Source organism: Diplotaxodon limnothrissa, linkage group LG15 (genome assembly GCF_057381915.1).
Source record: "Diplotaxodon limnothrissa isolate DT_005_m linkage group LG15, D_limnothrissa_male_GT1.1, whole genome shotgun sequence".
Lineage (NCBI taxonomy): Eukaryota > Metazoa > Chordata > Actinopteri > Cichliformes > Cichlidae > Diplotaxodon > Diplotaxodon limnothrissa.
This window is the reverse complement of record NC_140610.1, coordinates 8,704,321-8,776,409: the sequence shown is the minus strand read 5'-3', so window position 1 is coordinate 8,776,409 and position 72,089 is coordinate 8,704,321. Positions and strand designations below refer to the sequence as shown.

General features: G+C 39.4%; 4 protein-coding genes across 4 annotated transcripts in view; 1 reads left to right on the top strand and 3 right to left on the bottom strand.

The window, feature by feature from the left end:
* LOC146617000 (3',5'-cyclic-AMP phosphodiesterase 7B-like) overlaps positions 1-8,709 on the bottom strand; it is a 14,406-nt gene extending 5,697 nt beyond the window's left edge. The window contains exons 1-4 of the mRNA XM_085372449.1: positions 8,394-8,709; positions 4,692-4,781; positions 137-300; positions 1-43 (exon numbers count right to left, since the gene is read on the bottom strand). The exon at positions 1-43 is cut by the window's left edge and continues 21 nt beyond it. Coding sequence (XP_085228575.1) covers positions 1-43; positions 137-300; positions 4,692-4,781; positions 8,394-8,709 — 613 coding nt within the window. The remainder of the gene's footprint in view (positions 44-136; positions 301-4,691; positions 4,782-8,393) is intronic.
* A 25,380-nt stretch (positions 8,710-34,089) lies between these two features.
* mtfr2 (mitochondrial fission regulator 2) lies at positions 34,090-36,635 on the bottom strand. Its single transcript, XM_085373285.1, has 7 exons — positions 36,564-36,635; positions 36,312-36,416; positions 35,463-35,587; positions 35,017-35,225; positions 34,621-34,906; positions 34,256-34,436; positions 34,090-34,143 (listed from the first exon to the last, which is right to left on the bottom strand). The coding sequence occupies exons 1-7, from the start codon at positions 36,633-36,635 to the stop codon at positions 34,090-34,092; spliced, it is 1,032 nt and encodes a 343-aa protein (XP_085229411.1).
* Positions 36,636-38,171: 1,536 nt separating this feature from the next.
* armc1l (armadillo repeat containing 1, like) lies at positions 38,172-40,683 on the top strand. The gene is made up of 6 exons (XM_085372641.1): positions 38,172-38,324; positions 39,423-39,514; positions 39,734-39,902; positions 39,991-40,104; positions 40,307-40,381; positions 40,489-40,683. The coding sequence occupies exons 1-6, from the start codon at positions 38,172-38,174 to the stop codon at positions 40,681-40,683; spliced, it is 798 nt and encodes a 265-aa protein (XP_085228767.1).
* A 2,040-nt stretch (positions 40,684-42,723) lies between these two features.
* Positions 42,724-64,967, bottom strand: map7b (microtubule-associated protein 7b). The gene is made up of 19 exons (XM_085372479.1): positions 64,920-64,967; positions 53,986-54,156; positions 53,711-53,788; positions 52,993-53,156; positions 51,881-51,998; positions 50,809-50,919; positions 49,607-49,702; positions 48,368-48,487; positions 47,116-47,288; positions 46,176-46,318; positions 45,808-46,031; positions 45,579-45,729; positions 45,313-45,484; positions 44,566-44,670; positions 44,430-44,480; positions 44,308-44,332; positions 44,061-44,187; positions 43,789-43,973; positions 42,724-42,767 (listed from the first exon to the last, which is right to left on the bottom strand). The coding sequence occupies exons 1-19, from the start codon at positions 64,963-64,965 to the stop codon at positions 42,757-42,759; spliced, it is 2,271 nt and encodes a 756-aa protein (XP_085228605.1). The 5' UTR covers positions 64,966-64,967; the 3' UTR covers positions 42,724-42,756.
* Between the last annotated feature and the right edge of the window lie 7,122 nt (positions 64,968-72,089).

Genomic DNA, 72,089 nt, shown 5'->3' with positions numbered 1-72,089 from the left:
GGAAAATGTCAAAGTTCCATGTGCCTACTTTTGATAGCATGTGCTAGAAAGAAAGAAAGAAAATTGTCAGACTTTATCTGTTGGGAATATGTGTATGGCTTTGACTGCATATGAATATGTCTGTGTGTTTTCTCACAGCAGCTTGTCCCAGGTAGTCATCATCAAGCAAGTGTAAGGACCTGGGGGTGTGAGGAACTAACCCCCTCAGCAACCTAGAGGCGTGGCAGTATCTCTGGAAGCTCAGGAGACGCTTCACCTTTCTCCTGGTGACGGTCTCTACCTCCCCCTGTTGGGCACTGGCTTAAATTACAAAAAGAAAGAAAATGCATGTTGTGTGAATAGCTGAAACACGTTTTCTACACAAATGGGTGACCTACAGGATTTAAATGGTATGTTGTTCTGTCACAGAAACCAAGAAGAGAAATATTTTAGGTAAAACCCCATCATTACAAAGGGTGGGAATTTCAAAAATAATTTATTCACCAGGAGGTATTTGCCTACTCTTTGAAAATCCCCTCTTCCACCCCTGCTCAAATGACTGTGCATAGTTGTGGTAGACTTGTGATATGAGTTTGCACTGAACCTCCTTCATGAAAGCTGTGGTTGTCTCTGGCTTTGCATGTTTCTCCTGTTTATACAGTAGCATCTAATTTCACAGTGGCACACATGTTTTACTGCTTTGTTTTTTTTGTTCTTGTTATTGTTTCATCATGCTCAGTAAACTGCTTACAGGCACATTGCTGCCACCATCTGGCAGTAGTAGCCTATCACATCCAACCTGATGCCAGTAAAACAAGAGAAATATATATATGTTAAAATCAGAAGCACTCATAAAAACTGTTTGTTTGTTTTTTACCATGTGTTGTTAGTCATTAAATGTATTTATAGCTGAAATAAACAGCTTAGTAAAAAGCCAAAAAAAAGGGAGGGGGGAATGTCAGACAGTCTTTTCTAGAAGGCCTTTGTGGTTTACAAGGATAGTATTTTGTAATTGTTATGTAACAAGAAAAAAAAACTAAGAAATTTGAGCACTTTCTTAGGTTGACACGACTAACACTGCTTCACACTGATGTACAGTTAGGTAACTGTTTTGAACAGAATCAGAATCAGAATACTTTATTGATCCCTGGGGGAAATTACAAAGAGACTGCTTGGCCTCTGTGAACAACATCAGTGGATTTTAAATCAAAGAAAGAAAAAATAGATGTGATTAAAGTGCAGACTTTCTGCTTTAAGATAAGGGGGTTAAAAAAAATTGTGCATTAATTGTTTATGACTTACAGCCACTCTTTAACACAGTTAAAGAGGGGTCAAAAATAATTTAATTCAATTCAATTCAATTTTATTTATACAGCACCAAATCACAACAACAGTCGCCTCAAGGTGCTTTATATTGTAAGGTAGACCCTACAATAATACATAACAATTGACTGACAAGCAGTTTCATGGACAGATGAGGCCTGTTCCCAAATGATACAGACAATATCTGGAGATGATTCAAAGAGATCAGGGTAAGTGAGAGAGCCAACATTAGGCTGATAAAACAAACTTATCACAGAAGGAGCAAAAACTTTAGGAGTGGCTAAATCTACAATCTGGTACATTCTTAAAACGAAGGAATACCAGTTAAGTAACACTCGAAGACCTGAAAGACCACAGAAGACAGTTAAAGTGGATGACGATACAATCATTTACATGGTTCAGAAAAACAACTTTACAACATCTAACCAAGTCATGAACACACCTCTGGAGGAGGTGTATCATTGTTCACAACAAGGTGCAAATCACTGGTAAACACTCAAGAACAACAAGGCAAGATTAGACTGTTTACGACAATATTTTTTCATCGTTCTGATGGTCACTGTAGTGGCTATATTAATTTCTTAAAGTTCTCTCTTTCTCTTATATGTAATATAACCACACTACTGACGGACAAGCGCCTGTTTTTATGCGTTGTGGTTAGCAACAACGACGGTAACACCTTCGCGTGTCCGCTTGTTTATGTTCCACATAAACTTTTCACAATAAAGCTCAAGATCCTGTTGAGACTTTTCAAAATAAACAGAATCACGTGAAAGAGCAGATTATTTACGGATGAGAAGTAAAAAAACAGCCGCCAGGTGCTAAAAAATAAACCTTAGACTCAAACGTTAGAACAGGCAACCCGCAGCACGCCGTGTAATAAATACAACTTATGTCTAAAAATATATAGTTTCATGCATCGGTTAAAACCCTCGACTCAGGGTGAAGGACGCGCAGCTGGAAACACTTCACGCAAGTCGAGCTGCCTGAGATTCACAGAATTTACAGGAAATTAGAGCTGGGCGATAGAACGATAACGATATGTATCGCGATATAACTTTTACTCGATAGAGAAATTAAGCTATCGCGATAGACCTCGCCGCTCTTGTCCTCTAAAAAAAAAAAAAAAAAAAAAAAAAAAAAAAAAAAAAAAAAGATCAGCCAATCCAAATTAAGTAGCACAGAGCCGAACCAATCACAGCCGCAGCGTCACGTCGCGTGACTTGTAACGTACAGCACAAGTGCCAAGCCGCATGTGTGTTTGTTTGGGAAGCAGCCAGCGGGTAATGGAGGAAATGAGTGTGCCGACTAGAAAAATCAACCGAGCGTGACCGAAGAGAAAACAGATAATGGTTCCAACGCCGGAGAGATTGTCGAACGGAAGAGCCATAGAAGTTCCGTAGTGTGACGGTATTTCGGCTATTTCAAGTCTGACAAAAAACAGAGTAGCGTGCACTGTAAATTGTGCCGAAAGCAAGTCTGGAAATACAATGAACTGGTGCATGCGTCACACTGTGCGCCACGTTATTGTTTCAGTGAAATGAATTTCTACAATACTGTTAATTCTACTCTCCGCAGTGTTTAAATGCTTACATATACACACAGTTACTGTCCCTCCACACATACGACTCGGTTCTGCTTCTATGCCCCAGCTTTGTTTACTTTTTCCCACCGAGGCTTCTAGACTTCTGATTGGCCAACATTTCTGCACGGTTAGGAATCTAGCGCCACCTGCTGCTTTGGCATGTTCATAGCAGCGTTTTCCTTCATTTCTGCCTTTATGTGTGGACGGGATTATTTTTTTAAACGGAAACGGAAAATCTCCGTTTTCAAAAATACCCGTGTACGTGTGGACGTAGCCTCAGTCTCTGACTGGAAGCGCTAATTCGTCATTCGGCTTTTGTCAGACTAAAGTAACTGTTAAAACTGTTTGAAAAGCTCAGCTATACAACAAGGAGAGATTGAGAATTTCCTTTTAGTTCTCAGTTTATTTGATATTGACAAAAGTTAGTCAGTTTTGTCTGTTCTTCTGTAAAACAAACTAAGATTTCTTTTTAGAATTCATATTTTGTTTCTAAGTGGAATTGACAATTTAGTCTGTTTCGTTTGTTCTATTTTGAAACTTAAACGCTTTAGCGGCTGCCTTTTGTGTAGTTTGCAATATTTGCCTTTATTTATCTGAAAAAGTCTCATGTTCCTTAAGTACATCTACCCTGTTGAACTTATTATGGGAAATAAATAATATAATAAATAAATAAAAACAAGCTGCTGATTATTTCACATTTTACTTGTGAGCAACGGCACATTTAAATCTTACAAATATAGTTATTTGGCTTATATCGTGATAGATATCGTTATCGCCTGAAATGAAAAAAACATATCGTGATATGAAAAAATCTCATATCGCCCAGCTCTACAGGAAATGTAAAATTTTTGTGATTTATAACGTTATCGGGAAAATAGAATTCTTATTTCGGGATATGAGATTTTGGTCATATCGCACAGCCCTACCTCAAAGAGTTTTCACAGTTCGGAAAAGAAAAAAGAATCTGACAGGTGAAACCTTGCACCAGAATGATGGGAAGAGAAAAGTATGGAGAAGGAGAGGAACAGCTCATGATCCGGAGCATACCACATCATCTGTCAAACATGGTGGAGGTAATGTTATGGCATAGGCATGTATGGCTGGATGGTGTTTATTGATGATGTGACTGCATGATAGAAGCAGCAGGATGAATTGTGAAGTGTACAAGGCTACACTCTCTGCTCAGAATAAGCCAAATGTTGCATAACTGATCAGACAGAGCTTCACAGTGCAACCAGATCATGACCCAAAGCAAACTCCAAAAACAACCCAAGAGTTTCTCAAGGCAGCAAAATAAGATACTCTTCAATGGCCAAGTCAGTCACCTGATCTCAACACAACAGAGAGGCTTTTCAGTTACTAAATACAAACCTGAAGGCAGAAAAACCCGGAAACAAGCAGCAATTGAAGGTGGCTGCATTAAAAGCCCGGAAGAGCATCTCAAGTGATGAAACACAGTATCTGATGATGCTCATGGGTTCTACACTTCAGGCAGTCATGGGCTGATTTTCACCCAAGTATTAAAAACAATCCTTATATTGTGTGTGATTTGCAAACAAAGTTTTAATTAATTTACATTTGTTAAACCCTTTGAATGAAAACTGAAAGTTTGCCCTTCAATTAAATCTTGACTGTTTGACTTAAATTTCACTGTTGTACCTTTTAGTAGGTGTTAATATTAGACTGAAATACAGAAACAATCAAATACAGTTTATTGTTGTTCCAAGAAAATTTCATTTTCCAAGAAGTATAAAGGAGAATAGTTTTTTACATGTATATTTTTTTTTTAAATGAGGAGACTTACTTTTTAAAATTCGCAGATCAATCAATGGGTAAGAGCCTCGTCTCTCAGCCAGCAGCACACCAGCATGACCAGTGTTCAGCCTGCCATCAGCTAGATGGAGAGAAGAAAGAAAGACAGAGGGGGTGTAACCGAGAAACATGAATAAAGAAAGAAAGATTTGGGATTATATTTTTGTGGTGGCTTTTAGTGGCACACATACCCCATGAATAATAAGTCAACGTTTCAAGAGGAAGCGCGGAGACGGAATGAGAGCAAACAAGGGGCTGACGGCAATGGCAATTTTATTTATATAAGACATTTCATTGTAAGTACACTCAATGTGCTTAGCAGAGATGATACAAACAAAAACCTGTGTGGGTTTACAATGCCTCAAAGCAGTGAAAACAGCAAAATAAAACTTTACAAAGAACAAAAAACAGAGCAGCCAGAAGGGTTTTGGGAACAGTGTTGTACTTAAAGTAGATAGTCAAGATAATCAGCCTCATGGATTCAGATTCAGATCAGCCCCCGTGAAACAAGAGGATCCTTGATGACACAGAAGAACCAGGACATCATGCATCTCATCCGGGTTTGCCAGAGGAAAATGGATTTCATGCCACCTTCCAGCTGTAATGGATCACACTAACACTTTGCCTTTATCAGATTGTTATTGCCTAAACTTTGTGTGTGTGTCTGTGTGTGTGTGTAGCTGAAACTGATGGTTTCAATTGGTTTTAATCTGAATCAAATGTCAGGTTTGTCTTACAACCAAAGATTAATTGAAAGACCTGAACTTTTTTCTTTTCTATTATAAAAAAATTGATTTCTTTGAAGAGCCGGAGTCTTGTTTTTGTTCCTTCTCTGAAAAGTTTTGTTTTATCAGCCTAATGTCTTGATTTCCACTGTTTACACAGCTGACAAATGTTTTCTGGGGAACATATTGATAAATGCCAATGGATTTCAAACAGCAAATTTTCTCCTGAAAGGAATCGAGTGTTTCAGCAAACTGTGTGAACGCTCATCCACAGTCTTGAATAGCCTGAGAGGTCCCCTTCTGGGTTTTCCTTGTGGTTCGAGCATCTATCTGATGGAGAAGGAGCACAAAAGCTAAACAGAGACTCCTAATACTTCCTCTGTTTAGCACTTTGCAATTCACACACTCTGAGGCCAGAGAGGAGACACAAAAGAACTAGGTCCTAAGTCACAGCCAACATGCACACAGATAAAATTTGCACTTGAATAAGCTATGGGTATACTGAATAATTTACACGTCAGTTGTGGGGAACTGGAGCGTATTATATCCCTAAGGTTGCCAAATCACATCACCTCTTTGAGTCTTGCTTAGGAGATGCTAAAAGCAACTGAACTACCTGTTAATGGGGTTTGAGTCACTGTGGTAACGCCCTCGAGTTGCCAGATCTTGCTATGCAAGTTTAAGCTGCCAAAGCGTTGGAGTTTGCAGGTAGATGTTGTGTTTGCATGTGTGTGTGTATGTGTGCTTTGCAGGAAAAAACATATGGCACAAATGTTATAAATCCTGATTTATACATGTAAAAAAAACAAAAACAAGTGCAGCGGGGAAGTGACTCAGCCTGCTAAAGAAGGCAGAGGAGTCCCACTGGCCTAGTTTTTGCAATAAAAGGAGAATAAGGGGAAGGCCTCTTTGCTCTTAATCCTGTGTTCTGATGCGCGAGGAAAGGAGGAAATACATCTTCTGGAAAAACACCGCAGTCACAGATCATCATCCTTCTAACTCAGACAAACACAATCACACCAATTCCACCCCCACCTCTCTCTCCCTCTATTCAAGCTGCAGTATTTTTCATTCACATCATTCCAAGTTTTCATTTTCTTCCCTAATTTTTGGCATCTTTTTGCACATCCTCCTCCCTCTCCATTAGTGCCCTCATCCTTCGTTCCCGTTCAACAACTACACCCCATCCCTTCTCAATATGAGCCATCATTTCCATCACCACCTGCTCCTCTTCTCCATCCCTCTTTCTCTCTCTCTCTTCCTTTAACTCCGTGTGGTAAAATAGGTCATTGATTCCACTATGCGCAAAACTGGGTCATTTCAGATGAAAACGTGAATCAGTCGGGAGGTGTTTTATTAAAGAAGCGGCGACGCACATGCGCCTCGTCACGCAAACCATGCTGTTGTGCACATGCACGCTTGTAAATGAGGTTAAATCCCTGATTCCAAATACAAAAACAAGATGGCACAATTGCCACATAGCGCCCACTCACGCGAGCAGACACAGGGGAACTGACAGGAATACATTCACTTGGCTTCTGTGGGTGTTTGTGGCACAAACTGTACTTTGGGGCTGTTCTGAAATTTTAACACATGCATTGCTGTCATATGCAGTGCCAGCATATGACAGCAAACCCCCCCCCCCCCCCCCCCCCCCCCCCAAAAAAAAGCAAAACAAAAAACAACAACAACAAAAGGAAAAACACATTTTAAACACAAAGGGGGAGATGATGTTTTCTTCCACCAACAGCTGCTGCTTTATCTGGATACACAGATAAATACAGTAAACACACTGACCAGATACAGTAAAAACCCACTGGTAATGCTACCATTCTTTTATTTTTTTTATGAGTATGTGCACTTCTACTTCATTGTCTTGCTAAGACTGACATCCAAAACCACAGGATGAAAGTTTATTGTGTTTTTTAAAAACTATCCATCTGTGCTTTGTGACGCTTTCTTTAAGCCCTTGCTACAGTAAATGTCACAATGACTCACAATCACCACTGACAACTTATCAGCAGTGTCTCCACACATTTGTATGTGCTGATATCAAACAGTGCGCAGACAGCCATTCGCCCTCATTAAGAAATCGTCGCATGTATGAGGTCATCACAGGGAAAGTCACCGACAGAAAACAGTATTTCTCCATTTCCCCCTTGCTTGAGTCAGCAAAGGTAATTCCCCACATTATGAATCATCGATTCATTATTAAAAATCCACGCTGTTCCAATTTTAATCATCAGATTATTATAAAAATATTTTCCAGTTGCCGTCAGACTTCAAACCTATTAATTTTCCTTAAAAGGTTAAGTCTCACTAAACACTGATAAGACAAACTGAAGGTATCGTAGAAGAAGCCCGAGATCGAGCCGAAAACACTTCTAAATGTCAAAAATAAATATTCAATAAATACTCAGTCAACGTAGGTTTTTGGAATCACATCCTATGTGATAATGATGCTATGCAACTGATGCTGTGCAACTTTCCAATGCTTTATTACTGTGATTGTTAAATATAAAACACATTGTCCTTAATTGCGGTTGATGCTGAACTTCGTTAGTAAGAGACATAGGCTTGATTGATGATGTCACACGGACAGCTGCAGCTCACAGATGGTAACACAGCTTTATTTAATGGACCCTCTGGCTTTACAGCCCAAATCCCTCATTTCACTGTCTACTCTGCTCAGCTGTCTGAACTATTCTGAACCGCATTTCGACCTGCGTGGCGTACGACCACACGCGCATGTAAGCATACGGCCCGAGGAGTGCTTGTCAGAGACAATCTGTCAAATCTGTCTTGTTAACAGTGAAAACATGGCACGGACTCAGAAGCTCAATATTTAAATAAAAAAAATGAAATGCATTTGCAAAACCACAAAAAAACAAGACCTTAAACTAATTTCAGTGCTAATGGGTGAAACTGAGACGTATGAAATTTGTCTCTCTCAAACTTGGACGCATTACCTTCCACACGTGCACTCCTGTTTTCTGTGTCCAGCTTTATCTCTTCTTCCTGCTCCTTTCCTGATTCCACCCAAGGACTTGCTTGATTTCTCTCTGGCCCCTGAGAGCCTCCCTTGCGTGCTCTCCACGCTGCTCTGAGTTGCCGTATAAGAGCTGGTAGCTCCAGGGCTAGGGAGAGGCCACCACATGTAACAGGAGGAGTCCTGAGGGGACCCCAAACTGGAGAATCAGGAGGCTCCTCTGGACAGACCCCAACATCAAGACCGGTGTCCCGCATCCTGAGATCTGGGCCCCAGAGTCCCTCTAGGACAGGCATTTTGATACCACGCAGGGATAGAAGGATGGATGACAGGTGCACCAAAAAATATCAAACTCAAACAGAGGCTGAAACAGAGGAGAGGGTGAGAAAATATGGTGGTGTTGACAAAGAAAGAGGGAGAAGAAGAGGGAAGGCAGAAGGAGAAGCTCACTGTCAGGTAGCCATGGGTGAGGATGAAGGAGTTGTCTAGATGTAGGACAGTGTAACAGAGACTGGAGGGAGACACGGTATCAGTAAAAGGAAAGTCAGTCGAACAGAAAGAATGAGAGCATAGAGGTGAGGAGTGACAAAAAAGAAACAAAAAGTGAGGTGCCGTGAAAAGCCAAAAAACAAGAGAAGAGAATCGTTGCGTATCCCTCTGTCCCAGAGCCACTGACAGTCTGGTTCTTCCTTCTGCCGCATTCTCTCTTCCCTCTTCAATCTCACTCGCGCCAACCTTGTTGTGTTGTCTAAAAGCCCCTCCTTCCCCCTCTCTAAGCTCGCTCACACACCGTCTCTCTCTGCCTACTAGCCCAATAACAGACCAATAGGATTGTGGGAAACACCGTCGAGCTTCGGTTCACAGCTTCTGTCACATGGTGAGAATAGTGAGACCAAAGCTGTTTGAGGTGAATTTAGGATATATACACAGACGCATCAGTCCCCCGAATTCATTTTCACAACAACGGTAGTTCAAAACATTAAGTCTATTTTTTACAAATTTAGCATTTAAAGGCAGACAAGACTATAAGAACTCACTACAGGCCTACAGTTTTTTTCAATTATATGCATCATTGTTGGATGGAAACAATAGAAAATACTACTAATATTAAATAATGTCCATTCAACTTCCAATGCATCAAATTACTTAAAAAAAAATTAAAGCAAAGAGAGATATTGAAAATTACAATAACATAAATAGAGGTAGTAAACTCAACCAGACGGTGGACATCAGTGGTGAAGTGAGCCATTAGGCTGGAGAAGCAATCCTATTGGGCTTGGTTAGCTTGTGGGTGTCTGAAGGCAGCTCGTAGGTACTTGCAGGCCAAGTGTTGCTCTGGTAGTAGTTGAAGCAAAAACTCAGGAGCGGAGATCTTTGGTGAGCATGACTTTTGATCAGCCTTGAAGAAATTCGGACAAAATGCGAGGTGATGTCAACTTAGGCTATAGTCAGGATGTGGAAGGAATAATTTTAGGATTTCTTCAATCCCACTGACATAGCTTCTATAAAGGAAGCAAAATTAGGGGGACGAGGGGGCACTGAGGTCACTCACGGTACCAAAGAGGAGTCCATCTGTTAGCTAAACCTCAGATCCAGGAGAAACCATGCAGTGTTTGTCGTGGCCATGGAACGCTGGACCAACTTTTTAGCTTATGCTTATGCAGTAATTTTTGTGTCATTTTACAAGGTTCAGTCTCCAGAGTGGGAGATCTTTCTTTTTTTTTTTTTTTTTTTTTTTTTCTTTAAATCATCAACTCTGACATTAAAAACTTTTTAAAATTATTTATTTATTTACTTTGGGAAAACTTAAGAAGTTGGGATGGGATTTGTATGGCACAGGACTTGGTGCTAATAAATATTTAAACACAGAACAGAGGGAAGTTGTCACTGATTACTTTGGCAGAATATTGACTGCCAAAGTCTCTGTTACCACAAAGAGCAAGCCACCTATCACTGCAGCCTATTACATATTGCATTTTCTAATCAGCACACTGTATTGACAGTGAATATTACAACTAAGTGGACAGATCACCTGAAAGAGTTTGCAATCTGCGTCATCAGCATATCAGGAGCTATTTTAAGATTCCCACCTCTACGGGCGCATAGTTTATTTAACTCTTATGCATACAAGCTCTTTTTTTACTAATGCCCTGTTCCCAGGTGCACTGACTCAGTAACAATGCCACAGGAGCAGGATTCAACAGAATACAATTATAAACTTCTTCTGCTCGGGGGTAAAACGAGGTGCATGCTGTGAGTCACCATTCATTAAGGCTTCACTGGCACAGGAACACTTGGGTGGATTTGCTGTGATTTATTGGCTCTGAATTCTTCAGTATAGGTGACTAACCAGCCCTGGGCCAAAACACAGCAAGGGTTTTTGAGAGTGGCAGAAGAAGATTTGAGAAAAAAAACAAACAACCCAAACCCCTTTAAATTCTTAGAAGATTTTCATGTTTTAGAAATGTTAAAAGAAAATGGTCAGTTTTCAAAATTAAAATGAAGTAATTTTTAAATCCGCTAGCTAATGTCCCTAAACTAAAGCTAACTCTCTGCAATCCTCTGTTCGATCAATTCTACCTTAAGCCTAATTCATTCTTTTATCTCATACAACCATTATGCATCATGCAACTGTGTCCCTTCTCTAGCCTAATTGATTTTATTGGCCCAATTGTAGCAGAGACTTGTACTTCAAGACAAGTTCAAACCTCTCTGTTTTATGTCTTTTCAACCATTAAAGACCTGGATTTCCACTGCAAATTGCTTGTGCTGGACCTAAAAAGCTGGCAATGGCAAAACTGCAGAAACACTGTTGTCATTGCCTTTGGAAAGACTTATTACATGAAATTCACTGATGACTCACAAATGCAGCCTATAAATTCTGCCTGTCACGACTTTCTTTTACTAAATAACAGAATATTCAGTTCTCAAACCCACTGAAATGTAGTCTGGTTCTCATAAGGAACCAAGGCTGATGAAGCTCCTCAGCATTGAAGCCCAACACTGAGCATCCTTGATAAATGAGATCACAAGGTTGCTGGTTATCAGTTGTCTCTGTTAACGCTGAGTTTATCCATCCAGCTTTTCAGAACCATAACAGTGAGATAAAAATGTGATAAAAGCAGAAAACTAGATCATAATGACAGCTAAAATTGATGTAGATATTGTTGTTAGTATTTTAGTGTGACTAGCTCCCTAAGATGTTAGAAGCTCTGTTTCTGCAGGAAAAATGAACTTTCACATGGAAGTATCTGTTATTTGTTATCACCTGCTACATTACTGAAAATATATGTATTTCTGTGGCTGCTGAAATCTATTAATCTGAATGAATTTCAGTGAATGTAAGCCAGTTAGATATAGCATGTGCTCCTCTTTACATGCACTTCATTTGGAGGATGCAGTACTAACAGTTTTGGTTTTTCCAGTGGAATTGTTTCCTTGAGAAACGGTCACATGCAGACAAAAGTTTCAACACCCTCGCACTCACCCTCACACACACATGACAGGAACATAGCCTTGAACGCCACGTATCACTTGCAGGGAGTTCGTTCTAAGAAATCACGAGACAAAGAGCATTAAGATAAAAGATACACTACTGTGAGAAACTGTGTGAAGCAGGCAGTGAGAGTAAATGCAGAACAGAGTAATTCATTGAAAATGTATCATTGCTATGGGCTGAGAATATAGTTGTTTCATTGTAGCTTAGATCAGCATTTGGTATTTTGTGTAAAATGTATTTTCTTGTTGGCTGTATTTGTAGTATTTCTCTGTGCTTGCACCAAGAATCTTACTATATTCACATCAGAAACAAATTTCCCCTTAAACATGGAATATTATTATGCTTAGACTAGTGACAGCCATTTTCAGAGGATTGAACCCTTGGACTGTCTATATGTTCACATCATTCATTCATGCAACGGCCTTAAGGAAAATTCTGCAATTTTGGCAAATATGAAATGTGATTACCTGGACTTTATCATAACCTGATTATATCTGAGTATTCAAAGGTCAAGGTCACAGTGACCTTATGTGCATTCCATCCTTGTGGAAAATGATACATTTACATTACATCTGGCATAAATGTCTGTCTTGCTGCCATAAACATTGCACTATTGAATTAATATTTAATTAAGCTTGAATTAATTTTTAATTAAAGGTTACCTTGTACCAGATAAGAAAATCTGTGCCGTGGGTTACTCTTTTTAGCTTGGTTGATTGGAACACTAAATCTCTGTAGCCTAAGGAGAACAGTAAAAATGCCTCTTTTACTTAAAACCACCAGCAAATAAAAACATATCTGTGTCTGATAACTCTCTGTTCAAGTCTGAGGTGTTCCTTTAAGGCAGAATGCTATATCAACATTAATAACACATACTTAAGATTTCATTCAACTCAAATTTTAACATTTGAAATCATTTGTAATCCGTACAGTGAATTTTAACCAGTTGCTCACTCTCTACATATGGCTTTCGTCTGCATCATTGTAATGCATTTCCAGATCTCTGCACGACATGTTAACAGGGGGTAAACAGTGCCGTGGTTTAACCAATCATTATCTATCAGATAGACACAGCTCATACACAACATGTGCACATATAAAAAATAAAATAAGGGGAAAAAAGATGTGAACAGTGTACGTTTTGTAGGTTTTCTAATAAAGATCACTTTATATGGCTGGAAACCACTGACTCTCTGTCCTTTAGATTTTTGAAGGAGACTTGAAGACTGGGTCTTTCTTTAATTTAATATGATTTCTTTTCAAGCCTGCACTCATTGAAACTGCAGTGTCCCCCACATGTTGTCATGTCCCACCCACAGACTTAAAAAAAAAGAATAGCTGATCACACTACAGTCACACGCTCAGAGCAGCATGCAATAATCGACAAACGTCTCCTACATTTTCTGAGAAAGACAAAGATAAAATCTTCTCTAAATGATTTTATTGATCTCAGGCAAACTACTGAAACAAACAGCGACCTATAAAGATATCAGTGCAATTCCAATTTCAAATGTTTTCAAGCATTTCTCCGTAAAACTCAAGCATTGTCAAGGATTTCCCGCACAAACCATGTGAAACTAAAGGGGGTCAAAGTCAGAGCTGTGAACAAAAATCAGCTCGCCTGACTCACTGACTTCTTTCAGGTGTCTTATTTTCTTTAATGGGAACCCCTTCCTAATTTTGAGTTTCCGTTTCCCAAAGAGTACTCTCATCACAGTGTCTGTCTTCTGCCTAGTTATAGCCTGCAGTCATTAAACTAGCCTGTACCCATTACCTATCATTTAGATAGATAAATTGATAGATATAAGGATATATGTATTTTAAAAACGTTAAATAACACAGTGAGTCTTAACAGTGAAAGTGTCTCATATAGTAGCTTTCAAGAAATAGTGCTGGTTGTGTTTTTATAACAGCTACAATGACATTCATGGTGTAAGGGGTTAAACGACATCAGCATTTGTATTTTTAGACACACTGTTGTGGCTACACTTCATCGTCTCATCCCCAAGGTCTAAGACTGTAGTTATGATTAACAGCTATATCTCCTCTCAAGATAAAGCCTTTGAAAACATGGCCTAAGCAGGCTAAGTCCTGCATATGTAGGACTTTTCCAGATTAAAAACACATTGTGTATTGAAACCCACAGAGCTGAACAATGTAGACAGTTTACAGAGATAGCGGAAATATGCATCCCTGTTTGACATAGAGATTATTCTCGGCCAAAGGTCAGTGAAAGCCTGAAACCAAATATCTGAAAACACTATCTTCTACCAGACTACAGCTGACTACATATGCTGTATTTACAGCATACGTAGCACATTGATGGAATCGGGTCAATGATCATTCTTACCCAGCATGCGAACCTGTATGGCATTCTGCTCCCAACTTTTGAAGGCTACAGCTCCACACCTCTGTGACAGAGAGGAATAGGGAAAAGGGGAAAGGGAAGGAAAGGCTGACATTAATATTACAAAGGCCAAAAATATGCACACTGCTATCAATGAACTGTGTTTAGTGAAAAAGGAAACTGTGCTAAAAGCCGCAGTGACCCTACGTGTGAAGCCACAGACGGTTTTCACACTTGTGTGCCACCCCTGCACTCTTTTCCCACAAGCCCTCACTTAAAAGTAAGAGAAATTCTAAATGAACAGTTATAAATGGAAATTGAATTTAAACTAAAAACGAACTAAAGATGATCTATCTATCCAACCATAGCAAATAGCAAATATTTCAGGAGATTTTGGTCTATTTTCATCACATCAGGACACTTCCTGTGTTGGGTGCTTTGTCAAACTGAAAAAGTAATTTGGGGAAGGAAGAAGGGTATTTATTTAAAGATTATTATTCATCACAGTGAGTAAGAGAGGGTAGGGGCAATCAGTGACACTGGCTTCTGTGCTTCCAGTAGAGACATATCTGTGTTTTGGCCAACAATGCTAAAAAGTGGGTCAGGCGGCATACTGGCATACACTGGCAATGATTTGCGCATTGATCACATGCTTCCACATGGTTGGCCCTCACAGCCAGGGGTCTTTAGTCATCTTTTTTAGTCATTTTCTATCAAAGGTGTACTTGTCTCTAATTTAAATCACATGTTTTTTTGTTTGTTTGTTTGTTTCTTTAATAGTGAAAAATGGAGCAGATAAGACTCACAGTACTGTTCTTCTCAACTCCCACCCTCCAATACCTGATACTATTACACTGTTACTATCGTTATTGGTATAACGGCAAGTTAACATTAAGTTTACAGTTAAGAATTATTTTTACAAAAATGTCACAATCCCTGAGTTTATGTAATTGTTTTCAATTATATATTCAGAAAACTTTATTCTCACCCTCCAATTAAACTCAGGCCTCCGTTTAAGACTCTCAGCTCAGATGCTACTGTCCCACTGGACGTTTTTTTTTTTTAAATTTTGTTTTGTACTACAAAATGTCGAAGAGTCCCTTCAAAGTAATATGAATGTCAAAAGATTAAAATACCATGACTGTCTTATGAGTCAAAATTGATAAAGCTTGCTAGCAGTGCCACATCTGCCTGTGTACCCTGATCTGATGTCAGCTCTTGAGTATAATTAAAACCCAGAGTCCTGTGCTGTAGATCAGTCAGACACAGCTCGGTACATTTCCCAATTGAGGTCATCTATTTATAATAGCCAGTAATGGCTATAATAGTTATAATGGCTTGACATCTATGTGCATTTTGGAAACGGGTGAGAGGGGACTGGGTACAATGTGGGAACAAACTACATACACACACACACACACATATATATATATACATGACATCCTGCATCGTCCCGGTCCCCAAAAGGAACCGGCCCAATGAGCTGAATGACTTCCGACCGGTGGCACTGACGTCACATCTTATGAAGACTCTAGAGCGGCTCTTCCTCAACCTCCTCCGACCACAGGTACAACATGCCCAGGACCCACTACAGTTTGCATACAAGGCGGGTGTCGGAGTGGAGGATGCCATCCTGTACCTCCTACACAGAGCCCACTCACACCTGGATGGGGGAAAAGGCCCGGTCAGGATCCTGTTTCTTGACTTTTCCAGTGCCTTTAATACCATCCGGCCCTGTATGCTTCAGGAAAAACTGAACAGGATGGAGGTGGACCCCTGCCTGGTGGCCTGGATCTCCGACTACCTCACCGACAGACCACAGTACGTCAGGCTGAAGGACATCACGTCTGACACTGTGGTCAGCAGCACAGGAGCACCACAGGGAACTGTGCTGTCCCCTCTTCTCTTCACCCTGTACACCTCTGACTTCTGCTACAACTCTGAATTATGCCATATTCAGAAGTTTGCAGATGACACGGCCATCATGGGGTGTATCTGGGATGATCAGGAAGAGGAGTACAGAAGTCTGGTGAGGAACTTTGTCGCATGGAGTCACACAAACCACCTGCAACTCAACACCTCAAAGACTAAGGAACTGGTTGTGGACTTCGGGAGGTCCAGAGAAGGTCCACTGCCGGTTCAGATAGAGGGGGAGGAGGTGGAGGTGGTCAACAAGTACAAGTACCTCGGGCTGTGGGTGGACAATAAACTGGACTGGTCATGCAACACAGAGCACCTGTATAAAAAAGCCCAAAGCCGACTGTACTTCCTCAGGAGGCTGAGGTCTTTTAACATCTGCAGGAAGCTCCTGAGGATGTTTTACCAGTCGGTGGTTGCTGGAGTACTTTTCTATGCTGTGGTGTGCTGGGGGAGCAGCACAGCAAAGAAGGACTCATCCAGGCTGGAGAAACTGATCAGGAGGGCTAGCTCTGTGGTCGGCATGAAGCTGGACACTCTGGTGACAGTGGCAGAGAAAAGGACACTAAAGAAACTGCTGGACATTATGAACAATGCTGGGCATCCTCTGCACACGTCCATAAACAACCAGAAGAGTCTGTTCAGTGACAGGTTGCTTCTCCCCAAGACAAGAACTAACAGACTTAAAAACTCCTTTGTCCCACACGCCATCAAACTGTTTAACTCCTCTCTGGAGGGGAGAGGGAGGGGAAACAGGAGGACAAAGGAGGGGGGGAACAACTAAGCTGTAGTGCCTCTTCACCTCACTGTACAATACCTTGTGCAATACTTTTTGTAAATAGTCAACAGTGCAATAGACTCAATACTTGAAATGTGCAATTCACTTGTATTTTTATTTTTTATTCCTATTTATTCTATTTATCCCCTTTGTATATTTTATTTATATTTGTTTCTGTATTTATATATATGTGTGTGTGTGTGTGTGTGTGTGTGTGTGTGTGTGTGTGTGTGTGTGTGTGTGTGTGTGTGTGTGTATATATATATATATATAACAATTCTGTAACTGTAACTTCGGTCGTTGCTGTGCTTTTTTTGGAAATCGAATTTCCCAGAGGAACCCACCCGAGGGATTAATAAAGTTCTATCTTATCTATCTTATCTTATCTTATCTTATGACTGAAAGCAGGTACTCTAGCTAACCTGACAAATCATCTGTTATCCATTATTAAACATGTTCTTACTTTGTTACTCCTTTGGAGCAAGACAGTCATAAGCATGTACCTTGAGTAGGAGGATTTACATCTGATTTAGCGCACATTGTTTACCGTCAAGCAGGAAATGGGTGGAAGGAGGCAAACCAGAGGCAGTGACTGTTCGCTCATTCAGCCCACGTGGTTATGGCATGTTTACAGGACACGTCTTGTCATTTTTTTTCCATGATCTCTATGCTCACATCATTACTCATTTCATTTGGCCAGCTTTCTAGTTTAAGTCTCTCTCTCTCTCAAATGCTTATGACTAACACAGCTTTTCACTCTCCTGTACATAGCGGGGAGTCAATGTTTTGTTTTTGTTGATATTTATCCCCCATCCGTTTTGTGCTAGGGAAACAAATGGCAATTTGAAGTGTTTTAAATTTTCGTTACACTATGTTTGAATATTTAGCCAATACAAAATGGATGTGGTACAACATATGAATGGTTGCATCTGTAGCTAAATGTCCACTCGGGTACCAACAGGTCAGTGACAGTCATGGATACAGATGTTTGGACAACAAATAGTTTTAAATTATTTAAAACTTTTCATATATACCACTGACAAATTTCATTAAACCCTGAAGTGGAACATGGTCAAAGAAAACACATATTAAATGTTAATGTTATGGATCAGTTTCTTCAAAAGTTTTCATGGGCAGGGTCTGTGCAGGCATCACTTGTACTAAGTGATGCATGGAATAAAAGAAATAAGCAGTGTGCATAATGATGCATAATAATGCATAATCAGCGTCTATTCAAAATATCAGAGGGCAGAGAATAGTAAACATCAAATCAGGGAATTAATCTAACAATGACAATTTAACAGAAACTAACCCAAAAATTCAACAATTACTCAATAATATCATCTACCAAAAACTTGCTGGTAGCACTACAATGCCACACAGTCAAGAAGTGGGGACAGCTAAACCATCTTCCCCACAATTGAGTAAGCTCCACGCTTCATGGAAAACCATGAGGTGCGTTACAAAGTTCCTGAAATAACTTTTATTGTAAAAACCACCCTCTCTAATAGGCTACAGACCCTTTAGTTAGGATTAGAGTTATTTATTTATAAGGTTAATAAGGTTAAGGTTAATAATTTTCAGAGGTGTGGACTCGAGTCACATGACTTGGACTCGAGTCAGACTCGAGTCATTAATTTTATGACTTTAGACTTGACTTGAAAAAATGTTCTAAGACTTGTGACTTGACTTGGACTTTTACACCAATGACTTGGGACTTGAATTGGACTTGAACCGGTTTACTTGAAAAGACTTGATATTTTACCCCAAATACAAAATTTAACATGCATATTATATAGAGATTGAAAATGTGACGTCATTCACGGGTAGAACCGCAAAGGATTCTGGGAACTCGTGGCAAGCGGTACTAGCGCACGCAGGCTTTCAATTAAAATCAGTTATACAGCGATAAAAAGAAACACAAGAAGCCGTTGTATTATTAACTGCAATAGCCGGTCGCATGACAGCCATGGGAAGCCGACGGGTAAAGAGATCGGTTGTTATCGGATTACCTCGTTGAAGAGAAATTGTTCGAGCCATGTTTCCGAAGTAACAAAGAGGCGACGGGTGGCCTGGATTGCAGCCATTCAAAGGTCAAATATAACGTCCCAGAACCCTCCAGCTCACAGGTTAGTCTGCTCCAAGCATTTACACAAAGGTCAGTGTTTTTTAGTAGTTAATACGTCACTTTCATAACATAACTGGTGATATAGGTTACAAGCAAGTCTGGCGCTGAACAGAAATTGTCGCGCTATGCTCCTTTGTTTATTGTGCATAAATAGTGAATTGTCCTGACACAATATTGCGTTTCGCCTCTGTTATTATGGTACATTGACAAAAACATATACTTTTATTCACAGGATAAAACAGGTTTTTTGTATCACTAATTGCCCAGTACGATTACAGCATACAGTATTATTGTCACTGCTACATTTCTGTGATGCTACCAGAAATTATTTCCACTACTAATTAATTACCGTTGAGCTCAAAGGTCCTATTAATAAACGGTTAACGAATGTGTATTTATGACGACGATTTGTGAGACTGGTAAACTTATGATACGTACGATGGTCTTTCGTTCTACACGGTGCATTTCAAGGTCCTGCACCCATCCGGCGGTAAACTGTACCTGGGCTTGTTGCAGTGACCTGAAGTTACTAAACTTCATGAGTGTATGCACTCACTCCAAGAACCGTATGATTATAAATATGCATATAAATATGCTACGATGAGATAGCTGACTTCATCTAACTAGCAAATGTTGTCCAGGCTACGTTGGTGATACAGATTTTTTAATGTGTATGATATTTTTGTCATGCGATTTTAAAGCCGGTCCTACAACCGCATCCAAGAATAACATGCAGCTTATCTCAGAAATGTCGGTGAAAATTATTCTTGGAGCTAAGTTTAATTGAGCTGCATTTTAAAGAGGTGCAATTTCACAATTTGTGTATATTTTCTAAGTTCACTATTTTGTCATGTGTTGAGAAAAACACAGATTTTAAAATTACATGGTCTAACATTTACATTTAGCATAACTGCAACATTATTTTTTCGTTGTTTTTTTTTTTTAAAGACTAGAAAGGACTTGAAATTCAAAGTTTCAGACTTGTGACTTGACTCGGACTTTTACACCAGTGACTTGAGACTCGACTCTGACTTGCCTGACATTACTTGAGACTTGACTTGAGACTTGAGGATAAAGACTTGAGACTTACTTGAGACTTGCAAAACAATGACTTGGTCCCACCTCTGATAATTTTCATGCACCTCTTTACCCATACCTTATGTAAATAATTTATGCATATTCAATTCAAGTATCTGCTTAGACATTTATAACTGAACATCTAATACTTAACATATATGCTGTGGCATGTCAGCAAATACCACAAGCAAACCCAGCCAAAAACAAGTCCACTTCACATCTTTCCCCTGCTTGCGTGTGGTCTGCAGTGCCCAGGCTGCAGGTTGACTGCTGTAAATCTGTCAGTACACTGACGTGACACATGGCAATAATACACAAGGCCGAACACTGCAGCAAACACGGCGTACAAGAACAAGCCTGCACCAATAAGTCTTTACCACAAAAAAACACAAGGTCATTATTGGCTTGCTACATGTCGTGCAAACATTTAGTCCATATGAGAATACTAGCATGCTCATCCGGTATTAATGCAACGCCACAGCATGCACCATAAACAGTATTCGCTCACTACAAACTCTCATTTAAGCGCCAAAGACTGTTCACAGGTCGTTACGGTGTAACGGCTTTCTGCCGTTAAGGCCTATTACAAAACAAGTCTGTCTGTTTAGAGGCACGCAGCCGACACAGCTGGGGAAAAAAATCACAGTCTACGTACCTCGACCATTAAACAGGACATTTAACCATCGTGGCAGCTCGCAGATGACAAGTGAACGCTACGGAATCAGGCGCGTGCGGACTGTTTTCATGTCACGGGGGGAGCTCAGGAGTTAATCGCGTACAGCAGGACGAAAGGTGACAGAGTCCGAGCTGACAACTGTTTTAAAACAACTATTTCATCCTCCTCTCGCGGTTGTCCCTCATCATACTCGCGTGGTAAGGATACTGTGGGCTTTTTAAAAGGTGAAACCGAAGTTGCTGTTTTCCCTCTCCGCCCCTGCCCGCGTGCTGCTGCTGTGTGTGTATGTGCTTGGTGAGCCGCAGAGGGAAAGGAGGGGGGCGGGGCGGGTCTTGTTGGGAAAGATCCAATCAGGACTAGGATACAGTACCTGCTCTAATTACGATTGGTCGTTATCAAATAAACAGTGTTTTTAATTTGGAATATTCTAAAATAAGGGTGAGTACTGTAAGTACTACTACAGGATACTGCACAACACAATAAAGCAATGCAGCCCAACCTTTAGTTGTTTACTGGAAGAAATAAGAGTATATATATTTTATACTAACAGAGATTCAATAATTACTACACTACAACTACCACATTATTTCACTTTTATAAGTAAATGGATGTCATTTCTGTGTTAACTCTATAAAACAATCGTCCCCGAGTAGTTCGCACATGTTGGTGATCTTAGAGAACAAACAATCTGGTTGTTGCCATTCAGGCCGCGTTTAAACACATTAGTCAAAGTATATTTCAGCATGCTGAATGCTGACATCTAGTGGAATAGAAATATACAGAAACGAAATAAACTGCACTAAAAGTTTGTTGAAATACTTATTTGCAATAAATCTCATACGACTGTAAAACTTGTTTATTTCCCCTTAAGTGGTGCAAAAATTGTAGGAAAAATACATTTGTGGGTTGAGCGGCAGATTTGAGTATGTGAGTTGCACCCATTAAAAATTTGCCAAAATTTTCTCTGCCATTGCCCAACAGCTTATTCTGCTATTGAGTCTTGTTTTAAGTTTCTTTTTGAGCTTCAGCTGCCTGACTGGCAACACCTGTGAGCATGGACCCTGTTATAGCGTCACTTGTTGTCTGCTCCAAGTATGCCATATTTGACTGATCTGGATAGGTCTTGTGCCATAGGACAACTTCAAGCTGGTGTTCTGTGAACACAAGTTGCAGCATTACTTGGAGTGAGCCCAAGTATCATCTCAAAATTGAAGACCGAGTTTCAGATAATGGGAGATGTCACAGGCAGGCCGCAAAGTGGGTGTTCTAAAAAGATGACACCACAGGATGACTGGTTCCTCACCCTGTCGGCACTTAGGAGCAGTAGGCAGTCTTTTACAGATTTTTCAGAATGAGATACTGAGACAATCTGGAACAGACTGCACACAGCCAATGTCCCAACTCACAGGGCTGCAAGGAGGCCTACTATGACTACTCTTCACCATCAGGCCTGTTTGCGCTGCTGTCAGAAACAGAGATGGGCAGTAATGCATTACTGTAATCTGATTAGACAAGATTAGACAAGAACTAACAGACTTAAAAACTCCTTTGTCCCACACGCCATCAAACTGTTTAACTCCTCTCTGGAGGGGAGAGGGAGGGGAAACAGGAGGACAAAGGAGGGGGGAACAACTAAGCTGTAGTGCCTCTTCACCTCACTGTACAATACCTTGTGCAATACTTTTTGTAAATAGTCAACAGTGCAATAGACTCAATACTTGAAATGTGCAATTCACTTGTATTTTTATTTTTTATTCCTATTTATTCTATTTATCCCCTTTGTATATTTTATTTATATTTGTCTCTGTATTTATATATGTGTGTGTGTGTGTGTGTGTGTGTGTATATATATATATATATATATATATATATATATATAACAATTCTGTAACTGTAACTTCGGTCGTTGCTGTGCTTTTTGGAAGTCGAATTTCCCAGAGGAACCCACCCGAGGGATTAATAAAGTTCTATCTTATCTTATCTTATCTTATCTTATTACTTTTTTCAATTAACAAGTAATGTAAGGGATTACTATTGCAAAAAAGTAATGAGATTACTGTTATTTTCCTATAAGCACGCTGCGTTACTGCATAAACTGTCATGATTTTGTTTGTGAGAGTGTCTCATGACAATGATGTAAGCACGTGCAATGCCTGTGGCAGCAACAGACGTGAGAACGACCATGCAGCGTTTAAAGCATGGAAGTACTTACTTCCATGTAGTTATGGAACTACTTGATTTGATTTATATTTTGCTGTGTTTTACTTGCATCTATTTAAAAGAGTGAGTGTAAACACAAAACATTATTTTATTTTATATGCTGGAATATGCAGAAAATAGGTTTAAATGTTAAACAATTTCTTCAAGTCAAAAACAGCTGCATATAATTAAATTTTTTGCTTAATGCAATGTGCATAAAATTAAAAGATTAAAACAAATAAAACAATTGTTAGAAAGAGGCTTTCCATTTGATTCAATGTTATATGATGGATTATGCAGAGAAAATAGAATTGGGCTGAAAGGTCTATTGCTTTATTGTGTATTATGGTTATGTATCATGTTTTTGAAAAGTAACGAAGTAACGAAGTAACTAATTACTTTTGAAAATAAGTAATCAGTAAAGTAATGGGATTCCTTTTTTGGAGAAGTAATCAGTAATTAGTAACTAATTACTTTTTTCAAGTAGCTTGACCTACACTGAGTCAGGAAACATGTGGAGGAACATTGAATCTGGATTCTGCCTACAGCAGCTAGATCGTACGTTCAGACTGTCATAGCTTTTGGTGGAGACAGTGTGATCATGTTTGGCAGCATCTCCCTCACTGAAGAAACAAGACTTGTCATAATTGGAGGCAATCTCAGTGCAGTTACATATCAAGATGAGAGTTTGCAACCAGCGATAATCCCATGTCTCTAAGTTCTGGGACCAAAACCTATCCTCCAAGATGACAAAGCTCAGTTTATCAGAGACTACCTCCAGAATTTAGAGTGGAGAGGATGGAATAGCCTGCCTGCCGTCCTGACCTCAAACCCATTGAACATTTGTGGGATGCTGTGCTGTTTGTGCCAGAGTGACAAACAGAAACAATTGGCTGACTTGTGACAAATTCTAGTTGAAGAACCAGAAGCCATCCCACAGCAGTGTGGAACCAAGCTGGTGACTAGCATGAGAAAGAAGTGTCAAGTTGTTGTGGCTTTGTATGGTTCTTCCATATGCTATTGAAACGCCTGTTTGTTAAATGAATAAGTTCTTGAATTGTCTTGTTTCTGCAGACTTCAATCATCCAATCCAGTAAACAGGACCAAACCAGAGTCAATAGCAGATTAAGCTGTTTGGCATTGGCAGGGAAGATTTGGCAAGTTTTTCTATGGGCACAATCTGCATACTCAGTTCTGCTGCTCAACCTACACACTCATTTTCCTTAAAATGTGGCACCATTTAAGGGGAAATAAACATGCTTTCCAAATATATAAGATTTACTGCTAAGAGGCATTGTTATAACAACATAATAATCAACCAAACATAAATTTCCTTTTTGTGCCAAGTTAATTTGCATAACAGTGGATTTAAAAAAAAGTAACAAACATTTCATTATAGCTTCTGAAAGTTTATTGGCACTTTCAAACATTAAATCTGTAAAATCATAATTTAGATGGTAGTATGGAGGAAGCAAAACTGAATACACTGACATAAGACACGGACCTTCAAAGTAAAACAGGAAACACACTGACTGAACTTAAGATAAGTAAACTTAGAACAGAGACAGGGGAGACAGAACATTAGGACCTGAGACATGGGACAGGAAGGCACAGAGTACACAACACAGAACACAGGGAAGCCAAATAACATAACCTAAGAACTAGAACTCAGGATATACAATTGAACTAGGGAGCTAGAAATACTAGCACAGAAACAAAACTGAAACCTAACAACCAGGAACTATAAAATTGGACAAGGTGGGATTACACACTATGGCACAGCACACAAGAGAAACGGGAGATAATAGTTAATAATAGTTACTAATAATAGTTAATAGTTATGAGTGCCTCAAAGAGTTACCCATTTTGTGAGCTGTGTTGTGGGATTTCTCTTTAGCGTATTGTCCTTTAATGTATTGTCTTGATGAAATGCTTTCATGTTATTTAGTTTAGTATGTCTGGTTCACACCTCATTCACGCTGGGAAACAGACGGTGAGAAACTGGTGAATGTCTCCCAGGAGACAGAAGCTCACACAGGAAGACTTGACCCCAGAGTGGGGGAGATTCACACAGGTGATAGAGAGTTTTCTGTTTAGAGCCAAGGTGTGAACTGCAACTGTAAAAGCCTTTTGTTCCGTGACAGTGTTTAAAAGGGACCTGAACTGTTCATTGTCAAAGACGACTTTCAGTGCCCCGTGACTGACGTCTCTCCTCATGCATGGGAAATAAAGTGTTGGGTTTTAACTGCTCATTGTGTCTGCAGGCTTTGTTAATAAATTTCCACAACAGCTGTCAGCTGTCTGTTGTTTACAGCAGCAACAGAAGTTACTAAAGAATGCAAAAAGGGGTAATGTGTGACAAAGGACCCATTGTTTAAACCAACAGCACAATCATTGATAACATTAACAACAATATTCATGTGTTGTTGAAATATAACAGCTGAGTTGAATAAACCAAAAGGTATGATTTAACACTTAGAGCCCCCGAGATCAGCCAGTTGGCCAGAAGGAGCGATAAAGGCTGACAGACCAATAACTTTGTCTATCAGGCAGACAGGCCACCTACTCCCTTTTCCTTGTCACTCTTCCTTGAACTTAGTAGAAAACATGAGTTTAAGGAAGACTGTGTAGGAGAATTAACTATCGTTTATAGTTAACTTGTTGTTGAAAATTCAACATGTATCAGCAGGATATGGAAATATACTTCTAAAGAACATTTCATGATCTGCAATACTTTGGCATATTTATTGATTGTCTTCGCGAACAGTGTGAGGGTGCATGGCTATGAATTGTGGAACAGAATTATCTTCTTTCCTGTCATAAAGAATGGTTTCATGTGTCCTCTGGTAAATAAGTTATTAAAGAAAGCATTTAAGCACTTTTCCTAAAAATTTAGGGAATTTTACCCAGCTCTTTTTATGGACTACCATGCAGATAATACTGGGTCACTTTACTTAGAAATAGAAACTTTCATGATATCCTTTTGTGTCGAGCTGACATTTTCTCCTGCGCCTCCCATAACCATCTGTAAAACTCCTAGTTTGCTTCAAAGGCAGGGTTCTTCCTGTTTACCTGCATTCCTGTCTGACACACCTAGAAGCTGGTGGTAATCAGCTCACCTCTGTGCAACTGATTCCTTTACAGCTGACGAAATCCCTCACTTCTGGGAAAAGGAGTATAACCTGGAACATTAAGGGAGACATGGAGCAAACATGAGGAGACAGGCTGAGGAGACAAGGATGAAACACAAGGAGAGGAACAAAGGAACAGGTAAGTGAGACAGAGACAGAGAGAGGGAGTGAGACACATAGGGAGATCACAAACAGGAAAAAAAATCAGACAGAGAGAGAATAAATAAAGACATGACTGGGGAAACATAAACTCAGAGAACACGACAAACTCTCACAGGAAACACAGGGATGAGACAAAGACACAAAAGGAACCTGACTGTAGTAGAAATACAAATAAGCTCAAAGACATAGACTCAAAGAACCAAACTCAAGATTAAACTATATAAAGCTTGAACTTAAATCATCTTCATAATGTAAAGGAAAGAATCATGAATTCAAAACTAAAAACCCAGCACCCTGACACTTCCTAAAAAATTTGACTATTCATCCACAACCTACTTGTGAGACCAAAAAAACCCCCCCAAAAAACATGCTAGAGATGCAAAAATACATGCAAATACATACTGAAGTCAGCTGGCCTCTTCCTGAACTTTGAAGTTGCTATTGATAATTACAAAATGACTCTTTGAAGCATCTAATATATGCATCTAATCCTGCCAGTGAGGAAGGCTATCTTCTTTTTCTCTTATTTGAGATACTGGGGAAGTGTGGACCGTAAACCACATTCATCGTACTGTACACTGTTTAGACAAAAAGAAGAAGTGCGTTTTGAGCTAAACCAAAGTGAGAGTGAGAGACTGTGTACACTTCATTTGAGAGCACATGTTAAATAGTGCATCTTCAGCATAGAGGGAATACCTAGTTAAAAATCTTGTTAAAAGTTAATAATTTTCATAAAAAGAAAATTAGTGCTTTTATATTTTTCATTATTTAAACATAAATTGTGTTTACTTTGTAAAATACAAATATATGCTTTCAACAGAAACAGAAAACTAAAACATAAATTAAAAAATATTAGGAATTAAATGGTTTTAAAAATACTAAAATACAATAACTAATAGTTTTGCATGACGAGCATTTATGTACATATATATCTGTGAATAGCATTCATTTGTGTCATGAATAGTTAGACATGATAGCACGCCAAGTTTGTACGTGTTGACGTACTTCCGGAAAAATGGACGCTATCAACGTGTATCTTGCCATTCCACATCACTCATATGTAAGGTTGAATTTTAGCTTTAAAAAGTATTTGGTATTATAATATAACCATTATATAATATATTTAACTCCATAAAGCTTTTTTGTTTAATTGCAGGTTGAGTTTAACCTTGTGATCAAGGGCAAACCATCACCCATTACGCCAAATACGTTTACTAGCGCTGCCCACGAAGTAAGGTTTTCATAGGGTTTAGCAACAAACAGACCATATCCAGGACAACATGCTTTTCATAGCAGTATAATAGCACTACAATGCGACACAATGTGATATGAATCATGTGTTTTTTGTTTGTTTTTCTTTTTTTTGCATTCCAGGAACCAGAACCGATGGACTGGACTGCTTACGGTGAACAACCAGTTCCTGGCCGGTAACTTACACACTTTTCTACTTACATTGTCAGTTTGTGTTTATTACATTAAACACACAGTTTGTGTTTATTACATTAAACACAAACTGACAAACTTCATTACATTATTGTTGATCTATATTCAGTACCTGTTTGTATACATGCTAGATGTATAACCCTCTCAAGGCAGGCATTGCAGATTTGAAACAACCTGATTACCCCACATACATATTTTATGAGGGTTTTTTTTACTCAGAAGTACCACTGCAGGTATTCTTTTGTGCATTAGCAACAAAAACTTAATTTGAGCCTGAGAGGGATAACCTTTTTGTTGAACTAGTATAAACTAGTAGAAAAGTAGAAAACTAGTAAGCTTAAAATACTCTGCAGAATTAAGCAGATTTAACAGCTTACAATAAGCTTTGAATTCTGCTTTGTAGAATAGACTAGACATTTAATTTTTAATTGTAAGCAAGTTCCATTATGTACTGTTTAAAAATTAATTTACAACATACTGTTATTGCCACTGCTTAAATAAACAGGTGTTGTGGTTTATGCATTTGCCTTTATTTTCCATTCAGTGCCGCTGGACCATTTGTCTCCTCCATGGATGACGACGTCACCCCAATGGAGATAGACTAAAAGGTTCAGCATACCAAAAGGTAAAACATTTTTTTAGATCAAGCAAAACTTCAGTTGTTTTTCTTGCAATGCCCTTTTTAAAATTCAGACTCAAAACAAATTCACCCGTAAACATACTTAAAGAACTTCATTATGACAGTTGTGGAATGTCGGATCCATGTTTTTGCATAAGTAACACCTTTTGCTTAGTTTCAACTTTGTAAACTAATGGATATGAAGTTAAGTCATAAAGATGTGACTTGGATTTGGATTTGGAAGCTGTTGTGGAATGTCGGATCCATGTTTTTGCATAAGTAACACCTTTTGCTTAGTTTCAACTTTGTAAACTAATGGATATGAAGTTAAGTCATAAAGATGTGACTTGGATTTGGATTTGGAAGCTGTTAATGAGAATTCTTGACCAGAGTAGAAACTTTCAGGAGTGTCTAAATCAAAAATGTAATAACAAAGAAAAATCCTTTATCAACATTCACAACATGTGGAATATTTTTGTTGAGTCTATAATCACTAGACAACTTAGTGAATGTGATGCTGTATGAGGGTTTACCCCAAGATATTTTTCCTAACCTCATGAACAAAAGGACCAGATTAGACTTTGCTGAAAAACATTTCAAGAAAGACTGCCCAGTTTTGAAATAACACTGTTTAGACAGATGAAACCAACATTTGTAAAAGCTTGTAAAAGAAAGATTAGATTGCAAAATTATAAATCCAGCTGGGTAAAGTACGTATTTGTACAATGACACAATCTCCACCAAAAAGTAATTGGTAATACATATCAGTCTAAATAAATTATTTTAGAATTATTTCAAGAAATCCTATAGCTACTTTTGGCCACTCCCTGATTCAACAGAGGGTACTCCATTTTTTATTTCACAGATTTTTATGCTGGATAGCCTTCCTGATGCAACCCCAAAGGAATTTCTGTCACGGGTTGCCGGGGCAAGCCGTGTGAATTTATCAAAGGACCCAAGATACGGATATGCAGTGAAATGAGAGGGCTTTATTGACACAAAACTCGAGTGATAACAAACAAAAGGAGAGTGTGGCGAGAAACCGAACTTAGACAAACTACACTGAGAAAACTAAAACCTAAACACCAAACCTGAACACGAGAGAAAGCAACTTGTAGGGAGAATTCACAGGATGACGGCAGGAGATTCACAGACACGAAAACGCCAAATAACACAGACGAACCAGCAACAAGGACGAGGTAACACACACTATAAATACACGCGCCAGGAATCAGGGGATGGGAAACAGGAGGGGAACACACCTGAAAGATATAACAGCTGACGAGGCAGGGGAAACGTAAATAGAACACACTGACATAAGACAGAGACCTTCTCAATAAAACAGGAACTTACACATGCAAGGACACGGACTAAGAAACATGGACTTAACACAGGAATACATGGGCAGAACCGAATAAACACTAAACAGAGGAAGAACAGAACCAAAATCACAATAACAGAAAACACAAAACGCTGGGTCAAAAGGACCCAGGATCATGACAATTTGTGTCTCATATTATCTAGCCATCTTTAGTTGCTGCTTGTTTGTGGGTCTCTCTACCTTCAGTTTTGTATTCAGTAACTGAAAAGCTACTCTGTTAGGTTGAGATCAGGTTCGCTTGACCATTAAAGAATTTCTCATTTCTTTGCCTTTAGAAAATCTTTGGCAGCTGTTGCATTTGCTTTGGATCACTATCCAATGGCACCATTAAGCACTGCTCCATCAGTTTTGCTGCATTTGGCTTAATAAATCAATATAAATTAGTGGCTGGGTTCCACTGAGAACCATGCATACCATAACACTGCCTCAACCATGTTTCATAGGCAAACATCCTTTGGATGCTTCTTAGTAATTCCGGTACAGATCATTATTGGTTTCATCTGCCCGAACACATGTTTTTTTTTCCTTTTCTTTTTTTCAGAACTGTGGAGGCCCATATAAATGTTTTCTGGCAAAGTCTAATCTGGTCTACCTGTTCTTTATTGTAACAAGAGATTCCTTCCTTGTTATAAACTGTCTCTATTTTACTTCGTGAAGGTGTCGCATGATTGTAGATTTTGACAGTTATACATGTAACTCCTAAAGAGTGTTCTTCACTTAGTTCAATGTTGTGACATTGTTTTTCTTAACCACAGAAAATTCTGTGATCACCCACTTGTATTCTGTGGTCTTCCAGGCCTTTGGGTGTTACTGACTGGGTCAGTGCACATCTTTTTTTAAGAATGAACCAGACTGATTTGGAAACTCCTTTGGGTTGTGTATAAATGGCTTTAATTTCTACAAAAGTTAATGCAATATTTTTGCTGTGAATTAAAGCTATGGATGAATGGATGTATGGAATAAGGGATACTCCTGATTGTATTTGGTGGCTTTTCAATTATTTATGTATCTGACTATATATAAACAATGTATGATGTTTCTTTTTTCTGTTTTGTATTTCTCACAGTGAAAGAAGAGGATGACAATCATAACATTTCTGCTTGGGCAATTACAGTTGATCCTGCAACAATTTGGTTTTTGTCTTTTTTTTAGATAATTTTGTAAATTTCATTTCTCAAACCCTAAGCTGCTGTAATCAAGTGTTACTATAAAAGCAAGTAGAAGTCAATTTTTTTTAATGCAGCAGCTAATTTCTTCCTGTTGGCTTTAAAGCGGGTTGACGGACCTTTTTTCACAAGAATATATCTTGAAAAGTACTTGATATATGAAACTAAAATTACATAGTACATATTACATATTTTGTACAAATTTTAAAGACATTACACAGTGTAAAGACATTACACAGATTTGGGACCAATCAGGAAAAATAATCTCTAACCCAGCTCAAATTAATTATGTTTTTTATGCTATTTTATAAACCCCTTTATAAATCTGAATCACAGTAGTAAAACTCAAATAAAATACTTTTCTTTTGGGAACTTAAGCTTACCAAGGGTAGGCCAATGGTAATAAAAAATTAGATGCTCCAATATATATGTCCAAACTGAACCATAATATGTCTATTGCAAATTGGAGAATGTTCTAGAAATTTAAATAGATTATTATTTTTATTCTAATTTGAGTACAGTTTTTGAGATGTTCATTTTCAAGCATTGCCATATATAGCATCTGATATGCATTTTTTCCCCTTTTTTTGTGACAAGTATTCTATATGGTTTATTTTTTGGTATTGTAAAATTCAACTACATATCATTCAGAAATTAAATTGCTGTGAACAAACATTGGACTTTTTTTTTCATATTTTAACTAGCCAAAACTTGATGGTAAAAAACAACAAGAGAAAATACAGACTTTTATCTTTAATGGAGTTTGAAATATTTATGTTCAAATACTGAACATTGATGTGTTCTTAAAGAAGACCTGAAAGTGGGTCAGTGGAAAGTTTTTCCAAAAAAATAAAACTGATATGATATTATTGATGCGAACCTAAAATTTCACAGTACTGATTATGTTCAAACACGACAAAATCTTTATGCAAATTAGAAAAGGTCAAGCAGGAAATTTTCTTAACATTGGCTGAATGACCACCTTAAAAAATATGTATTGGTCTATAGGCAAGATGACTTCTGTCAATGATAAAGGGATTTTGTAAATCCTTGTACTTTAAACAAAAATATCTAAAATATTGAAACATTTTAAAAGCGGTACAATAACAAAACCATACTTCTTTAAATCAATTTTTTTAAGCATTGCACAATTACAAACGTGCACTTCCACTTAACACAGAAAGTTTGTGACACACTTGTTTGAACTGTAATTTAAGGCAAAACTCAAAAACATAATTCTGTAATTCTAGTGTAACACCACAAGCATGTTAAGTTGTAACAGAAAAATTACTAAAATGTTCCATAGCAAAGTAGTAAAGCTCAATGACCAGACAGCAGTCCTTCAAAAGTATTCTTCAACTCAGGAGAGTATCCAGAGGAGCACAGTTAGCAGTTGTTCCAGTGTTTACTGACTTGTGTAAGACCAAAGAATAGTCCTGATGCCCTCTACTCATTGGCATCTGTGTTTTGTGTGTTCACCATTCTCAATATGGTCTCCCTAGTGGACTTGGGTTAGTGTAATGAACCTGTGTTTCACAATGTTCTCCTTTGCATCAACTGAAAACTGAGGAACATATAAGATTGTGGGCCAAAATGTCATTTAGCTGGCTGAGCTGAATGTCTCAGATTCTAGGGAAGTCACAATACCACTACAAATATCAGATTATATGAAAAGTATCAAAATTATGCATTTTTACCACAGAGAGAAATATCATTCAGCACATTTCTTTCTTATCTCCAAAAATAAACAGACATCCAACCTGCTGGTGAAATATGAAATATGTTTGTGTAATCCAGTTTTTTGTTTTTTTGAACAGGTGTAATTTATTTCAGGTGTCCATAATATCTAAGGCGTCAAAATGTCAAGAATTAGATTGACATAAATTCAGTGAGAAGAATGAAGTCTTTTGGGATCCTACGTAATCAGTCAGAGCAAATACTTCATAATACTGACAAGTATGAAATGTTGATTAAGAAAGTGAGAAAAGAGAAGAAGATAACAAGGCATCCTAAATAAATGACAGTAAAACTGACTATAAGCTGACAATTACTAGCAGGATTTCTATTGTAATGAACATTTTTTTGTGTTACACTGTCATTATTGGTCAATCAGTGTCACTGTGTGTAACCTGTGGAAGATGCAGTGCCAGGAAAAAGTAAGCAGCTTCCTCTTATGAGTGTGTGAGAGGTTTCCCTTTCCAAAATATTGCTACTGCCCCTGTCAAATGCATGCCAGTAGAAACCTAAAGAGGCCGAAATTGTAGTGTACAGTTGTCCCTCGCTATAACGTGGTTCACCTTTCGCGGCCTCGCTGTTTTGCGGATTTTAATTTTGTGCAATATTGCATTTTTTTTTTTTTTACTGTGCATTGTGTTCTGCGTCCTAATTGGCTGTTGACCATTTCAATCAATGTCAAGTTACATAAATCTTCGATCGCTAGCAGTGTGACTCTGAAGTGCTGTACTGTATGTTTTCTCCGCAACAAACAGACAATGTCGACTAAATGTTGTCACCTGCGGGTGCCTTCGATTTCATTCTATAATACTGCACTGATTTTTCAACAAGGTTTGAACTTTGAGATGGCTTAAACAAGAGAGAAAAGTGCGAAAATGTTCATGCCTGTCTGAGAAAACTGTATAAAGTCTGTTATAAATTGAAAAATTAAGATAACAACACTTTCATCAGTGCACTTTAACTCTTTAATAAAATAGAAATATCCTGCTAACAGTTGCATAGAATAGAGCTCTATGAATCTCAGAATCCACTCTTACAGATTTCACTTGGTTGAGGTAAGAAGGTAGGGCTCACAAAGTGAAACATTAATGCAGGCAAGCTGCACCGCTTACCTGAAATTCATTATATTATTTGCTTTAAAAGGTGGTTTGCACAAACATATTGCTAAGAACAGTTAAAACAGTTAAGAATCCAATGACAAAAAAAACCTTTGTGTACAAACCCCTTTGTTTACAGCAGCTTAGAAACATACACATTTTAACATAGTTAGCACATTTAAAATCCCAACAGACACAGAGACAAGCACATTGTAGTCCATAATAAGACAAAGTAAGGACAAGCAAAAACACAAGTCAGTAGCTGCAGTAGTAATCCGCTGTGAGGCACATCTGTAGGAGCTGTTGATGCTGATGTCACTCTTTAATGATGTAACAGGTGGCGGTGTCCCCGACTTCGCCGAGGGGGGTGAGGAACCTGCAACAGAAGAGGTGTCAGGTTAGGAACTCTCCTTCAAGCACATCATCATAGGGGATGGATAACATTTTTTAACTTCTCAAAGATCTCAGCGCATCTATGGAAAACAAACCTTAGGTGACTCAGGACTGCCGAAAGGTGAGAGTTCAAGGGAGTTCTCTTTGTCAGAGGAAGTGTTGTGGCGGAGATGGGTGAACTTTTTCTTCAGTGCTTCAGCAATCAGAGCTGCCGGGTCATTAAGCAATGCCGTACCTCCTTTACTGCGCCTCCTAACTGGTTTGCCCCCTGGAGATCTGCAAAACAGAATGAATATGCTTTGTTAGGTGGGGGGGGGAAAGATCTACTTCAAATTACAGGAAAACAAGCAGGAAACGCCAGGATGCTGAACTACTGGTGCAATGAAGAAAGCATTCTGCAGCTTCAGATATAAAGAGTTACATTTTTAATGATTAGTTTTCTTTAAATCTGCATATTTACCTCTTCACTGAGCGCAGTTTAACATGATTTAAGTCCTTTAGAACATCCAGCATGGAGGGCATCCCTTTATTTTCAGACCCCTTGGTCCTCTGGTGACCCTTATCGAGATCTTTCTCATCCTTCCTTTCCTTTGACCCAGTGAAAATGCTAGGGCAGGGAGGAGGAGGGGGTGGTGGTGGAGGAGGAGGAGGAGGAGCCACATGGCGAGGTGTGGAGGTGAGCGCTGGAAGTGGATGGGAAAGGGAAATCCCAGGTGAGGCAGGCTCATTTGGGGATTCAACCAGACCTAAAACACGATGAAAAATAAAACAAGAAAAAAGAAAGAAACACTCGGTTGGTGTTCTGAGAAGATGAAAGCATCTTGAAAAATGGGACAAAGACAAACACATTGTGTACCTGAGGCTGGAGCAGCAGTAACTATCAAAGCAATCTGAGCTCGCAGTTTCAGCAGCTCACTCTCCAGCGCTGTGATCTTCTTCAGAGCTTCTGAATCAGGCGTCTGTCTTACAGGTGGCCCTCCTCTCTGAGCTCGTATGAATGCTGGTTCTGGACATCTCATCACATCTTGATTTACAGTACTTCGCCTTACTGGAGGTAGGTGGTTCCTACGGAGACCCCACATCATTCGTATATTAATTTAATGTCTTACAGTTGTCTGGACAGAATGATCAATGCTGTCCTTTCATCTCACAAACATAAAAAGGTAAGATTCTGTGTAAATGCAGTGACATTAATCACATCCAACAAGACTGCCTAATGAGTGAATTTGTATGTTTACTTTTATGGAATTCAGGGTTGCAGGGAGGGTGATTTTATCTGTGCTGTGTCATTTTTGTTTTTACCTCGTTTTAGCACAGCTGTCACCCTCATCCTCAAACACCCACATGACATCAGCAAAGGAAGGGATGGCTGGTGTGTCCACAATGGGCTCGATATATTCATGGTGCCTATGGCCGAGCAAAGCGACCTGAGGAGACAAGGATAAGGAGGGATTACACGCTGTAAACGAGTACACAAGAGAAATAAGAGTCAAGAGATTCTAAAAACAGTTATGATAACATTAACTTCTTTTCATAGTGAAGCCTTGATTATATTCTATTGCAGACAAGGACAATTAGAGACAGTATGGGTGGTCATTCCTCTTATATTTCCTTAAAGCCCACCAAGTCCACCAGCAAAGCAAGAGGAAAGCTCCAGGGCTGGAAAATGAAGTCAATGCACAAGTGCCAAAAGCTGCAGCTCCTCTTTAAGATAGAAAAGAAGTCTGTAGTGTGGGGACACAGACTGCTATTATTGTTGAGGCAGGTATGAGGCATTATTTCTGTACCATTATTTAATTCAAGTTTTTTTTGCACTTGTTGACTTGTAAAAGCCTATATGACATAGTTTACAATTCATTAACCGCACAGAGAAGGCATCGTTTAAATATGTTAAATATGTTTCTTTAAGCAAGTTCTTCATGACTGAGCCAAGTGTCCTCTTTTTTGGAAATCAAAATGTGGTCACCCTTATCAACTGCAGCTCTTGATTGTTTTATGCATGTACAAGAGAAATGTATTGTTTTCATTGCAAATAGCCATTTGTGTTGTATATTATATGCAACCGTGCATGCAAGTGTATGGACTCATTTAGCCAGCAGTGCTGACTGGGTAAAGTCAAACATGTTTTGTAAAACACAGATTGTACAATACCTGAAACTGGACACGTGGTGTCGGTGTCAGTGGGAGATTTGATCCAATCATCCGCACAATGCTGCGATACTGACCGCACAGCGGACTATTCCACACTGGAACCAGCTAAAATGCACGATGACACAGACAAGACAGAAACATAATGTCGCAACGTCAGATTTAACAGTTCACTGATTCAAGCAACCCACGGATGCCTCAGGAGTTTGAGTATTGCAAAACAAAAGAATGACACAAGTGCGTCTGTGCACATACCACGTCTGGAGGAACACCAAAGTACTCCAGGACGATGCGCAGCACATAAAGAACATCCTCTGCTAGGGACATTGGAAGGATGTTTTCTTGCACCAGCTGATGACTGCAAAGCTCTGCTTTCTGCTGAGTGTCTTGGTGGGAGGCCAACACAGAAAGGATGGGTCTAAGTCACATGCTTGAAACCTGAAACAAAACAACAAGAACAAAAAACCCAAAAATAACACATACGTAAAGTAAGATAATGCCTCACAGTAAAAATCACATATGAAACCAACAAACAAATAATGGTTCAAATATTGATACTAGGAAAATAATAACAATAATGATGATAATGACTATAGTAATCTGATAATCTGTGACCACCGATTCCTTCATCTGCCACTTCTCTGCAGAGGAAACACCACGACTCTCAAACCTATAGACTTACAGAGTTTAAAATATAACGAATGCATAGGTTTGTATTGATAACAAAGTAGCTTCAGACAGTTAGAGTTAAACATTGGAATTGTCAAGGTCAGAAAAACGTTAAACCCATACGAGAATGACCAGGACACAACCTACAACAGCAAAATGAAAGTAAGTGCAGCCAACGGTCGGTTGCTGCCATCACTGATGCTCAGAGACAAATGTCGGTCTCTACTACTGGATGTTGATTCGGCAGCAATCTCTCAGTGTACCAGCACACTGGAGAGAGCATGGCTGACTTTAGGTGTAAGTTACACAGTGTCCTGCCGTTCTGAGCAGTGGGGGCAGAGAGGCACCGCAGTGGAAAAGCTGCGTGGATCATCAAAATTAACGTGCATGACACCTCCGGGATTTTACACGATAAAAAGAAAAAAAAACATATAGTCGCACTTACCGTCAAAACGTGAATTAGCAGCTACATTTCTCCCAAGCCATGTTCCCAGACGATACTGTAAACTAAATGATATTCACCGAGAATCTGCAGCTTCCCTTTTTTCGCTCACGCGTTCAGATTAAAAGGAGTCTGTAAAGTCAAATAACGCTGCAGCAGCGAGACGTCTTCTGGTTGGCTGTGGATACAGAAGTAGTAAGAGCAGCCAATAGGGGTGGGCGACTTTGCGGCGTAAGCGGAGGCTAGTCGACCAATCGGGTGATTGCACCAAATTTGTATTTGTGCACGAGCTGCTTCTGCCCTGGGTAAGAAACATTTAGCTACAAAACTACAGTTTAATTATAACTGTGATATATTTTAATAGAATAGCAGTTAAAGTGATTCCCCAATATCTGGTTATGAAGATGGAGCGAAAAAAGAGGAAATATTTTTTGTTAAGTTTATTTAGCCTTTTCTCCTAAAGTAGTTAGCTAGCTTCTTTGGCTAGCCACATTCTCAACGGCAGCGTAGCTGCTTGACTTGTTAACATTAATCCGGCCTGTATGTTTGACAATGTTGGTAGTTTTGAAACATTCATTAGGAATTGTAGTATGACCTCACACCGGACAGTTTTGGGATAGGAAAAGCTATTCAACAGCCGCACGTCTTTTACCTAACACTCTTAAGTAGATATTTTGTCCACCACATGCCAAACGTTGAGAATGACTAACTCCTTTGTAAATGTTTTTCACAGTCCGATAAAGTTGTTAAAGATGATGGATGCACTGTCGGTGGTGAGTCAGCTCCGGGACTTGGCTTCTGAGCCCCAGAACCGCGACGTGATAGTCCAGGATCAGGGCTGTCTCCCTGGGTTGGTTCTCTTCCTGGACCACCAGAACCCAGATGTCCTTTTTGCAACTCTACAGGTATGTTATTGGACGGGATTCAGATTATTTCTGAATTTCAATTAGTTACATAGTTTTAATAACATTAGGTTGCTTTCTGTTTTTAAGAGAGAGACCAGTGAAGGTGAAAGCTTTCATCATTGGGTCAAGGCTGGGCTGGAGCCTATCCAGCTGTCATAAGACTAAAGGCAGGGTACACCGTGGACATATCTATTGTGTGGCAGGACTAAACATAGTGACAAATGTTCATGCTCACATTCACAGCCAATTTAGAATTGCCTATTAATTAGATGTAGGATTTGTAAGACAGAATATTTGGAGATTTAGAAGTCTGATATTTCAATATAGCAAGCACTTTTCTTTCTTTCAAACACACACAATGTTATGGGCAGCTGTTTGTTAACTTCTTTACGCTCTACTTCAGCTCTGCTCAGATCCGACTGGCTCCTGTTTGTGATATTCCAAAGATTATATTCCCTGTTAACATATTGCTAAAAGGCAACTTTCCTTTTAGCAGAGTGCCATCTAATGGACAAACTGCTGTTTTACATTTTCATTTTTAAATGGCAGTGCATCAGCAAATAGCTAATGCAAACTCTACACAGAACGTGACAGATGGATTTGAACCTAGGACCTTCTAGCTGTGAGATGTGGCGCTAATCACTACACCACTGTGCATCATTTAAAAGACATATTTTCCATGTTTTCCAGTCTTATTACCAATTAAAGAAGGTTTTTAAAGCTCATAATGTGATTTTTACAGTGGTTGATCTTCCTAATTCAGCCCTCTCAGGGATTTGTCTCCTCATGGTCCTAAAGAAGGAATCTTTGATGTGTTATGTGAAGGTTTAAACCCCCACACTGTGAGCCTTTCTGAAAGCAAAACATAAATGTGATTACTTAGAGGTGACCCATCCATGCCTATTAAGTATACTTGCTTAATTCCTTGGGGGAGAAAAGTCTCCTGTAATCTATATTATGTGCAGGTTATATGAAGCATGTGAAATGGGTGATATGATACTTAATCTAAAGTTGATGTGCACTGATAATACCACTGTTGTGTCGCTGAACTGTAAGCATGGCTGTATATAAATCCCTTCTGTGCTATTTTGTCCTCAGACCCTACGTTACTTGGCTGAGTTATCTACCAACATCCCCACCATGAAGAATGAACTGGGTATGATGGTGAGCTTGGAGAATCTTTTGGCAAGGTGACACACCCATGGTTACTTTTACCTGTGAATGAACACATTATTTCATTTGCATTTTAATGTGGCTATGTAAAATTTACAGTGATACTTGGCTGCTTTTTCAATGCATAAATTCTGTGCCGTTTTTTTTTTGCATAATAACATAGTTATAAGTTTGTAATGAAGGTGAGTGTTCACACCTCCAAAGCACATGATTAAATATAACCTTTCTCCATACAGAGATGGTCTCTCTGTTGATATCACCTCTTTGGCCAAGGAAGTTTACGATATTCTCAATGCACCTGCTAATCCTCCGCCTGAGAGAAGAAAGAAACCCCAGTTCTTTCTCAATTCTTCCAACAAGAAGGCCAAGTCCATCACTCTGCACATACAGGGCTTGGACAGCTCTGTAAGTCGACTGCTTTTTACATACAGTTCATTTATGTAGCTATTATAATCACCAGTAAGTTTAATTATGTAATCTCTCTGTCATTAAGCATCGAGGTTTGTGCGAGGAAGCTCTTCTGAAGGTCAAAGGAGTGATAAGCTTCACTTTCCAAATGGCATCCAAGAGATGTACTGTTCGCATCCGTTCAGACCTGCCCACTGAGGTAACAAGCAAAGACAAACATTTACAACCCAACATTTTACCAACAAAGTTGGGATGCTGTGTAAAATGAAAATAAAGTCCAGTAAAACCACATTTTATTCACAATAGAACATATCAAATGTTTAAAATTAGAAATTGTACCATTTTTAAGAAAAGGTAATTTTTCATTAACCTCACACTCTTCCCTGATGTCCCATTTGCAGAGTCTGGCAACAGCCATCGCTGGCACTAAGGTGTTGTCGGCCCAACAAGTGATAAAGAATGAGGCAGGAGAAGAGGTGCTTGGATACTTGAATATACTTTCAGTAAAGAATATTAGGATATGGAAGTGTAAGTTAAAGTTTAACTATGAATTTGTTTGTTTTTTAAATAACATTGTCTTCAGGTTTATATTCCTTTGAAATCATCTGGAGTGGATGTGCCTCAAAACTCAGCCCTGCCGGATTACCTCCCAGAAGAAGAGGAGAGCCCTGTGAGGGAGGTCGATCGAGCAATTTCCCGCACCACAGCCAAGGAAGATTCCAGCGGTAGCTGGCTCAACGCTGCTGCCAGTTTCCTCACAAAAACATTTTACTGGTGAATCAGTCACAGGGAGGTGCTTTTAAGACTCATTCCAGTGTATTTAACTTGGATGGACATTACTTGTTGTGAGAAACCACAGCTGAGTCCTGGCTTCTACTGTAAAGTCAGCATTTCAGTTCTTGTGAGATGATCAGATTTTGAGCTAGATCTCTTTTATTGTTTGAGTTGACTGGAAACTAAAATGCTTGAATCATCTGTCCTCATTCGGTGTAAATATTTCTTTCAAATCTGTTTTTAAAATTTCATTTCCTCCTAAAATGTACAGAAACTGTTTACAATCCTGACTGCTTCTTTCTGTCCTGTTTTTAATTGTTGCTGGTTTATGCTACAGAATACAAATGTTGTGTTGTCACTGTACTCTGTTCTGTTTTCTTTCTTGGCTAAAGAGTTTGAAAAACAAAATAAGGTAAAATTACTGAATAGGTAACCAGTTCAAAAAGTTTTATTCATTTGAAGCAGTACAGCTGCAGCAGTTGTAGAGATTTTACTTTTACAATGATTCAGAGAGCTCACCTCATGCTTCCTCTGAAGTAAAGGGCTATATTCAAATCTTTGTGGTAGTAATAAAATATACATTTTTACATTTATAGCATCAAATATATAACAGCATGCCATGTGTACTGCTGGTAATGTCCTGCAGTACATAATCAAGACAAGTTTATTCTTTAGTGGTACTGTTAGACAGTGCTCAAGTCTGAGGACCCTAATGCAGATCATTTGTAGGAGCTGAGTGAAAATGAAGTGTAATGGCCTGCTTCTAGAAATTTAGTAATTTCCACCTTTTGTCTTGCTATAGTGAGAAGTGGTATGAATTATGAGTTGCATTATTTATAACTGCGTGACACAAATATTTGATGATTCATACTGAATTCAAAAAAAGCCACTGGGGAGTTTGGGCAAAGGGCCAAAACGATTGAGCTCATGAAGCAAAGTCACATCATTCCTTCTACACTATGTTAAGGCCAAGGAATGTCATAATTAGCAGCATCTGTCAAATCCTTGGAAACAAATCTGATTATTTTAACAATAACATCAGTAAATTCATTCAATCCAGTTTGGATTTACTTGGCCAAAAAAGTGGCTTACAGGCAGTGACAGGATGTAGAATAGGTGCAACTGTGACAGGGTTAAAATGTGAATGAATGAAAGGGCATAACTTAATAATGAAGCACGTTTTTGTAAATTTGAACATAAAGACAATGACGACAAATCATTTTATCTGTACAGCAATTTGAAGAAAAATCTGACGTTTATACCCTACATTTTCAGTTTTCAGATGACAGTATGTTCATTTTTGTCATTATTAAACCTAAAGTCATAATACTCCAGCACCTGTTCCACCCCAGTAATAACCTAGTTTAAACACTGTAGAAACAGTAAAGTATATTACATGACATACCTTTTTTTGCATTAGTCTTAATACAACTTCATGCACTGATATTATTCCTGTAGCACACTTTATTTCTCACATTTCTGCAGAAATATTACCTTGTGAGAACCATAAGGTTCCAGTTAGAGACAAAAATTCATAAACGAAGCTAGATTGGGGCCTGAGCTAAAGTCCCATCGCTGATCACAATCTGTCTACAGAAAAATAGTTCAAAAATGTTCAAGTATCACAGCTGCTGACTGACAGCTGATCTTAGTTTTTACATCTTTGTCAGTTTCTCATTCGCGCTCTCAATCACGCACATCACAAGACTATACACACTCAATGCCTCAATGCCCTGCTGTGATTTCAGGACATTCATTTAAGAATCAGGGAAACCTGTGGCTATACACAGAACATACATGATGACCAAGTGTAATCATGTTCAGATACAGAAAAACAAGCTTTGCCCCACAGAGTGCAGGATGAGGGAAGAGTAATCTCTCTCAGTGATGCCCTTGCAAGATGTTTGGAGACATCATCTTTGGGAACAGTGCTCTTCTGTCACAGGAGAGGAAGAAAGGAAGAATCTAGTGCTGAGAGTTGTCCTACTGATTCAGTCCAACAGCTCTGTACTTCACCTCTCTGTTTGACCTCTCCTTCATGTCTGTGGGTGTGGAATCGTCATGTTGCATCAGGGCATCAGGCAACATCTGCAAATCAAAGGTACAAAGAATTTAAAGCACAGGACATATAATATATTTTCTTTATTCACTTCCTTGTAAATAAAATATGATCTTTCAACTTGCAATGCTTGAGCTACTATATTGAAAGTGCAATACTAAGTCTTCATAATCTGAATGAGCTTCTTGGTATGAAACAAAAATGAATAAAACAAAAACAAACAGAAAAACAGAGCAGCCTGTAGCAGCGATGAAGCCATGTGAGAAACTTGTGGAGGACTGCACCAATAAGCTGTACTCAGGTCTGCTCAATCAATTCTGTGCCAATAGCTTATTGGTGTCCTGGTTTCTCTTAAGCCTAATGGGAAAATTAATTGGTCAGTGATGCTCGAAACAGTTCTTCTTCTTGTTAACTTTTTTTTAAAATTTAAAAAAAAAAAAAGACATCTTCAGAAGCTTATTGGTGCTCTCCACAAATGTCCCAGTTTCTCATTTGACCCCATGGGAAAATTACACCTCTACTTCAACATAACTGCTTAGATACTTTGAAAGTCCACAGTGATGTCTCTGTACATGCTTTCATTTACAAGAATTGATTGAAGAGTTATTCTGTAAGACTAGAGTTACACATAAAGAAGAAATATTTGAGAAGATACATCCCACCCAGGATGTCCCGTCCCAGTCTGTAAGACACCCTCATCTTTCAAAGTCCAGCAAAAATTTAATAACTCGATTTTTTGGTAAAATGTGATGCCTCAATCTGAGATACCCCCGATAACATCATTTTGACACTGCTGAGGTTTCTTTCATAGAGCTTGCAAAGAGCCCACCAGAGCCTCAGAAGACTGTCACAAAATTTATAGAGGACATTATTCATCAAGTCAGGTTCGTAAAGACAAGATGCGCACACACACCAAGAAGTGACCAGAATGAATGACAGTCTCTGTAATTTTATCAAAAGGAAACTAAGGGAGGAAGAAGAAGGGGGTGGGGAGTAATGGGATATAAATGTAGGAACTAGTGGCTAATCAGAGAGTGGATGCCTTCTCACCTGCTCCCTGCTGGGCTGATATATCGTCTACTCTGCTTAGAGGTTTCAGTAGACCATTCTCTGAGAAGGCTAGGACAGGAACTCTGTTGTCCTCCTGCTGTTGCTGTTGCTCCTCCTCTCCTTCAGGAGGAGACAACCTGGAATGTGAAGGCAGTACAAGCACCTCTTCAAACTCCCCATTCTCCCTAAAAACCAAAAAAAAAAATAACAGTGTCAGACCTGATGACATCACAAGCAGTATGGCTGTTGTATATCATGGCTGTTGACTGTACCTCTGGTCAGGATGGCTCAGTGCTGTGGTGTTGGGGTTTGGGGTGGGATCTGGTTGGCTTAAGTTGCCGTTACTATTGTGTCTTGGTGTCTCAGTTGCTGCTGACGCAGCAGGAGAGGTCGGGTTCACTGATGGTGAAAGAAAATCAATCTGGTGTCAGGAACAACAACTGCAGAGGATATGTTTTGACGACAATCTGAAAGATATATTACTGCAAAAGTAATTATAAAAACGGTATATTAAATTACCTGCATTGTCTCCATTTCTGACCTTCTGGTGATGAAATGAAAAAAAGGAATTAATACTCAAAGATTGTTCAGTTGGATAGTTGTTACACTTTTGTTTACTCCATTTTCTCTCTGGTCTTTACCTTTTCAGTTGTCTCTGAACGCCGTGTTCTCTTCATGATCTCCTCAAGACGCTGGAGGGTTAGAAAAAAAGAAAAATGCTTTAATGTACACTGTACCTTGCAATTTATGCGTGTTTATAATGTGAGGTCACGTTACCTTCTTTCTCTCCAGTCGTTCAGCCTCCTCTTTCTGGAAGTGCCTCTCTCTCTCCTGCCTCAGTCGCTCTGCCTCCTCTCTCTGTCGAGCCTCTTCCTCCTCTTTCTAATGTACACAAAAGCATTTCATCTTATTAATAGGTCCATAGTGCTCCAACGTGTTCTCGCCCTCGAGTGTGTAGCAGGCATATCACAGATATACACAGGATGTACTCTCCCATTAAAGCCTGGATGCACCTGGAGCTGCAATGATGGGCTCTCAGATATAAGAGGTCTGTTTTAAAGAGCTTCAAAGTGTGATTTAGGAGGCTGGAATTGGGGCGAATACATAAGCAGTACATTTTTCTTTTGCCTGGAAAGTACAGTTTATGTTCCCTTTGAGAGTTTAGGGCAGCAGAATATATTTGGTTAGGTTTAAAAACAGACTTTTCCCTTTTGACAACATTAACCCTGCACATTGAAAAATTGTGATTCCTGCCAATCAGTGCCCTTACATTGCCAAGAAGCCTTTTACAAGCATCCATATGAAGTTTGGGAGTGAGACGTGTCTCGTAATTTGCCATAACCTGGCGCATCACTGTAGTTATGCTAAAGAGAACATCTGTGTGTGTCTCTGCATCACCATCAGGTCTGTATTTGACACCCCGGGAATGAGAACAGGCTGAAAGTTCCAGCAGCAGACCTGCTGCCATTTGTGGCAACCACATAAAAACAAAACAAGTCAACATAAACATCTGTAATCTCAGACCTGTTTCTGTAGTCTCTCTGCCTCTTCTCGCTCTTTCCGAAGTCTTTCTTCCTCTGCCTTTCTCTCCTCTTCCTCCTCCTTCTTCCTCCTCTCCTCGGCCTGGCGTTGAGCCTCCTCTTCTCTCCTTGCTCTCTCCTCTGCCTTTCGGCGAGCCAACTCCTCCTTTGCTAATCTGGTGAGACACAACCAAGTCAAAAATGATGCAGCCTTTCAGCACTACACACTCCCTCTCATGCACATGCTCACACACAGCCCAGCCTGCACACCTTGCCTGCTCCTCTTGTCGCCTGCGCTCTTCTTCCTCCCTCTCTCTCTGCTCGCGGGCCAGCCGTCGTTTCTCGGCCAGGATACGACTCGCCTCCTCCGGGTCTGTGGTGCCCGCTGAAGGCTTGTGAGCTGGTGGACTGCTTACACTCTCTAGAAGGCATCATAAAAGTTATGCTGACCAGTGTAATAAACTGTAGCTGTGAAACAGGTGAGAGATTCATAACTCACCGCTGGTTGCCGTTTGCTCATTTGAGCTCTTGTTCTGACCCAGTGGCTGAGGTCGAGGCTGAGGAGGGCTGAGGACCTGCTCATCATCCTCCTCTCCTCTGGGTGTTGAAGGGTGGGAACTCTCAGGTGTGATCCTGACAGGACGAAGATTTCCAGGATCTTCTGCCCCTGGAGACTTTAGTAACTTGGGGGTTGGAGGTCGCCCCACTGGTTTCTGTGGAGGTCTGTGAGCAAAGGAAGTATATATTTTTTTAAAAATAGTCATCATTCGAGCATATCAGCAAAATAACTTCCACGTTACATTTCAAATAAAACTGTAAAACTCAATTTCAGCTCAAAATATTCCCCATTTATCAAATGTAACTGACCTGCCAGGAGAGGGTGCTGTCACTTTACCGCTCTTTTTGATTGGGGAAGAGGAGCGCTTGCTTGGGGGCAATGAGAGAACAGGAGCAAGTGGAAATGTCAGGTTGCTCCATGACTTCCTGACACTGTCACGGTCTTTTTGCCGCTGTTGGTTCAGGAGATACGGTAAAAACAAAAGACAACATGCACGAGTCAAAACAGGCAGTTTTTTTTTAAAACACCACCAAGTAAGGACCCAGGGAAGCAAACAACACATTATCATCAAAACTGCTCTTCCAGAAAAATGTCCTTTAATGCAACACAAAGGTAACTGGATGGTTTAGAAGGTGCCCTATAGATAGTAGCCACACAATATGATGACGAGTAACAGGGTTAGGCTTAGATTACCTCTGGCACCAAACTCAGAAACAAAATAAGAAAAAACAAAACACACTTAACAGGTCACAAAATGAAAAACAGTCTTTTTAATTTGGAGAAAAAAAAAAAAAAAAATCACACTGCATCCATTATCTGTACATTCTCACTGACCTTGTATGAATGACACACCAGCGGTATTCTGGAGTGGGTGAGAGTTATCAGTTCACATGCACAGTGATATGTTAGTGTGTGGGATGCACGGCATACAAGGGGCCTTCTTTCTGAGATCTTAACGGCATAATAAGCTGTCACGAAGCAGATGAACAGTGGATGCAAGTGTGTGTGATGACAGATACTCTAATCTATTGTTTATATTGTTTGATCAGAAACATAATCAATTTGAAAATGACAAAGTTGAAGAAGTAGAAGAATTAAATGTTACTCGGTGCTTGAAAAAAAATGATTTAAAAAAAAAGATTTACGTCAACACGTTCTGTAATATCAGTAGCAGGAAATAATGATGAGTTGCTTTTTGTTCACAAATATTATTTCCCAGATATTTTGTCATGAGCTGATGAAATCTACCTGTGTTGTTCCGGTTGTCCTCCTGCGCGGGGTGTTTAAAGACGAGGAAGCTGCGTCCCTGCTGAGGTTCCTCTCCTGGCTGCGACAGTGAGGCAGTGGCTGTGCCTGCAGGGCCTTGAAGGACATTGAGCCCATGGGGTGGCAGGAAACTGAGCGAGGACACACAGGCATGGCTAGGGTGATGTATAAGGTGGGAGTATACAGTGTTTTTGAAGGTATTGATTGGGGTAGTGTGAGAATTGGTAGGACACCAATAAGTGTTGGATAAAATGGATCACAGAGGAAAAAGGATCAGGAAACAAAGACAGGAATGAGAAGGAATCAAGATGAATAATAAATAAATAAATAAATAAATAAAAAAGGAAAGCCATGGGTTGAAGAAGCCAGCGCAGGATTGAGAGGAATGAGGAGAATATTTATGGTAGGAACAGAGAAGAAAGAAAGAAAGAATTAGTGCTACTAAAAAGTGCAAACAGCTGCGAATGTACTGCAACCATCACCTGGCACTGTCTGACAAAGACTGTCTATGTGATACAAAATAAGGATTTGGTTGGTTGATTAGGGTTAGTAAAAAAAAACGTAACACAATACGCTTAAAGATATTTAGATCAGGAATGGTTTGCCAAACCATTACTTGCTATAAAGAGTCCCAGTGTTGGAAGCATTTCTACTTTGTCACCCAGTTAGAACAAACTATAGCTATCCACACAATAGACCCAAAACCATACAAAGCAAGCAAGCACACAGAAACAAAAACATCTAAATACATGTAAGAAATGCTCTTCACCAGCTGAAGATGATGCTGAATGTATCAAAGAGGGCAGAATAGAAAAGAGTGAGTGAATTCAAGTAGTTCACCTAGAAGTTATTTCTTTCCCTTAATGTAAACAATGATGGAACACACACAAATGATCTAAAACTCCCTGCTGCTGTGACAAGGCATGGCATCAGTAGAGGAAGATTTCCTGAACAGATCACTTTATTTGTTTTGAGGGACGTATGTGCATGTGTGTCTGTGTGCGTGAGCTTTGGGTGCCTGACACACGCTGTTAAAGGAAGTTTCAGACAGTGTAATGCTTTAAGTCCAGGCAAATCAGATTAGCATCCGAAACTGCTTGGGTCAAGAGACCAAGCATAAAAGAGTATATATACTCTTTTTAATAAAACCTCTGCCTTAGATCAAGAGAATCTTGATCTAAAGAGCCAAAGGGCTTTAAATGTTTTGTTTTATAAAATCAGTGTTGCGTGTTACCTGATTGGTCTCCTGACAGACTCACTGCACTGCGGCTGCGGGCCAGATAGGAGTGTGTTGGCTGCTGCAGGCGGTTCACCATGTTGCTCTCCCATGGCGTCAGTGGAAGGCGGCGCAGTCCTGAACACACGCATGTGACATGTGAGCTTTGATAAGAGCTACAAATACAAACTACCCACTTATTTGCCTAAGCAAACAATCAAAGCAGATTATAAATTATACATATTTACTGCATTTTCCCCCTTTCCCAACACTGTCAAGCATTGCAGGTTAGAAATAAAGTGAATTTGTAAGCATGCACAGACTGCCGTGCCACACCTACACCTTCATGCATCTGTTTAATTATGAGAGGCAGCAAACACCGTGGTATGAAGAGCAAACAAAAGGGCAAAGACAAACAGTGCAAGATAAAAGGACACATGTCATTTTTAAGAAAATGATCTTCAAGAAATTTCAATTTATCTGGGAAATCATTCAAGCAAAAAGCTTTCAGTTTACCTCAGGTAGTTCGGAGAAAAAGGCTATTTTAATTAATTAATCTCCACGGCAACCTGATAAGTAAGCCAATTAAAGGAGATCCGGCACAGTATGAGACAAAACGTGCAGTGCTTTGCAGGTGTCAGCATGCAGGTCAAAGATACATCTGGGCTGAAAACTGTAGCAATAAATGGGTTTTTATATTTCTATTACTTTATATATAAAAACATTCATGTTTGAGAGTTTTTTAGAATTCACTGAGTGATGCTTCACAGTGCCTCAGTGTGCGGTGTCTTCTGATAATATAATAATGGGAACAAGAGCATAATTATAATTTTATGACTAATGTGGGTGCCAATTTTACAGCCAGGATAAAAACAGCATACAGTGTTCCCACAAAAACAAAAAGATTATCCTACTGAGGATTAGAGAAAGGGGTCACGTTAGAGGGGGGGTAGAAAAAAATCTTGATCCCTCAGATGAAATGCACAAATGCCAACACGTGTGTGCTGGACTGTGGGCATTTGTTTCAATAATCATAATGTATATTTATACATAAAAGGATATTAGATCAGCTTGTCATGTCATGGTAGGCTCTCCAAATCAAAGTTTCTCTTTTCAGAATATTACATTTAAAATTTTACACTGACAAATTTCTACAAAAGTAACAGATTATTTTACAGTTTCCAGCCCAAGATCTTTTTTGTTGCTTGCAACATAGTCGGAACAGTATAAGAGACCAAAAAAATTTCCACAAGAAACCTGTGTTTTTCTGTTGGCTGGTCTTTCCCTGATGCAGGTGGGGTTTGGACTGAGCTTTGTTTATGACAGGGGAGGAGACTGTTCTCATCTGTAAGCCTGTCAGCAGCATACAAACATCAAATGATGCATGACCCGATGGTTAGACTTCAACAATGACTTCAGTAAAAGCTCAAACTCGGAAATTTGCTTATTTGCTTTCTTGCTGATTACTTCATGCAAGGATTCATTTAGGTCTAACATCTGAAAAACAGACCAAGTCAGCAGTTTGTTAGCTTAGCTTAGCATAAGGCAAATTTTTTATTTACCGGTAGTGTTTTTCAGTTTTATTGTTCTTTTTGTCTTCATTTTAATCAAATAACTTCCTATTTTACTTTGTTCATATTTCACACCGTCTTGGGCCTGTTTAATGGTTTCTGTTTTGAAGTGTAGCTTTATTGTAAATTTGGGAAAAATTCACCTAAAAAGTATGTGTGTCCAATTAAAGGTACAGTTATTGACGTTTTTAGGCTATTTCATAAGAAAGAAATGATAAAGTACTCATAAATATACATTATATAATAAATATACAAATATACATTCATTATTATTCATTATCTTCCAAAAAATTGATGCATTCTCATAAACTTAGAATTAATCCATTTAAAATATACCCCACCATATTTGAATACAGTGACCGAGAAGGACACCTTCCTTCTGACTAATCACGCTTTACCTATCTGGCTGGAGACCGACCACATATGTAGTATGGCAAAGGCAGAAGAGAAGTTGCAGACTTTCATGCCATGGAAGGACATTGGAGGAATATGAAAACAGAATTCTTCTGACATCTAGCAGTGAAAATTTTTCTGCATTGTAATAATATTTCATCTTCTCCTGTTAAGAGTGTTATCTGATTTAAGTTTGGATTCTGGTGTTTCTCTTCCATTCTTTAACTAAGCTATGTTAACTCTCTGCTGGATTTAGCGTCATATTAACTAAATGGGAATGACACGCTACACAATACATAGTTATAACATAAAAAGTGTGTTTCAGTCACATAAACATCCCAAATCTAATTAATTAATCACAATAAAACAATGAGTGCTTTACAGCCTGTCACAAGAGACTACTTCATAACAATGGCAAATTATACAAGATGGAGTCAAAAGCTGACCATTGCCAGTGGATGTAATGAACTGTATTTGTGTGTGTATATTTATTACCTCGATCTGGTGAGTGCAGGAGTGTGGCAGAGGAGCAAGAGAGGCGCTTGGTAATGACAGGGTCTGTATGCTTGGATAAATTCATTGTGGACACTGAGCGCCTATCAGCATCTAGAATACAAAAACAACAACAACAAAAAAAACATGACAAATGCATATCAGTTTTATATTGAATTGGTGAAATTTAAGGAGAGAAAAAGGGGAAGAAAGAGAGCTGAAGTCAGTCATCTCTCTGGGTTTCTCTATTTTGGTTAATTCAGGTTAGGTATGAAAAACTACCAACTTGTTGCTAAGACAGGAAAGATATTTAAAAACAGATTAGTGCTAAATGGGTCTTATGTCCTCTAAAATAAAACTAAAATGGCTTGAGTAAATGATCCTGTGCCTGGGGATATAACTTTACGTCACACGTGAACTGCTACATGCGAGTGAAATAGCAAAACTACATGTCGTGCCATTCACACTGGCCTACATGAAAACTAAAGAGAATGAGCTAACACAGTGCTGAACAGTTACAGTGCTAAAGCCAGCGTTCTAACGCCAGCCAGCTAACCCACACAGTGCTTTTATATTCACATTGGGATGTCATTCCGTATCTGTAGTAGAGACTGAAAGCACTCTGCATGTGCTCCAGTCCAGCAAGGTCGAGTGGATAGAGGAAAGCTGACTCGACAAAACCTGGGCCAGGAGGGGAAAGGACAATGGCAGAGAAAACAAAGAGTGTAGAGCAGGTAGAGAGCGAGCCGAGAGTGGGAGGGAGAGAGAGAGAGTTTGAATTTGAGAGCAAGGGGGGGGGAGAGAAAGAGAGAGAGGCAGAGAAGGGTGTGAATATGCAGTAACAACAGAGGGCAGCGGATCTGAAAAGTTCAAATATAAACATGGCAGAACAATACTGACACGCAGAGGCAGGCAGACATATTTATACAAGAGAGGCACTGACAGAGACACGCATCAGGTGTATGAGCACCAATGCAGAGGGGGAAAAAATGGCTGTACAACTGACTATGTCTATGGTGTGTTGTGCTGTGTGTTAACAGGTATTGTGTTATATATGTGATATATGTAAGAGTACCAGCTGTTGTGCAGGGAGTGTTTGTCTGCAGAGTTCCTCCCCAAGACCAACGGTTGGCCTTCTGTCTGGTTTTCTGGCTCTTCTCCATAGTCCTGCGAATCACTGCCTCATGACGAGCCTACAGTCAAAACAACGAGAACATCAATGGCAAAAAAACAAACAGCCATCCGACATACCAAGTGCTAAGCAAATTCTCTCTCTTCATTTCTTCTGAATGAATGGAGTGCTTTGACTGCACCCAAAGTAGCAATACATGGCAGATAGAATGAAAGAAATGCCAACCTATGTGCTGGTGCTAAAGCTAAAGCTGAGGAACCATAGACACTTTCTAGGCTGTAGAAATTGGAGTCCACTGAAAGTTGAGGTACGGTGGGCATCTGGTGGCCCAGTAGCAGTAGTAGTAGTTTCCCTGTTCTCCTACAGTCCTTGTTTCTAAATTTATAACGTTCCTATAAAATGAAGACTTAGATCCAAACCTAATTTCCTACTAAGATGTAACTCTTTACTCGTTGAAAGCCTACTGAGAGTAACCATTGAAGCGGTTTGAACTGAGTGCTTTCTGTCATATTTCAGGCCTGCTTATAAAATAAAATGACTGAGTGCATCAAAAGTTAGCTACCCTTTGACATCTCAGCTATATACTGAGATGTCAAACCTCATACAGGTGAGGTTGTCAAATATCATCTTTATGGAGTAAAAAGTTAAAAACCTACTGTATCAATAGAAAAAAAAACTATCCAGATTTATTATTACTATTTATGCAAAGTCATCAACATGTGCTGCTACAGTGTCATGTTACAGATCTTTGACACATCAATGTTCTAGTTCACTAAATCAACAACTTAATTAGAACGTCAAATCGCTGTAAAGTTAATTACTGCTGGACAGGAAATCTATGACTACTTCACAGATCTGCAATTTTTCTTTACATTTTTTTATACGAGAAAAGGAGTGGTTAAACACACAAATACAGTATCCATGTCCCCCCATCCTCCCTGGATGGGTGTTTCAGAAAAAACTTGGAAGCAGGTGGCAGGTAAGAGGTTAGCCTTTGTGTGTTCACGAGTGTAACACTCAGGATGCACAGTTGTGAACGAGGGGAGCGTCAGTACCCTGTCTTCCTCTATTTTTTGCCGACGTTTCTCCTCCACGGCAGCCCGTCTCTTTTCCTCCTTTACCCGCTGCTCCTCCAGCTTTTTCTTTCTCTCCTCAACGTGTTTCTCATAGTGCTGCCTGGCTCGTTCCTCACGGGCCTGCCACTGGGCCTCCTTGGCAGCTGGCGCATGTAAACATGATAAACAATTTGTTTGAAAAAAGAAAACAAAAACAGGCAACTTGCACACAGCACGAAAAGGCTTATAGCAGTAATGTGATGTGTCAGCTGTGGATCATATGAGAAAGCTTTAGCTCTCAACACAACGCAAACGCCTCAGCCCCTTACTTGGGACCAGAGGTGCGACCAGTGTACAACAGTGTGAAAAAAAACCCACACTTAAAACATGAATAAATAGGCAATGACTTCCAAAAAGCCATCTGTTGTATTATATTGGTTATACTGACACACACACCCACACACACACCCTCTAATATCCAAAACACCAGCCTTTCTGAAAGCTGTCCCATGGACTGTCCCATTATGTAACACGGAATCCATGGCAACAGGCCGCCTGGCTTGAACCTAGCCTTTATGTAACAGCCAGAGAAACTGGCACTTCACCACAGCTACCAACCAAGTTCAGTCACAATATGTTGTGGGAAAGACAAAAAAAAAAACACCCAAAAAAAGATAACTTTTATTCTTTTCTCTGTCAAACTCACAAGAACGCTCACCATTCTGTTTTTCACGCTCCTCCCGGCGCTCACGGGCCAACCTAAGTCTCTCGTCAATCTTGTTGAAGAGCAGCGAGTCTGCAGCACAAACAACAGTGAAGAATGTTAAAGGCCTGACATAAAACAGTCAATGCTGAGACACGGTACAAACTAATCTCATTGAAATATATGGTAAATGGTAAATGTCCTTAAGGACCCCAAAGCGCTTCACACTACATTCAGTCATTCACCCATTCACACACACATTCACACACTGTAATGTATGTGGGACTCACCTGTTTTGGTGCCAGCATTGTTACTGGGGCTGTTGCTGTTGGTGGTGCGACTAGGTGTAGGAGTGGGTGTAGGGGTCAGGCTGGGAGTGTAGGTCTGCCCAGAGCCTGCAGAGCTGGGACGGGTGGTTGAAGACACGGTGCCATCCTCTGACTTAAAGTGAGAGTACGATGCTGCAAAGAAGGACAAACAAGTGTCACATAATAAAACAACAAAAGAAGAGACAAAGTGGGAGAAAAGAGATACAGAAAAATACAAGATAATAATTGCACATTAGGAAGCACCATCAGAAAGACTTTCCACAGCTCCTCACCCAGAGCTGTAATAAATGTTTTCCCACTAAATAAAACCCATTCAACAACACTTCAACTGAACATTGTGTGTAGAACAAACTGCTGCTTAAAATAAAAATGAACATATTCAACCAAATGCTTAAGAAATAGCAGTTTACCATCAAAAAATTTCAAATGCATCAAAAATCTCTGCAGGTGGTCTCCCCGGCATTTTCAGGCTTTGCTGAGTTGCTTAACAGAAAAACAAAATGCAATAAAACAATATGCACTTCACTGTCTTCCTGCTATTCATAGATGTGGCCATGAAGTTGCAGTGATTCCACCAAGCTCACAGCTAGGCTATTGATTAATTGCACCATAGGGTGACTCAGCGCTTTCAGGTTAGCTTCCTGGACACAGAGCGTTATACTGGCTCTGATGCAGATGAACCAGACGCATAAATTTACACGGGTAGGATTAGAAAAATTGTATACTATTAATAAATACTGTAGGTGTACTAAGCAAGCATTCAACACAGTCCTTTCCTGTGTGTGGTGATAAGAGAGAGACTCCTCAGTCTCCACAGAGACCAACCTGTCCCACAAACCCAAAGACCAAAATAAATCATCCCCCCTGACTAATCTGATAAACTGAAAAAGATGGACTCCACTTTAATTATCACAGCCATCATGCCCTATTCTACACAAGTCTCTCTATCACCTATTTCTTTTCTTTACAGAAAGAGGACAGGATGGAGTACAAGTTTCATATCTAGAGTTACAGATGGAAATCTGTGTCTCAATGAATTTTATAGTTACCGGTACATAACATTAAGAGTAAACACTGAATCATTTCTCAACATCCTGGCTTTTTTGATTGATTTCATGCTACTATTTCCTTCCAGGCTTGTTTACAGTACTGCGAAAGTGTCTCATTTCTTTATATTTAGTTTCCAAGCAGCCAAACTTGTCTGTGGTCTTGAAGTGGTCTTCTCCAGACTTTCTGAAGGTCTTTTTAAGTTGTTTTTTGCTTTTTTGTTTTGGGTTTTTCCACTCGTTCCCTCCAGTTCTATTACCTGGTCATTTTAGAGGTTTGTGTGTCTGCCTGTTAAGGCACTTAACACTGACCTATGAATCGTTCAGTTTTAAAATCAATTTAAAGTTGTATCTTTGGGGACTTTGTTACTACCAGCTGGTAACAAAAACACTCTGTTCCTCTTTATTTTAATCTATAAAAAATAAAAGCTCATAACAGTCTGACAGGCATAATTGAATATTTTTGCACTAATAAGGTGATTCAAAAACTGCTATTAGTCAAAAAGCTTCGCAGCTTTTTGTGCAGTGAGGACAAAAGAAGTGGCAGGCCTTAAAACAACAACAATAACAACAATGAAAAAACCTACACTAGATTAACAACAGCTGAAAATTACAAAAAAGCTTGCACAAACCTAATACTGTATTTCCATTTATGTCTGCATGTGTTCTCTTGACTCACTGCAACAATTCCCCATTTTCCTAGCAAAATGTAAGGGCATGAGGTGTGGCTTAAGAGTTGATAAAGATTTGATCAAGGACTGAGAAAAAAATTGAACCTTCTTCCTCCTAAAAGGTAAAAGAGAACATCAGTCTGAACACAACAAGTTCCACTAACTACTACTTTCAAATGCCGTTTTTCATTTGCAAGCTGATCAGTTTTAGTATATTAGAAACAGTTTCCTCCTTTCACTTTATTCTCACTGTACTTGGTAATTTATGATATTTTGTTTTGCAGAAAGTCTTATGAATCTAAACTGTCACTAACGTCTCCATCCAAACACCTCGAGAGGTTTTTAGGGTGAATCACAAAGACCAAGGATGTGAGGGCATAGCTGCAGACGGATTGTATGTCACAGTCTATGGAACATCTACAGAGGTGTGTACACAAGCATTCATAGGTCTGCCCTGCCTCGGGTAGACTGGCATTGGAAGTGGTTTAATATAGGCTATTGTTATGAGAGGAAAGGCTGGACTGGGCCACGTAAAAACAAGTCTGGTCTGTTTATTCTCTTCCCCTGAAATCCCTTTCCTCAAACAAAAGATTCAGTTTATTGAATGATGAGGATAATACACTGAAGTCAGATACTTAACGAGACATACGTGAATGGGCTTTTGGGTAAACAAAAAAGATGGCTTAAATGAGATGAAGTCAAGTCTGAATGAAAGGCCAGGAGCTCCTGCAAATGCATTAAAAGGAAAAGTAATGAGCCTTTTCATTTATACAAGTTGACTTCAAGTTTCATGTTGTGATGGAGTGGGCGTTTTAATGATCCGAGTGGACTACCGCACAATGAGCCAGTAGGCGACTGTCAAAGACCACAACCAGTTTCTTTAATTTGACAGCTTAAATTTATGCACTTCACTTTAATCAGCTGGGAATACTTAAAACTACATAATAAGAAATAACACTTCTTAAAAAAGTCAAGACAAGAGAGAGACACTTTCATCCCATGTGAAATTAAATAACATTAGCAACTCCTCCAGGGTGTACCGCGCCTCTCGCACCCAAACTGTAAGTAGAACAGTCATCTGTAGGAATAAGTATGAAAAGATTAACAATTGGTCGGTTTAATCAATTAACCACACTCTCACAGAAATATTCAGAATACAAAGAAGAAGAGAAAAGAGGATTGCCTCTTAAACTATTAAAAAATTACTGGAATAAAGGAACTGAAATTTTGACATTAACAATGTGGCCCATATTTACACAACTTGATTTACCTCATAAATATTTACTGTAACTCCGAGCTAGATGTCCTTCAGAGCATTTGCAGATAAAAGTAAATGGAGAACGAATGCATTCCTTCAATTCCTATACTTTGAAAAAGGTGCATGCATGTTGTACAATATAGTTACGAAAAGCAGTTAAAGCCTTTTACTTATAACAATCAGTGGAATTTGATAACCAGACAAAATTTATCTCCACATCTCTGGTTCATACATCTTCTCATTGTTTCCTTTGTTCAAAACATTTTTCCAGATGACGCAGTGTCATGATAACATCGCAAATCTGCACTGTCTGTGTTTTTTCAGCTGAAAATATTACAGAAAAAATACTAATATGTTGGACTTGTGCAGCTTATATCCTCTTACTGCGTCTCACAGACTCACCCATCTGTTGTAGAGGTCATAAACCGACAAACCTCAAATAACAGCGAGCATATTTGCTTGTGAGCAATAGACAGCAGCTTAACAGCCTTCGCAAACACACCAAAGTCAGTTTCATGTGTGACATAATTCCACTTCCCAGTAATAAATGTCTGGCTACACTCATGTCCACCACCTTTTGCTACACTTTTATATAAGATTCTTTCATATTTTCACCAACTGTTAACCAGGAACATAAGAATCTACACATACTAAACCTGAAGTCCTACAAAAGTCTAGATTCAAAAGATTAGGACAGATGTACAAAATATTTTGGTTTCACTCCAGCTGACGTGATTTTAAGCAATGTCTTTATGAGTATGAGTTCTTAGTGTTTAAATTCATATTAGGCTAACACATATCCTTTTGAATCTTTGGTAAATGACCTGTATTTGTATAGCGCTTTAATTAGTCCCTAAGGACCCCAGCCCATTTGAAGCCCATTTAGAAAAAAAAAGAACATGGATCATCTGAACTGACAGCAAACACCTCGTATTAAAACTGACACTATGGCAATGGTTTGATCTCAAATGAAATATTCGAGGACAAAGCCAAATCCAAAGCATACTGATGCTGGTGCTTTTGTAGTCCTGTTCATTCCCAATTAAGTACCTTGTACTAGATGAGTGTGGATTTGGCAGCAAAAGTTTAGGACACAGGTGACCCAATAGCTCAGAGGCTATGGTGCTAACCAAAAGGGCTAAAAAAAACCCCAAACTTGCAGCTAAGTCCCATATTTCAACTCCTAGCAAACAGGACCATTGCTGCAAGTCAGTCTTGTCACTTCCTTTCTTTTGTACGCTGTTTCAATAGTTTAAATAAAGGCAAAACAAAATTCTGGGTTTAAGGCTTTACCTGGATTGTGGTTCATAATTCCAAGATTGCACCTGCTGAGCTCTTGGCAAGCATCCCACTCTGACTAGTCGAATCGGAGGACCAGAAACCACATTCCTACTTCTTGAAAGCATCTTTCACTGAAAAGAGTGACCCAATGAAATCCATGTTGCAGTGAGGTGGAGGGGGGGCAAAGAGGGCAGTCAAAAGAAATCCATCCAAAACTCAACTGTTTCCAGAGTAAGAAAAAATGGGAAGTGAAAACGAGAGGGTGAGAGAAAGAGTGAGAGGTCAGCTGTGGTCGGTGTCACTGCTGCTGAGAGCCAGTGTGTGAGACAGGTTGTGGCAGCTCTCCAAACCCCATCCTTTTGTCCATGTGTATGCATGTATATTTGTGTAACAAGAGTATGTGTGTAACAGAGAGTGAGACGTGAGAGTGTCACCGTTTAATCTGCCCGCCCCTCCCTCCGTTCTGTTGCTTGCATGTATGTGTGTATGTGCATGCACGCTCCCCACCCCCAATCTATCTGCATTCATTGCCAGTCAGATTAAATGGTCAGAGTTAGCGATTAATGCTCCGCTGTCCAGGCCAGCGGATAGCACGCTGTACGGCTCCTTTCCTTCCCTTCAGCCTGAGAGGATTAGCTGCTGCTAATGCTAAGCTAAACTGTAAGCCCCAACCACCAGAGGAAAAACAAAAAAAGGGGGGGGGGGGGGGGGGGGGGGGGGCAGGGATGGGAGTGTTCCTTTATAGCTCTAGGAGAGGCACTCAGGCCTGGGTAACAGGTGCAAGAACGCTGGCTTCTGCTGCAGGGCCAAGCTGCAAATCAGATCATGAGAGGAAAACTCTGTCATTTAAAACTGGAAAATTTTGAATGTTCCCATCTTCAAAAGTTTTAAAAAAAATTTTGTTAGTACAAATTTTTGCTCGACAAATTTTCACTGACAATAGAGCAGGGGTGTCAAACTCAAATACACAATGGGCCAAAATTCAAAACTGGAACAAAGTCGCAGGCTAACGTTAATATTTATTGAAATATATTTATTCCTCCAGATATAAGAATGAATCTTTTCTTATGGACTCAAACACGTTTTGCTGAAAAACTGAATATGGAACAAGCAAAACTTAATACTAAACAATATATATATTAGCTGTATAATACCAGTAGGCCAGCTCTAATAGTAATTTGGTATGGCTTCGCGGGCCAAATGTAATTAGTCCGCGGGCCTAGAGTATGCATACAAACCAATGCCCTCAAATAAAGTCATCTTGTTTACTATTAACAATCAATGGCAAATGAAAATCCACACACTTCTTATAGCTCCATCAACCATTTGACTTGTACATGAGTAATGAAGTCCATACCATTACTGAGAAATTACAGGCTAAGGTCAAAGTAGAAAGAACTATTTGAGACAAAACAAATCAGTTTAGTCTAACAGTCGTGTGTTGAATCAGTCCAATCAACAGCACCCACCATGTCTTCATAATAAAGATAACTGTGAAAAAAAGCAGCTCCTTCACAATTTCAGACTTCACAGTAAACCCAGCAGTTTTCTCTCCTTCCACCTGTTTCAATCATATCTTACATGTATGTTTGCTCCATGATGCAACTACACATCCCTCAGCATGAGATGGTTGGATTCAAACAGGAAATGCAATTATCTAGAAATGAAACTAGCCACTTTGTCTTGTTCCTTATATATAATGTGGCATATGCATGATTTGTAGAGTCAGTCTGTAATACTACACTACTTGAAGAAAACCATCTAGCTTTGTTCTTTCTACTAAAAAACACTGGTCACAGCATCATCTCAACATTAGATAAGGCATGAAATTAAATCTAACACTATATCTTTCTGAATTGTGTGAAAAGGGAAAGCTAACGTGTGGCACATTTATGCCTGCTCCAACTGTAATAGCATCCCGACTGCTCTGCTTACTAATGCATTTAGATCACATGTACAGTGAGCCGCACCTCCATTCTCATCTGCAGTCCTTGAGTCAATCTTGCCCTGTCAGCTGATTTTCACTCACACAAACAGTAAAACTGTGCTTCCTCATCACACCTGTCAGGCGCCTGTCTCTGGATGGCTGCACTTCACAGTTTTAGAGGAGTTTTCCTTTGTAAAAGCAAACTGTGCACAAATCAAACAATTACTACATATTGCTAGGGGTATCAACTCCTACCTCTTTATTCAACATCATTAGCCTTGCATGTAGACACATTTGTCTTTAATGGACCACATTTTCAGATCTTTCTTTAAACTGCTGCGACTCTCTGGAGTCTGGTTAAACATCTCTGTGCCCCAAGAGCTTCTCTGCCCCAGATAATGCTCGCTCTCGCTCTCTCTCTCTCTCTCTCTCTCTCTCTCTCTCACACACACACACACACACACTCTCTCTCTCTCTAACATTTTTGTCAGCGCAAACATCACAGTATTTAAGGGAGAAAATGTAGTTTACACTGCTCTCATTTTCTTTTCTCATTTTCATCCATACCTTTTGTCTTTCTCTTGCAAGCATCTCTTCGTCTCTGTACCTCCTCCTCCTCAGTGATGGTGAAAAGTGCTGGGATAGCTGAACGGTTACCTCGCTTCCTCAGCCTCCACTTCCCTTGCAAACACCCACCTCCACCTCCTCTTTCCCCACGTCCTTTACTATCTGGCATTGCCTACCCTGTTGCTAACCCTTGAGCCCCAGCCTAACTCACCCAACCCCGTCCCATCCCACCCTGTGATGCTGGGTGAGGATGGGAGGTGGGGGAAGAGGTCTGTCCTGAATGCCAGAGGATGATGATGGACGAGGTCACCCCTAAAAGCCACCTTCTCTAAGACGTAGGTAGCTAATAGCTAGTGCTAACAGCAATTTTCTTCAGGTTGCTGCTCTGACTTTAAGACAGCAGGAAGAAGCGACAGAGAGAAGAAGAAACATGAGTAAGGAGATAGGGGAAAAAAGGCGGTGGAGATGGAGGAAAGTAAATGTGGTGGATGAAGGAGAGCGTGGAAGAGACAAACAGAGCAGTTCATTGAGCCAAGTCCATACTCCCTGCAATGGCATAGAGAGAGTAAAACAGAGTGAGTGAGTCTCTTGTAGGATGAGCTCTTGCAGTCTGGCTTAGAAAAGAAGACTTAATCCACAAGACTGGCTTGGTTGAGAGCTGTAAGGATTGTGCTTCTTTTGACTCCCGAGATGCCGCCTCTGCTGTCACTACTTTTACTGCATTCCTTTTTCTCCTGCTTCAGCTCTCCCTTGCTAGGTCTATTGTGTGAATGCAAACTTGTCAGAAGAATCATATCACCCAGGCAGTGACTGCACAGAGCACACACACACACACACAAACACAGAGTAACTGAGGAGAGCGGGGTTTGTTAAAATATTCAGTGCGAATCCAGTGGTGGAAGTTGAGCCGGTGCTGGCAAAGGGTTTCCCTGACAACAGCAGCACATGGACCAGTGACGCATGGGAAGTGAGAGAGCAGAGGACGGACACGCTTTAATGTGCTGTACACAGTCACACACGCAACTAGGGATGCACACACCAAATCAAATATTGCAGTACAGGAGCTGCTTCTGTGGAAGGGGTGTGTACAGAGAGCACATGGTATATAGCCCCACCCCACCATCCACTTAAAGAGCCATCAGCCATTTAGGATGCCACGGCGATGTACGATGAGCGAGAACATTCATATGTTGCTGCAGCTTCACAAGAATGCAGAAGGAACAACACGCAGCACATCAATATTTAACCAAGGAGCATTATTGTAGTTGCACTGCATCTACAATAATGTTGCAGTGCAACTTTATTGTTGCTTGGCTCTGTAGCCAAATTCAGAACCTTTAAAAGGTGACACAATATGGCAGATGCAATGAAAGGGAGGGTGAAATAAAAGGGGGAGTATTTCAAACTTTGAAGGCCTGGATAGTAACAGTACAAACACCAGGCTCAACTTGTATTACTGTTAATGCATCCTTGAGCTAAACTAATATGGAGATTAGAGAAACAAGTGCGATAGCTTGCATGCTGTGAAAAGCAACATAGCCACTAAAGTTACAACTCCACTGTTTCTTTTACTTTATATGTACATAAGAAAAAGCATTAAGTATTTCCTAAAATAATTCCAAACCACTACCTTTTCCACTATTCCTTTACTATATAAAGGAATTCAGGACAAGTCCTGCTGTCTCATCTCCTCAGAGAGCTCACACTTCACAAACGCACACATTCATGAAAGAGCAATCTGATCTTTGTCCCTGCAGGAGAGAGCAATGCTGTAATTCTACACTCAGACTTTAACCTGATAGGATGGGTAACACACCCTTCTCACACCTACTGAATGTGTGTGTTAGACACAGACATTTGAAGAGAATGGACATTTGAATACAGTAAAATGAAACCAAGAAAAAAAAAGATTTCGTTTATTGTTAAGTTTAATTGCTAACCCTGGGTCTGACATGTTGGGGGTCCTGAATGACATAATGTTTGACATAGTGTACAATTAAAGTATAACAGCTGAGTTGTATGCAAATTTAACCCAGAAGTATTGAGTTAAATTTCTAGAAAATCCCATAATGTGTGATGGATGGCCAAACTGACAGCGAATCTGGGAAAACACCGCAATCACCCACAGAAGTAACTTTTTGTGCAGGCAGAATGCAGGGCAACTCATGAACAAAGCAGCAAAAAGGATGATTTGGGAAGCAGGTAGTAATGACAGGAGATAAACCACATCTTAGGAACTTATTTTCTGATTGGATCAAAGCTGCAGTACCTCTTTATAAATACAGAGTTAACAAGTATTAATTAATCTGTGCAGTGTTACAATGCATGGATTAGAGGCAATTGGCAGTAATTTTTTTGTGAGCTGCAAAATAAATTTAAAATATGAATTCTTTCTTTTAGTGTCTCATCCTCTGTATCTGTATGTATGACTCTTGGTGGCTTTAGTTGCTGTCTAACTGCAGGTCAAGCTAGGTCAAAGCAGGGGACATTTGTGGAACAGCTGAGCTTAATGCTATGTAATCCTAAAGTAAGTAATCTCAACTCATTCAAATCAATAAAAGGTCACGCCCACCGTGCACCCATTCTGCCTACGATATAGTTGTCAGGGCTGCTTGTGTCGCAGTACGTGAACATAATCACTCTTACTGTAATTCATGCAGCAATAATTCTTTGCATACTTAACTGGGTTCCAGGTCTTTATAAAAGCACTGGAATACTGTTTATGCAACTTTCTGTGTGCTATAAGGGACTCTCACACCTATCCAAACCCTTCATCTAAACTAATCTGCTTTTTATACATTTTCAAGGAAAACTGAGTGAAGGTGCCGACCTTTGCCTGGATGCACTGTGGATTAACATGAACAGATACTTTTAACTTCTGAAGGCAGCTTTATATAAGGGACACACATTTAAATGAACACTAAATCACTGGGATTTTTGCTTTCCACAATAATTAATTAATAATACACCACACATCTTTAAGCTTTTCATGTATTTTGAAATTTTCTTTTTTTGAGACCTGGAAAGTAAATGTACCCATGTCTAAAGCACTTTGGTCAGCATTTGTTTTTTCAGCGCACTATTGCCTTTAAATAAAATAGATGCAATAGTCAACAGAATAAAGTTAAAACATTTTTCATAGTGCATAATAATTTTTTTTTTCATTTCCAAAAAATTCTTAATTCACTGGACAGAAAAACGTATCGATCTTTTCATGCTAGTATCGATCTGATACCAACACTTAGGGTTGGTCCAGATACTATCGATGTTTGGGTCGATCCGCCCACCTCTAGTTATTACAGCTCTGCCATTAGGAGTGAATGGGAATCACCTGCTGTATCGTTACTATTTGAGGAGTGGCTAAAAGTGAAGCAAAGGGGTGTAAGATACGGGAGATCTCTGCCCTTTGGCAGCCAAAAAACCCAACATACTTTACATACTTTTACAAGATCACTGATAGGTGACATTTCCGGAACTGACAGGCGTACAGTTTGTATGTGTTGTATTATTTCTCCAAAGACATTATACACACATTGACCTACAAGCTAAAAATGCACTTACAAGGCGACGTGGCCATTTTAAGTTGTAAAAATGAATAACGAGAGTATAAATGATCATGTTTGGGGTATTAATAAGCCAACTCAAAGTTCAAAAGAATATATAAATCCACCTGTGAGAGCCAGAGAACAAAGCTGTAGCCTAAAGACATATTCTATCTATGCCATCCCGAAAACAACCTGCGGCTCATTTTCATTAATTCACCTGTCACGTCAGCTGAAGGTGGATTTCGACGAAGTGACAAATTGTAAGCAACAGGTGTCTGCCGAAGCTCAAAATGTCTACCAGCTACAACACAGACTCACAAAAAAGGGGTAAAACATAAATAAATAAATAAATAAGTATTACAGCAGCTTACGTAACAAGTCGTGTTTGGTAAACGTAAAGTAACCGGTTGGGTGAGTTGGTTGATAGTTAATCCCACTCCCGTGACCGACCGGCTCCGAGTCTCTCTTTAGCTCAGAGTCAGTGTTCAAAAACAGACCCACTCAAGCACCCTTCAGTACTTCACACAACTGTTATTCCCCCTTAAGAAGAAGAAGAAAAAAGTTTTGTCAAAGTAAAGTTTCCTGTTGGTGACAACTCACCTTGGGACTCCGGAGGAGATGTGTCGCTGCCATCCTGGTCCGCCATTTCTCCTGACGTCAGCTGAGAGGGATCAGCGGCAGGAACCCGAGGGAATGATCCTGAGACACACCGGGACCGGGGCCCCTCCCACGGACAGGTGGAGGGGACAACGAAGACCAGTATCAGATCAGCAAAACAAACTAGAAACTAGTAAAAGTTACATGAATGTGTAATGAGTAAACTTTAAACTACGCGACTTAATTTAATTCGGACTGCATAAACCTCACATAGATCCTGGGCAACATATAAATAAACCTTTAATTTAAAAAAGTTTTTTTTTTTTTTAAAGTAAATCCACCTGAACTTACCCTGAGTTTAAAAGGAGAGGTTTAGAAGGCAGAAAGAGGCGCAAGCGAAACAGGGTGCTTAAGATGAAGTGTTATACTGACATCTGGTGGCGGTAAGGCAAAGTGTTGCTCGATAAATGTTGAAGATAAAGCACACGCTGTTATTCCAGACCTGTCATAGCTAGTCAACGTAGAATTTATGTTTTCAGTCAAACTTACACCATAATACTTTTCACATGTCTAATCAGTCATCCGACTAATCAGAAGACACCATATTAAGAGTTGGTATGGAGAAAAAAATAATGAAATCTGAGGCTTTTTGGTCCGCTTTTCTACGTTGTAGAACATAAAGAAATGAAAGATATGACAAAAATGACTTTAATAGCTGAAGATTCTGGCTTCCTGCATTTTGAATGTGGGTTTATTTACCTTATTTTTGTTACAGCCTAATTTAGTCTTTGAGGTTAATAAAATAAATAAAAGTCGCATTATTTTCATTACAAACAGTTTTATGTATCACACATCTGGAAACAGCTATGCCTTTTAAACTGGCAAAACACAAATCCAGTGTTTTCTTCTTGTGTGCACAACAAATATACGGCACTGCCAGCAGAGGGAGGCCTCGTCTTACATTACAAATATTTGATTCATTAAAATTCTGTGTTTTTGTATGCGTTTAGAGCTCTCTCGTTAGGTTTTACTGATATATCAATAAATAATTATAAATCACACGGTCAAACTAACTGCAATTTTATGTCTGGATAATTATACCTGAACATTAGTAGATATTTTTCAATTAAGCCGCATTTTTTGAGTCATTAAAAAAAATTAAACAAAAAAAAATGCAAAGGCAGACTCATTTCATAATCACAACATGAATAAAACACTTCTAACCAGCCCCGCTCTATTTGAGGCTTTTCTGTTCATGGCTGAATCCATGCCAGTCTCTGCTCATATCGCTGCTATTTAACAGACTGTGCCGGCTTAGCCCCCTCTCTGGACCCTCAGTAAAGTGCCTGCTGATTGGTGCGCAGAAAACAGCAACCATGGCAACCAGCTGTTTGGCAGTTTCTCTGTTGGAGGAGATGTGGAGGGGGCGCGGCTGGGGGGGCACATTAGCCTATAGGTATAATCACATACTGACAGACAGACATATAAACACACACTGCAGCATCATTCTTTCCAGCTATCTGGTAGCTATATTTATCCAAAAGGTTTGACCCAAGACGCTCAACAGCCAGTTTTTGTTTTCAGTCTACCACACAAAGGCACCACATGCATCTCTTAAATTACTGTTTAAGTCATGATGTCTGATTTATTTAGCTTGTGTCCTGCTTTTCTCAGAGACCTGAAAAGCCAGTATGGGTGGTGTTCAGGGTCATGTGTGTTTGACTGTGTTCACATGTGTATGACAAAAGCACCTCAAATTGTTTAACCTTCAGATTCTCACTACATAGAAAAAGGACTCTGGTTGCTCATTCACATGCATGCCGCTTCCCTAAAGAGCGAGGGACATAAAGGATTGGGTACGTATGTCTGCGTGAACTAAATGTGGACAAGATTTGAAGTGACTGGTTCATTCTAGACGTTCACACTTAGAGATGCTGATCCTCTGTTGATTAATTCTCATGGCTCTTCATCCACGGCTGTAATCAGCTAAGGGTGGCTGCTGGGAAATAAGTAGATCAAGGAACCGATTAATGCAGAGGACAAGCTTTTGCCTGCCATTTTGATTCATTTGTAGTCCTGTGCGTTTGTGTGTGGATATAGAGCCAGTAACATCAGGGTGGGAGTCAGATCACTTTCTTGATTAATAAATTTGATTTAAGCGGAAGAATCAACAATCCAGAACAAACAGAAGACCCATAAAGACCCATGGTTTTTGATATTTCTTTATTTTCTGCCACATAAGCGACAGTCAACATAAAATCTGAAAAACACGTCATCTACTGCTTTTGTTTACGTTTCAAAATTGACTTTGCCTAATTAAAATTGTGTAACCCAGTGAAACTAGCACACACAAGTCCTTACACGGACCTTGAATGTTCAACATTTGACAGAACGGTTTGACTTATAGTGACGATATATGTTTTTGATGGTCCTTTGACAAGGACAACTTCACTTAACCCAAGCTCCTTTGAATTAGTCATCATGCCACAACACTGTGCTACTTTTCCATTTGTATTTACAACCGAATGAGTCACTAAATAATGAGATACTGGTAACTGCAGTTCTGAGTACAGGTGAAGTCAGTGTTGCACTTCTACGAAGTGCTGAGAATCTGGGATGTTATGAGGTAAACAATGCAAAAGCTGCATAAGTTTATTTCAAACCAGTTGGCAGAGAAATGCTCCTGTGTTGAGGATAGTAACACATCACAACCTACAAAAAACTTAACAGATTAGCAATGGACACTCATAGCTTAGCTGTGAATTTTCACACAGCTCCCATAATTATTTTCTTGTTTGTAGCACTGCTGTGATTTTTTTTTTCAAAGGTTATTGTTTGAAACCTGTTGGTTGTAAAGTGTCAGACAGGAAATCCATTATCACAGAGAGGGGCTATGATGTCATATAGCTCCTTGGTTGTGCTTGAAACAACTACTTTATGTGGCATGTATTTACCTGTTTAACACAGATAATACATAATGTATAAACATTTCTTTACTTAAGTGAGAATCGACTTATACAATGTTTATAGAAAGCAGTCTTTGTCCCAGGAAAGGCTCTTACAAACCTTAACGAACTTTTTAAAAATGTAAATAAAAACAGAATGCAGTAAACTGAATATCTCACAAATCCATATTTTATTTACAACAGAACATAGACAACACATTAACTATTTAAACTGAGAAAATGCACTATTTTCATTTTATGATTGCAGGCAAGTAATTTTAGCAGCCAGACTCTTCTACTGTTCTTATATGCAAAGCCTTCCCTGAAAAAGACATCGTCTGGACCTGCGTATACTTTGCAGCTTTCATAGCGCCCTTTCAGATGTGCAAGTTGCCAATTCCATAGGCACTGATGCACTTCCATGGGGAATAAGCACTTTAACATTAATGACAGGAAGTAACCAAAAAAAAAAAAAAACCCTGAAAACTGAGACAGGGCAATACAGTTGGCATGAGGAAATGAAGAACTTAGTATCAGAGTCCAGCCTGAGGGTCATGACAAATAATAAAAGAGACACCACTTGGACCAAAGCATACAAAATTATTAACCAAATAAAGTAGAAAACTGTAGTACTCCATGAGGTTTGCTAATCAGTGTTCTTGGTGTATCAGTATCTGGATGGGTTACTGAATGCTAAGAATGCCTAATGTTGTATAGAATAAAATCTAAAACAATCAGGCCAAAGCTAACCGAACAAATAACACAATGAATTGTCTCCCTGAATGGAGAAGAGCTGAAACAGTCAGCTCTTAAATGCTTCAAGGAGACTGGTCAGGTGCTTTCAGTTGCACTGATTAACCCCGCCTACCAGGAACTTGCAAGACAACTCACAGGGACACATGGGGAAAAACACAGCGGGAACTGGCCAAGGGAGAGGGCTGTTACACTCAAAACACAAACGGGATCAACAAAGCCAACCGATATTAGGACCACGACATGCATACAGGTTTTGCATCTTTAAATGTATAAACTTCTCAAACCTTAGCAAATGACACTATTTAATAATGTTTTATTGGTTTCTACTATAATATTTTCAAAACGTGTTACCCAGATGGTAACAATGTAAGATATTTACCATGGCAGAACCATGGCATGTATGCCATGGGAAGCCTTTACAGGTGCACAAATTAGTGTGTGTGTCTATGTCTGTGTGTGTGTGCGTGTGTGTGTCTCTGTGTGCGTGTGTGTGCACTCCTTGCACTCCTAGATTTTTAACTCATGCCTTTTGCAGATCTTTGTAGAGGATAGTGAAGTTAATGTGCTTTGCAACAAAGCACATTACTGTAGCAGTGTAATTGATGTTTTCTTGGAATATACTTTGACATTGCTGGAGTTTTATAACTGACATGAAAGCACATGATTAACCATTAATTACTTCTACTCAGATATCAGTGTTACCTTTGACTTGTTTTTTTTTTTTCACTTTTGGCTCTTGTGACTTTTAAGTCACCATCTGCTTCTTTGTGTCTGGCGCTGCTTTTTCTTCAGTCACTTTATTCTCATTACTTTTGTAGAAGTGGGCAGAGAGACAGGACCATCTCTATATAGTAATAAACTATTTATGACACTTGCCAAACAAGTTTAAGCAGGTTTAAGTAGCTCTGCTGCTTTAACTTGCCGTGGGACAACTATACTGTTGTTTGTTGGCCACTGTCTGAATTATGAGGAAATGTGGGTCAATCTTATTTTTTTCCCTTTGATTAAATATTTTACTTTGATTGTTTTTCCTAATATTGCTCTTTCAGATTAAATGCTATTGCTGTTATTTGTGCACTTGTAATGATGCACTAAGCATGTATTCTACCTGGTTTGCTTAATGAAAATAACCTCTTTATGTGTCTCTATCTCTACATAATTCACTAGAAACAGATGGTATCATGAAGAATGATCTGTCCTCCCTCCTGTGGATAGACAGATCACCCACCAGGATTCCCCCCATGTTGTCTAAATAGACTTGGCCTGCCTGAGTGTGCGCGCACACACACGTTCACGGGGTGGGTGGGGGGTGGGAGGGGTTGTGTTCTCATATGTTTATGAGAACTTTTACAGCTGACCAATCCCAGCCCTCTGAATGAAAGGGCCAATCACAACAAAGAAAACAAGCCTAAAAAAAGTAGTTCATGCACAAACAGGCCAGCAGACATATGGCTTCTAAATAGTGCTATTAAATCTAAATCCTTGAGTTAATCCCCTGGGTAGTCGCAGAAGTATTGTCTATACTGTGTTTATAACAGCAGTGTTTATCATTAAATATTCATAATACTCCTCCACGATGATAATATCTAGCGGTATATGTTCTTATGAATTGCAGAAGATGCACAAATGAGCATAAATGATCTCCATAATTATGTCAGACATCATGAGAGTCTGTCTGCTAAGTTATTATTAATGCACAATAACATTTTCACTCTCATCATTCTACAGAGGAGTATACACTTACAATGTCATTGTAAGTAACAAGTTTGACTTCCTTTTAGCTCCAGAACTGCCTTAATTCTTCATAGCACAGATTCAACATGGTGGTGGACACATTCCTCACAGATTTTGGTTCATATTGACCTGATAGCATCACACAGTTGTTGCAGATTTGTTAGCTGCACATTCATGATGTGAATCGATATCTGTGACTGTGGAGGTCATTTGAGTATGCATGCTGCAGCAGAAACTGAGAATCATCATTCATTTTCAAAACAGGCTCATTTTTTTTTTAGGTTTAATGAATTCAAGAGGCGTTATTTCACATAACAGACATCAAACTAATTTGAACCTGAATGGAGGGAACGATAACTCATAAGACAGCTCAAACAGAGTGTTTTTTAAAATTGTTTTATTCCCTGTTTCTCTGCTTGTGTTCGACGTCAAGTCACGTACATTCATTCAGAGTTACAGTTAATTATATTAAGTATACTCTTAATATTATTTTATTGACAGTGATGTTCAGTTAGCTAAGTTACATCATAGAAACATAGTCCAAATAGCTACTTTTTACGTTGATACTATGAGTACATTTCAAATCCTGTACTTTTTTTTACTCAAGTAAAGGTGTTGACTCAGTATTTTAAGTTTTATCAGAGTATTTTTAACGCAACTATTTCTGCTTGTAATGAAGTGTTAGAGATGTTCTTCTGAATGCTTTGGTTGTGATGAGTGCTTATTTGAGCTGCTGTTGCCTTCCTATCAGCTCCAAGCAGTTTGGTCAGTTACTCTGACCTCTGGCAAAACTTCCGCTTCTTCAGAACGTCTGCTCACTGGATGTTTTCTCTTTTTTGGACCTTTCTCTGAGACGGATGTGTGGGAAAATCCCAAAAGATTAACAGTTTCTGAAATACCCAGACCAGCCTCTCTGGCATCACCAACCATGCCGTATTGAAAGTCTCTTATATCACCTTTCTTCCTCATTCTGACAGCTTGATTTGAACTTCAGCAGGTCATATTGATCATGTCAACACATCTAAATGCATTTGGTTGCTGCCATGTGATGGGCTGATCAGATATTTGGGTTAATGAGCAGTCGAAAAGATGAATATAATAAAGTGGCTGGTGATTATTTTTAAATGTCTTTCCTGCAAAAGCATTCGTTGCAGTTAACACCACTTTTTCTATGTTAGATATATTTAGATATTGCATCTTTAACACAGCTGTAAACCTTAAATGTAAAATATACTCAGATATACAAATTGGCCACTTTGGAAACTGTGTTTATTTTTTTTAAATATACTTGGGCAAAATACTGAATCACAACAAAACTGCTCTTGCGTGTAATCTGAAAAAATGTGATCGAGAAGACAAACCAACAAAACGCTGTATGAATTTCTCATTTGACCTGTAGGCCAAAGTGGGAAGTGTAAAGCAAGAAATAAGGCATGGGAAGGTTGCAAGAACTTCAACTTCATCCATTAAGTACGTCTGACTGATAATGCTTCTGTATGTATATTGAATTTTAACTACTTTTCAGTACTTTTTTAAGTATTTCAGACTGTTGCATTGGTATTTCTTCTAAAAAATATTGTGTAAGCATTACAGTGGTGTAGTTATTAGCACTGTTGCATTGATGCATGGTTTTGAGTTTGAACCTCTTGCTGGCTACACTTGGGGGGTTTTCCTTTCGGTACTCCAGCTTCCTCCAACCAAAGATGCATCTTCATTTAGCAGTTAGAAAATGGATGAT

Excerpts from the sequence above, each read along its gene's own strand:
- armc1l (XM_085372641.1), top strand. The coding sequence starts at position 38,172 with ATGATGGATGCACTGTCGGTGGTGAGTCAGCTCCGGGACTTGGCTTCT. Across the intron at positions 40,105-40,306 it reads GTTCAGACCTGCCCACTGAG|AGTCTGGCAACAGCCATCGC; the intron begins GTAACAAGCAAA and ends TCCCATTTGCAG. Across the intron at positions 40,382-40,488 it reads AGAATGAGGCAGGAGAAGAG|GTTTATATTCCTTTGAAATC; the intron begins GTGCTTGGATAC and ends CATTGTCTTCAG.
- mtfr2 (XM_085373285.1), bottom strand. The coding sequence starts at position 36,635 with ATGTCCCTAGCAGAGGATGTTCTTTATGTGCTGCGCATCGTCCTGGAG. Across the intron at positions 35,226-35,462 it reads GACAGCTGTGCTAAAACGAG|GAACCACCTACCTCCAGTAA; the intron begins GTAAAAACAAAA and ends GGGTCTCCGTAG. Across the intron at positions 34,437-34,620 it reads AAACTGCGCTCAGTGAAGAG|ATCTCCAGGGGGCAAACCAG; the intron begins GTAAATATGCAG and ends TCTGTTTTGCAG.
- map7b (XM_085372479.1), bottom strand. The coding sequence starts at position 64,965 with ATGGCGGACCAGGATGGCAGCGACACATCTCCTCCGGAGTCCCAAG. Across the intron at positions 51,999-52,992 it reads AAAAAATAGAGGAAGACAGG|GCTCGTCATGAGGCAGTGAT; the intron begins GTACTGACGCTC and ends TTTTGACTGTAG. Across the intron at positions 46,032-46,175 it reads ACAGCACCCTCTCCTGGCAG|ACCTCCACAGAAACCAGTGG; the intron begins GTCAGTTACATT and ends CTTTGCTCACAG.